General features: G+C 41.6%; 1 protein-coding gene across 1 annotated transcript; it reads left to right on the top strand.

Annotated features, from left to right (window-relative positions):
• Positions 1 to 53,177: 53,177 nt before the first annotated feature.
• LOC311501559 (coxsackievirus and adenovirus receptor homolog) lies at positions 53,178 to 64,305 on the top strand. Its single transcript, XM_084563445.1, has 3 exons — positions 53,178 to 53,466; positions 62,184 to 62,519; positions 62,774 to 64,305. The coding sequence occupies exons 1-3, from the start codon at positions 53,400 to 53,402 to the stop codon at positions 62,962 to 62,964; spliced, it is 594 nt and encodes a 197-aa protein (XP_084419571.1). The 5' UTR covers positions 53,178 to 53,399; the 3' UTR covers positions 62,965 to 64,305.
• Positions 64,306 to 72,089: the final 7,784 nt, after the last annotated feature.

Here is a 72,089-nt window from a genome sequence, read left to right as displayed (position 1 = left end):
ATTCTCAACCGGAGGTCCGGGAATCCCTAGTGGTCCGTGATGTGATTGCAAGGGTCCGAGAAAATAAAATATCTTTTAAAAAACATCCTATGACATTTATACAAAAGTATTATTTTACTCAAATGTGACTGAGACCTTTATCTACCTAAACTATAGAGGGTAGCATGACATTTTTTTTCTAATTCCATCTGTTTCACAAGTGTAATTCATTGTATTTTAATAAGACATCTCACACTCATTTGCATTGTTAAAGTTACTGCATGAGTGAAGCCATGAAGACTGGGCAGGTTGATGAGACCACGGCAACAGATGTAGTCAGTAGCCTACTCAGACTACAGAGGAATATCCTTCAGAGTGTAACTATTAGTCATTACTGACTTTAATAAAGTGTTTCCATGGAAACCAGCTCAGAGAGCAACAAGAGAAGCATCATGTTTCCTCTACTTTAGATTTTACTTTACTTGCCTTTTTTCATCAGTCTCAAATTAACCCATAAGAACCCAGACCCATTTTTCTTTAAGGGAAAATTATGCTGGATATAAAACATGGTAAATGGCCTTGCTTTTATATAGTGCTTTTCTACCTATTGGTACTCAAAGCGCTTTACAGTCATAGACACATCCACCCATTCACTCACACAAGCACACACACATTCACACACCAGTGCCACGCACCGGGAGCAACTGGGGGTTCAGTGTCTTGCTCAAGGACACTTCGCCATGTGGCACATTCCGGGGATCGAACCGCTAACCCTCTGGTTCGTGGACAACCCGCTCTACCTACTGAGCCACAGTCGCCCAGGTGGTCACCAAGAACATATTTCTGATGTTATTTTGGAAAAACACCACCTAGTGGCCAAGATCTGTAAAGTGACATATATGTCACATCAGGCGTTTAAAGGAAATTTATTATAGATTTTGAAAATAAATCCACTTGGCAGTTTCTTCTTTAGAAACACAGAGTTGCCATTTTATTTGCATTTCCATAATATAAATCTAAATGACTTATTTTTTAATAAGGTTTAGCCACAAATTCATTCATTTTCTATACCCGTTTAGTCCTGTTAAGGGTTGCGGGGGTCTGCTGGAGTATATCCCAGCTGTCATCGGGTGAGAGGCAAGGGTACACCCTGGACAGGTCTCCAGTCTATCACAGGGCTAACACAGAGAGACACTCACACATACGGCCAATTTAGAATCACCAATCAACCTAACCAGCATGTCTTTTGACGGTGGGAGGAAGCTGGAGAACCTGGAGAGAACCCACGCAGACACAGGGAGAACATGCAAACTCCACACAGAAAGGCCAGCCGGCCCATGGATTTGAACCGGTGACCTTCTCGCTGTGAGGCATCAGTGCTAACCACCTTTCCACTGTGCCGCCCTTAGCCACAAATTATTATTCAAATTTGATTTGCAGCACAAAAATGTCAACCTGAACAATAAAACAATAAAACAGCCTCATATTAGAGGTATTTTCAACAGTGGCTTTGTTTCAGTGGCTTTTGGACACCAAGTAGTTTACAGTCACGGCGGTAGATCAGCCATGTATTGAATAGGCCTAGCATGATGGTTTGCCAGAACAGGTAGAGATACCACTTCCGTGACCTCATGTGGTACTTGTACCTTGCGACGCATGCATCATGGAGGTCTACTCCACCCATGAATGCTCATCAATGGAGTTGTACTCCTCTGGTGTGATTTCCAGGCATTGTTTGCGAAACATATCAAGTCATGGGCGGATCTTCCAACACTTGTCCTGTACATGCTTGTTTGGCGAGTCAGTGTTGTCAGTGAAATGTAAAGATGCCAACACTGAACCGGTTTTTCTTATGCACACTACAATATAAAGAAAAGAGACACTGCCTTGGGCAGATGGGTTCCTCCATATGAGCTGGGTTCTGCTCAAGGTTTCTTCCTGTTAAAAGGGAGTTTTTCCTTGCCACCGTCACCTTCAGGCTGTCTGGGGGTTTCAGGCCGGGTTTTTGTAAAGCGTCTTGAGGCGATTTGTATTGTTATTGACGCTGTATAAATAAAATTGAATTGAATTAAATTGAATTGAACCAGGGCCAGCATAGTTTAATAAAAACTGTTTGTGTGTTTGTTTGTCCATCTATTTACCAAGAAAAGTGTTTCTGCTAAAGAGAAGGTGCACTTTTGGGACTGATGTGCACCTTCTGACGTGTCATTATACATCTTATCATTTATTTAACTTGACATTATGCTTTCAAATGAACCACCAATACAATCAGTTAATACAAATTAACTGATTGAGCTTAATTATTTGAGCAAATCATTTCCATTTTTCTTATTGTGACAAATACGTCACATGGCAATTTCCACAGCATTTTTTATGTTAAAGGCCTGATGTGACACATATGTCACAGCGATTTTTCTAAGCTTTCTACGCATAAATTTGTGCAAGTAATGTGGTCAGAACAGTTTAAAAGTGATCATGGACTTGTTATTAAAGGATTACAACTGTTAAATGGGCTGAAACCTACCTTTACTGTCCAAAAAGAGATTTTTCAAAATTACCTAGCTCTCTCCCAAGTGCTAACCAGGTATGCCACCATTTTGGAAGTGATGTCATGAGGACAACAATTCACATACTGTCACATGACTTTGCCAGGATGTTAAGTGGATGTCACTCTGGGACTTCATGAGTTACATTCAAGAAAAAAGCTCTATCTGGAACTTTCCAGAGTATTTACAGGGTGTGTGACACCTGTGTCACCGTGGGCCCTCACATTGTATATATATATAAAAAAAAACTGATCAGACAATCCGTAGAGCGTTCCAAACTTTTAACTAATCAGAAACGCGTCCTTGTGTCACCTGACTCAATCTCAATGACATTTGTTTAAACCGGACGTAAACACACGGAGAAGCAGAAATAATCAGCTCAGAAACTCTGGCCGGTGATGTCAGGAAGAAACCCCAGAAGTTTCTTCCTGAAGCTTCGAAGCTCCGCAGCCTCAAAGACAGATCCCACCAGTGACATCTAGTGGCCAGCTGCAGTTATAGCAGCCACAAACTTCCACATGATTCACACTTCAGTAGCTAAAGTCACTCTTAAGCAGCTTTGTCAACATTTTGAAAAGTCACATGAAAGTCATAGATAGATAGATAGATAGATAGATAGAGGTAGGTTTTATTTGCCACATGCACAGTTATACATAGTACAATGCACAGTGAAATGTATTGTTGTACCTGCAGCCAGTAGTAAAAATATAAGTACTATAATAAAACAGTAGTAATTGCAAATTCCTTAACACACAAGGTACACAATATAAGTGTAAATGTACACCGAGAAAAACAGAATAAAATATAGATGGTAAAACTCTAGTGTAAACTCTTCTTCAGCCTCTCAGTCTTTGTCCTCAGGCATCAGAAACGCCGACCCGATCATCATAAGGACATCCCTGGATATGGATGATATATCTTTTGATGATTGTCATTAAGAGAACACGGTTGTACTTTTTTACAAGTTACTAGTTTTTATTTAAGAACTAAATCTGCTCAGTGGTGCTTGGCTTCAACCGGCTTCTTCTCTGACTGACTACACCGAGCATTTCATGTCTCCTTTTAATGAATGTAGAGGTGCCAAAGATTTGAATCAGTCACCCCACTTCCAGTGTTTCATTGTGACATATGAAGCTTCAAACGTCATCAGTCATGTGATCACAGATACACACCTCAACACACTGTATTGGATAACTCTGAGGGTGTGTGACGCTACGGTGCTGGGAACTCTTTACCCGTGAGCAGATTCCGGTCAGAGAATAAGGACACCGATGATGGTTTCAATTCTTTATATAAAACTTTTTTGCAGCCAGGTAACTACACACAGTGTATGCTAGCAACACTAACTCGACTCGACAAGGACCCCCTCCAAACGTAAACATAGCTGCCCTCCTAAAACGCCTGACCCAATATAGAACGGGCTAACTGAAGATGCCTGATTAAAATGTTCAGGTACATAACTTAAACTATATTTAACAAATTAGCATATCATTAATGTGCATTAGCATACAAAAAAAAACAGCTTCTTCCCAAACAAAAACAGCTTCTTCCCAAACGCAATAGTCTTCCTAAACAAACACTGCTAAACCCAGCCACCTACTGTCACCTCTTGCACTTTAATAGTTGCACTATTTGATCATTGCTCTGTTTTACTCTTTTTACTGTGTTTTATATATGTCCTGATAGTGTGTTTTATATATGTCTTGAAATGTTTATTTATTGTATGTATGCACCCAGTGGAGTAGCGCTTCTAATTTCGTTGTATTGCAATGTACAATGACAATAAAGGCATTCAATTCAATTCAATTCAATACTCTCAAGGGGAATTTATAACAGCCGCCCCCGAAATAGCATGGCTATTTTGAAACAACATAAATTCCCACAACAAGAGTCCTTTAACTAGGATCGTCTTCTGGAAGAGCCGACAGCTGGACCAGCCGAGCCACCGGTCTCAAGTAAGTCTTTGTGCCAACTCTGACCACAGCTGTTCTGATGCATCCATCATCACTTGCATTCAGCTTGACCACCTTTCCAATTGGCCAATGAGCACGTGGAAGCTGAGGATCAACAATCATCACAATTGTGTCCAGGGGGAGATGACATTGGCTCCCAGTCAGCTACAGAATAGATTTTAAAGTTCTGCTACTGGTTTACAAATCACTGAATGGTTTAGGTCCAGAATACATGAATGACATGTTAGCAATGTATAAACCCAGTCGAGCTCTGAGATCGACTGACTCAGGTCAGATAGTGGAGCGCAGAGTTAAAACCAAACACGGTGAAGCAGCATTTAGCTGTTACGCTGCACACAAATGGAACAAACTACCAGCAGAGCTGAAATCAGCCCCAACTGTAAGCACTTTTAAATCCAGGTTAAAAACATTTCTTTTTTCATGTGCATATGGCTGAGCCCTTTTAAATCATTTTAAATCGTAATCTTGGATTTACACTGTAAGTCCTCTTAATCGTTTTAATATATGTATATATATAATACACTTTTCTTTTTCTTTTTTTTCTTTTTCTTTGTTCTTGCTTTTAACTGTGTGTTCTAATTTGTTCTGTTTTTATGTAAAGCACATTGAGTTGCCTCTTGGTATGAAATGCGCTATATAAATAAAAATGCCTTGCCTTGCCTTGCCTGTGTGTTGACGCCACCTCTGGCGGGTTTGAAGAGTGGGTAGGTAGCTCCTGATGAATTGTCTCCAGAAGTGGTCCGCCATCATCTGGCAATGACGCCAGCGCTTCCTGGTGAGGGTGTCAGGAGCATAGGTGACTTGCGGGAGAGACGCATCCTGCCGCCCCATCAACAACATGCTAGGCGTCACCGGGTCCGGATCAGCCACATCAGAAGATACGTATCCCAAAGGCTTGGCATTGAGAATGCCTTCCACTTCGATGAGGAGTGTGAGCAAGACCTCTTCTTGGAGCACTTGTGCACCTACGACCACTTGCAGGGATTTCTTGACTGATCGAATTTCACGCTCCCACACGCCACCAAAGTGGGGAGATGCTGGTGGGTTAAAACAGAACTTAATCTGTTTTTCTGCAAGCCTGTCCTGCAGCTGTGACTCCATCGCTGCGAAGGCCTCCTTCAGCTCCTTATCCGCCCCTCTGAAGTTAGTCCCCTGGTCAGAGAGGACTTCAAACGGGGTGCCTCTCCTTGCGATGAACCGTCTCAATGCTAGGAGGAAAGCATCTGCGTCGAGGCTGGTGAGCAGATCCAGATGGATACACCGTGTTGTGAGACATTTAAAAATGATCCCCCAGCGTTTTTCACTTCGCCTCCCAGCCTTGACCATGTATGGCCCGAAGCAGTCCACACCCGTCGAGAAGAATGGTGGCTTGAGCAGCCTCAGACGGGCCGATGGCAGATCTGCCATCCTCGGCACCACTGGCTTCCCTCTCCACTTCGTACAACCAGCACAAGCTCTCTGATACTTTTTAATAGCCTGCCTTCCCCGCAGAACCCAATACTGACGCCTCATCTCCGCAAACACCCTGTCAGGCCCAGGGTGGTGTAGGTGGGCAACTGTGTCTTTAATGAGGAGTTTGGTAACTGCATGGTGTGGATCCAACAGTATCGGGTGAATGTCAGTGGGCCTAGAGCTGTCAATGCGGCGCAGGCGTCCCCCAACCCATAATAGGCCCATTGCAGGGTCTAATTCTGGAGCGAGGGTACTCAGAGCCGGCTCTGAGGCATCTGATTTCCTCAGAGAAGCAGTCTTCTTTGCTGGCCTTCAGCAGGTGGACTTCTGCATCTGGAAGGTCACACAGGGGCGAAGCAGGGTCGGCCGCCGCCCCATGAAGAGACTGCTGAGTGGCCTTGACCAGCTCTCTCCAGCTGTTGAACTGGGTGATATCTGGTATCTTGAGTAGTGAGCTTGTTTGTGTGAAAGCACAGAAAACACTCAGTTTTAACTCACTACTGTCCTCTGGCTCCGTGGTGCTAGGACATGATGGCCATTCATCCGGTGGACGTCGGAGGAATGCTGGTCCTCGGATCCAACGACTTGGTGCAGTTAACTCAGCCAAGGTCTTGCCACGTGTGAGATCGTCGGCTGGATTATTAGCTGTATCCACATACCTCCAGGTGTGCGAGGCAGTCAATTCCTGGATCTCAGAAACCCGGGTTCCCCACGAAGACCTTGAACCTACACGATTGGGATGTCAGCCAGGTAAGAACTGTCGTGGAATCAGTCCACAAGAAAGTCTGGGTAATACACAAGGTGAGCTCTTTGTGAATGAGGGAGGACAACTGGGCTCCTGTCAGCGCTGCACAGAGCTCTAACCGTGGCATTGACTGCTGGCGTTTTGGGGCCACCCTAGACCGAGCCATGACGAATGAGACATGGACCAAGTCATCACTCGTTGTGGTGAGGTACGCCACTGAACCATATGCTTGCTCAGAGGAGTCACAGAAGACATGGAGAGTGTACTCCGTGGTATCAGTTGCGAGCTCCAATGGTGCATAGGTTCGAGGGATGGAGATGTTGGCCAGCTCAGGGAGTTCTCTCTCCCAGCTGGACCAGGCCTGGAGAATGTCAGGAGGGAGGTTTGAGTCATCCCAGTTCCTCTTCTTTGCCCACAGTCTCTGGACAAGGCTCTTGGCCCGTGTGGTGTACGGGATAATAATTCCAAGTGGATCATACTGGCGGGCGAGCACCTTATATATGTATCTCATAGTAGGGGTCTCAGTCTCTGGAGGCCTCGGCCTGTAGCCGAGCTGATCAGTTGGACAATGCCATCGCAGGCCGAGAGCTGGCTCCTGGGTATCGTTGTTCTTCTCAGTTAGCCACAGCTCCGTGCTTTCAGATCTGGCGCTGGAAGGCAGATGAGAGACAACAGATGAGAAGTTACTTGCCCACTGTCGAATCTCGAATCCTCCTGAGGCCAGACACTGTCGCATCTTGTTCACAAGAAGCTTGGCCGACTCAGCCGTTGACAGACTCTGAAGACAATTGTCCACATAGAAAGACTGTTCGATGGACTGCAGGACATCTTCATTCCCTGGAACACTTTCTTTGACATGTTTCTGCAGTGCAAATGTTGCACAACATGGGCTGCTCGTGGTACCAAATGGCAAGACTTGCCACTGGTAGACATCAGGCTGTTTCTCTCTTTGCAGGTTTCTCCAAACGAACCTCAGCAGCGACTGGTCCTCGGGTAGAAGCCGAACCTGGTGGAACATGGCTCGGATGTCTCCACTGATGGCGACAGCGTACTGGCGGAACCGCAGGAGGACCCCAATGAGAGATGGTCCGAGGGTTGGACCTGGGAGCAGCTGCTCGTTGAGAGAGAGACCACCATGACTGAAAGAGCAGTCGAAAACCAGGCGATGTTTCCCATTATGATGGACGAGGTGATGAGGTATGAACCATGACTCGCTGGAGCTCTTTACCTCTTCCTTCTGGAGCTTTGTTACACACCCACCATCAATGAGCTTCTGGATCTCTGCTTCATATACTTTGGCTTTGACGGGGTCTTTCAGTAGTCGTCTCTCTGTGCTGCGTAGCTTTGGCATAACTGCTTCAACATCTGATTTCAGCGGTGGCGCACCCTTCACCCGGAGCAGAGGTGTGGCATAGCGAAGGGTGTCACCAACCTTCACTCTCTTGGTGCGTGCTTCCAAGACGCCCACCGCCTCCTGGTCCAGGCGGGACCGCACTGCTAACCGCTCACTACGGAATGGGAGCACATCAAGCTGCCAGAGGCGTTCGACGTGTTGGTAGATGCCATCTGTTGTTGGCTTGAAGGCAGCGTGATAGCATGAGGCAGCATGGGGCTGTGAACCATCTGGTGCCTGGAGCGTCCAGCCAAGTGCTGTATGGATGGCTACAGGTCCTCCCTTTGGACCAAACCTGACAGGTTCTGTGGCGGTGATCAGGTGAGTATAATCTGCACCAATAAGTAGCAGTGGTTGCACCTTATTGAAGCTCTGCAGTTGTAACCCTCTCAGGTGGCGGTATCGTCTCTGGAGCGCTGCTATTGGGTAGGATTGCTCTGTCAGGGTAAGTCGACCCGCTGTGTAGGCCCTCTCAACTAAGTGCTGTTCTGACGGTGTTGCTGGAGAGGCTACATGAAAGTCAACTGAAGCTCCAGCGAGGTGAACAACATCCTGACGAACAGTCCGCAGGGTGAGGGACTCTGCTCTGCCTCTGAGCCCCAGATCTCGAGCTGCAGCTGGCAGTATTATGGTGCGTTCAGCCCCATCATCGAGGATTGCATAGGTCTGTAGTGATTTGGTCCCATGACTGATGATGATTGGCACCACCTTGAGATATACTTTCCCTCCTTGGATAGAGTTAGCAGCTGAGGTGCAGTCTTTGGGTGTGATGAGGTAGACACGAGGGCCTGGTCTGGCGACATCATGCAGAACTCTTAGGTGAACCTCTTGACATTCACTGCAAGGTGCAGTTCTCTTGGTTGTGGTTAATGCGGCCACAGTTGCGACAGCGCTTGCCATCTACTATCCACTTCTCAATTTCCTGTGTTGAGCATTTAATAATGTCTGGACACTGTGACAAATAGTGCTCTGTACTCTTACAGAAGAGACACATCCTTTTAAACCTTTTCTGCTTGGCTGCTGGTCGAGGAATCTCTGGTGATCTGGGCTGGTCAGCGCCATGGTACACAGAGACAGGTTGAGTCCGAGGTCGGGAAGTAGGGACGGGTCTGTCTCTCTTGGCAGGCTGTGCTCCTTCAGCTCGATGGCGCTGTGCCATTTTTGCGGACAGTCTCTGAGCCTCTGCCTTCACCTTGAGCCAATCTGCGAAGTCTTGAAGGTTATATGGGTTTAAGCTGCTGGTGTTAAGGCGCCCTTGAACCTGCAGACGCTCCACAAAGCTGTCCCTCATGTGCCTAGGGAGTTTGCTAAGTAGTCGATCAACATGGCCAGTAGACATCACTTCCATCCCATTTGGCCCTTCCAATGAAGTTAGCATTCCTACTAGCAGATCAACGTTGGGGGCGAAGCTCTGGAAGGCTTTGGGGAGTTCAGGATGGCTGCAATCTCACTTTGTGCCAACTGATGCGGCTGCCCGTACTGTCTCTGCAAAGCTTGCATGGCAGCGGTGTAGGGTTGTACATAATGTCTGCATGACTGAGCTATTAGCTTGGCTTCATCCAGGACCAAATGTTCTATTAGCACACGGTATTTATAATGTTCAGAGAGTTCAGTGTGTGGGTTGAGCAGATGGTCCAGGGCCATTTTTAGGTCAGCGAACTCTCTCTCACTGTCATGTACCAACTTACACAGTTCAGGTACTGGAACTGGCTGTCTGGGGGACTGGACGGCGTATGGTACCTGCAGTGGTGTGTACTGGGACTGGGGGCTGCACTGAACCTGCAGAGCTGGTACGGGCTGTTGCAGGGTGAAACCAGGTAGAGCAGGCACCAGTTGATAAGCTGGCTGAGATGAGGGGGCAGACGGAGGCTGATACAGCTGCAGAGGTAGGTTCGGCTGTTGTGATGGTGACTGGTATATTGGCTGTGTAGAGATAGTCGATGGAGGCTGATAGACTGTCTCCAGGGGGATAGCAGGGCTGTAGGGCGGTGGATTGATAACTGGCTGAGTGGCAGCTGTAGCAGGTAACTGTGGTGCAAGATATGGAGCTGTTGCTATCTGGGGTGGTTGATATACTGGTTGTGCAGACGTAAGTGGAGTGTGTTGATGCACTGGTACTGGATTTACTGGTGTTTTCTGCATTGGCATGTATTGATGCTGTGCAGCTGGTGGCATTCTGCCATATACATTGTTAACCATCAGCGTAGAGGGCTGGTTAGACTGGTAGCCACATGTAGCTGGTATCTGTGGGCCTGCATAACTCACTGCTTGTGATGCTTGAAGAGTGGGCTGCAGCATGGCCATATCCAGCGTAGTAGGGGAAGACGGTGCCCATGCTGATGTCACAGTTGATGGCAAAGACCGAGTCAGTGTGTAATTCTCCGGTCTACCGCCTGGTGTAGGAGTCCTCGCTGCTTGAAGTTTCAATACTGCAGAGGTGGTATATGGCAGCGTAGACAGCTGTGGCTCATGTTGAAGCAGTCTGGCTGATCCAAGCTGAAGGTTGGATGGCTGTAGCAGAGGAGTGCTGTTCACTACTTGAGAGCCTGAACAGGGCGGTTGATATAGTGATCTAGTGCTCATATTGAAGTTTGCTGATGACTGTAGAACAGGAGAACCCTGGCTGTTTAGATAGCTGTGGTCTGAGGGAACCACTGATGGTGGGCTCATGTGGCCTGTTAGCTGGCTGGGTAAGTCTCTACCGTGCATCGCCATGTTCCACTCGCTCACCTTTTCGGCCGCTCCCGGCGATGAGGGAAGATCGGCGATAGCGTGCGCTCCGTGCGGCTGGTCCGCTATACGAACAGACTCGGTCTGTAAGCTGAGTGACTGCAGCTGCTGTGCGCCGACGCTTTCACTTCGGTCTCTGGCGCAGGCACCGTGAGGAATGAGGGAGCGTGGCAGGCTAACCTGGTAGCTTTGTAGGTGAGCTGGAAGCTGTCGCTGTCTCGCTCCGAGTGCGCCGTCTACGGTCATTGTTATTCGCGTGTCCATTTCGCCGTCACGAGTGAAGAACTCCGGCTCGAAGGACCAATATTGGATAACTCTGAGGGTGTGTGACGCTACGGTGCTGGGAACTCTTTACCCGTGAGCAGATTCCGGTCAGAGAATAAGGACACCGATGATGGTTTCAATTCTTTATATAAAACTTTTTTGCAGCCAGGTAACTACACACAGTGTATGCTAGCAACACTAACTCGACTCGACAAGGACCCCCTCCAAACGTAAACATAGCTGCCCTCCTTCTTCTTCTTCTTCTTCTTGTTTTATGGCAGTTGGCAAACAACGTTTGGTTGCATTACCGCCACCTTCTGAAATGGAGTGTGGGTCTGAATACTATATGTCCCTATGCTTAAATGATCTTTATTAAACCAGTTCTTCTAAGAAAAGAAAAGAGAAACTTAAAACATACTTTTGTTGTTTATTTGTCGGTGATGATGTGAAGATGATGAAGGAAAAGATCTCCGCTGACACTGTCTCCATTGCATATAAGAAAGGTTTATTACAAAAGATTACAGCGTCCAATACAAGCATTGCAACTGCTTGGAGAGCCCCTCTGCCAAATGGAGACTCTCCCGATCTCCTCCGGTCGTCTCCTTTTATACCCAACATGTTTATCTAGATACATAACATAAGATACAAAGGTCATCGCTCCACCATATGGAAAACATACAGAATTCCTTACTCATGGAAAAGATATCTTTACACTCAACTTAATAGTTAATTTTCTAGCTCCAAGGCTCCTGTCTCCAAACATTAACCTAAACATCTGGCCGTTTCCACACCTGACCTTTAATCGCTTGTTCTTCAACTGTACCTTATCTTTGCTTCTTCTTCTGTTCTTAATCTGTTGGACCGTCTATTTCCTAACCCTACCATAAACACTAACTGCTTTATCCATTGCCTTGGTCCACAACTTATGAATGGTTAACTTCACAGAATGTTTCTTTTGAAATATACCTCATTTCCCCCCTTCGAGGCTAACCAAGCCTCGACGAACAAAGGAATAAGACATACATGTTTAACCTTGTTTACAGAAATAACAATTCTGCTTGTCACATAAACTTGGCAACGTAATAATTTTATGGAGTGTGAGAATGAAAAACCTGTCAGGCAGCTATTTATCCTTAAACATCCCTCAGACAATCAAGACAGGAAAACTTCTCTCACGGCCCCTCTGCCCTAGGTGGCCACATTTAGCACTCCAGCCCAATCAAACTTTAATACTATGTTTAAGGATATGACTTAAGCAAATACACATGAAACCCCAGAAAATAAAATCAATCTAATGTCCATCTTCCGGCTAGTCGTCCCATCGGACCTTCCAATGGACCTTTCCCTGCCTAATTCCTATATCCCTAAACACCGAGAAAAAGAAAAAAACATCTGAGGTACAAATATATTTGCCCAATGGCAAAAACCATCATTCCTCAAACAAGTACTACTAAAATGATACATATGTCTTCACCATATAACAGAAGAAAATTACAAACTATTGTGACTTACTATGATTATTGCTGGTGTACAAACATTCTCTAATAATATCATCAAGTATAATATAGCTAATACAGTCCAATAATGAAAACATATATATGTGAAAAGAAGGTATCCATCTGCAACTTTTCTGCAGCGTTGGCTCTCAGTATGGTATCGCTGATGCGTTGAATCCCAGCATCCTCATTCAGAGCCTTCCAATCCTTCTTATTGTCCATGTTCGAATATATGCAAATTCCCCAATCTTGCTTCTTAGGAGAAAAGAAAAGAAAAAGACAACCAGTATCGTCTTCACAAACAAACAAATGAATCACAATATCATATTAATCACATTCCATTTCCCCCCTTTCATCATAACACTCTATAGGAGGAACTAATAGAAAGCAAAAAATAATCAAAAAATATAACAAAGAGTATAATATGATTAGACATCAAAATGGATATTTCTCCACCAATTCATCTCCCAATACCACTTCATCTACATCAGTTGTTTGCAATAGTGGCATCTGAGTTTGATCCCCAGGCATCACTACTCCAACCCATCGCACTATCATTGTCTTCGCAAAGGTCAACAATAATGTACAGAAACAAAACATCACACTCAATGCTAGAAGAACTGCCACCAAAACTTGCACTAACACTGCTCCTATTGGTCCTAATTTGTCCTGCAACCAAACGTTCACAGACCATCCAGCTCCTTCTGATGGACCAAATGCATCTCTTATGGTCCTTAATGCTTCTATAATACTAGTCATATTCAAATCTCGCAGCTCACTTGAGTGACATGCCATTAGTGCCAACGGAAGTGCCGCTACCCAGTTTAAGCCCGTATGCTGACAGATCTTAACAATGCGATTCTTTAGAACCCCATTCATTTTTTCACAAATTCCTTGACTTTGCGGGTGATAAACTACCCCAAGACGTTGTTTAATCCCCAACTTTTGTAAGATCAGCTTGATCGTTTTATCCACAAATTCCCTTCCATTATCTGAGGATATCCGATCCGGAAGTCCCCATCTACTTATAACCTCTCTGCACAAAAATTTGGCAACCGACTGAGCATCCTTTCGCTTGATTGGACAGGCTTCAGGCCAACGTGAAAATCTATCCACGACAACCAACATGTATCTTTTCCCTTCAACCGGTCTTATCATATCAACAAAATCCACAACTAGTTCACGCATAGGACCTCTCGGAGTGGGAATATACCCAGGGGGAACTGATACACCCTTTCGAACATTATTTTTCAAACGGATAAGGCATCTGCCTATGACATAGTCAATCTGTTCAAGCAAATAGGGTGCCCAAAAGCCATATTCCTTCATGATCTTTCTCCTAACTTCCCCCCTTGCAACATGAGCTAACCCATGTGCTTCCTGAATCATTAACCCTAACAAGTCTGGAGGTGCTACTGTTAGCCCCTCTGATTTCTCCACAGACCAGTAGAATCCTGAGTGGCTCCTCGATACATCCATCCGATGTGCTGCACATTTAGCTATTGCTATTTTTTTAGGTTTCATCACAGCATGCAACAGCTTCATTATTTGAGCATGGTGTTGTATTGGAGAACCATCAGTTTTCTTAAACCCTCGGCTCTTCCACACCGCTCCAAACAAGTGACACACATTATGTGCATATGCAGAATCAGTATATATTGTTACTCGCTTTCCTTCTGCTAACAAACATACTTCAGTTAGCCCTACGAGTTCAGCAAGCTGTGCAGATGCAGGCTGTGGTATAACTTCAGCCTTCTCAACAACAAATTCTGTTCCTTGTGCTCTTACTATTGCATAACCAGCACTCAATTTGTCTCCCACACGATAACAGGAACCATCAGTCCAATATTCCAAGTCTGCCTCACACATTGGGAGGGCTTGCAGATCTGATCTAAGCCTTGAATATCTCTCTGCTTCTTGAACGCAATCATGTGGTTCGCCATCCTCTGGTGTTGGCAAAGTTTCAGCTGGGTTCACTGTAGCACATCTTACCAAAGTAACATCCTCCTGCTCTAAGAGTCTATGGTAATCTCTGAGTCTAGGCATAGTCTATGTATATTTACCATAGTTCAAAAGATTTCTAAGACTATGATGTGTAAGAATTGTCACCGGATAACCCATCGTGACTGATGACGCCTTGTCATACATCAAATAGACTCCTACCATCGCCCTATAACACAATGGTAGCCCTAGCTCTACCTCTGAGTATGCAGTAGAATAGTAAAAAATCGGTTGAGGATTTGTCCCAATACCTGTTGGCTGACAAAGAACTGCACACGCATATTTACCTCCAGTAGAAGTAGACACATACAACAAGAAATTCTTGGAGTAGTCTGGAAGCGATAATGCTGGAGCCTCTTGTAATCTCTGTTTGATTGTCTCAAATGACACAAGACCATCCTGCGTCCAGGTCAGATTACAATGAAGCTGAGCATTGCCAGTATCTTTAATCATAGCTCTCAAAGGCCCTGTCAGGCTAGCATAATCCTCTACCCATGCTGAGGAATATCCAGCAATGCCAAGAAATGTCATCAACTCTCTGACGGTTCTAGGCTTTGGAGTCTTACGAATAGCTTCTAACTGATTACCAGAAATGCTTCTATGTCCCTGCGTTATTGTTTGACCCAGGTAAACTACCTTCTCCTGACAATACTGCAGCTTTTTCTGAGAGGCCTTATGCCCCTTCTCTGCCAGTATCTGTAGCAGTTTAATTGAGTCCTTGTGACATGTTTCCTTATCTAGTGAACAGATGATAATATCATCCACGTATTGAACCACAGTACTTTTCAGTACTTGATCTATTCCTGCCAAATCATCCTTCAATACTTTGTTGAAAATATGAGGACTATGTTTGAACCCTTGTGGCAATCTCTCATACTCATAACTCTGCCCGTTGTATGTAAACCCAAACAACCCTTGACTTTCAACACTAAGTGGAACACTAAAAAATGCACCACACAAATCCAATACTGTGAAATGCGTCGCATCAGGTGGAATTTGAGCTAGCAAAGTATGTGGGTCTGGTACTTCTGCTGGAAAATCAGCTACTATGTCGTTCACTGCTCTCAAATCATGTACCAGGCGATAAGAATCATCAGGTTTTTGCAAAGGCAACAAAGGTGTATTACTCTGTGGATTCTGAGTTATCTTCAAAACACCTGCCTTCATAAGTCCTTCAATTTGAGGTTCAATCCCTCGAACTGCTTCTTCTTTCAGTGGGTATTGATTCTTCCACGGAGGTCTAACTCCTGGTCTGAGTTCCACTCTCACTGGTTGTGCTGACTTCACAAGTCCAATATCAGTACTATGCTGAGACCATAACCATTCTGGAACTTGTTGCAACATCTCCTCTCTCGTGGGGTCTGAGTCCATTTTAACATTACAAATTGACTCATGTGTCATCCGTACAATTTGTGGCTGTCCTAATCCTTGAGCAGAGATCATAATCTTAATAAATCGTTGATCTTCACTCTTCCAAATAGCCAAATTCTCTGTCATCGGCACAAAAACAACTTTCTCTGCTTCTGCCATCATTTCTCCTACATGCTTCTGATCGTACTCTTCAGCTACCAACAAAGTCACATGTGGGACACTGTTCTTAATATCAAATTCTCTGTCCAAGTATTCATTTGCATTTACCTTCATAGCTGCTCCTTGTGGTCCCAAAATTATACAACCTGAACTGAGTTGAACCTGGTTTGGCTGACAACTCAACCATTCATCTGAACCTGTCTGATCAGCATTCTTAAAATACTTAAGTGTGCAATGTAGCGGATACTCTGGAGGTTTTGCATTGGGCATGTTTGCCACAATGAACTTTTCCCACAGCTTCACTGGTTCCAAAAAATCAGTACTAAGGTTTCCAATCCAATATACAGAGGAAGCTTCAGTCTCCATAGTCATCAACAATTGGCGAACAGCATTATTTGGCACTTCCACCAAACAACCATCAAGTGTACATTTTATTATGCAATTCAATTTGCACAAAGCATCTCTTCCCAAAAGTGCAATAGGTGTATGTTCTGACACCAATATAGGTATTTTAGTTTTCAGATTTTTATAGCAGAGCTCAATTGGTTCCGTGAGAGGAATCAGCTGTTTTACTCCCTCAAACCCGATTGTCCGAATCAATTGACCAGACATGGGAAGATGTGTAGCATCTTCAGGCCGAATACTGGTGAAAGCAGCTCCGCTATCTGCCATTACTTCCAATGGTTTATCATTTACTTTCACCACTATTGTTGGATCTCTTTCCGGCCCTGATACTACCAGCTGACATCCCCCCTTCGGATCCTCTGGGCACCCCTAAAATCCTAGTTCTGGGCCCCTGAAGGGGTTCACCAGTCTCCCAAATGGTCTCGACTGGCCCCTGAATCCTTCTCTGAAATTTCCTCTGAAGTTTCCTCCTTGTCTATTGCACTCACGGGCGAAATGACCAATTTGTCCACAATTGTAACATACTTCTGGAGACTGTTGAAAGTTTAAATTAAACCTTCCTCCTCTACCTCTACCAAACATTCCACGACCTCGTCCTCTCCAGATCTGCATTTGACCCGGAGCTGGCTGTGGATAAGAAACAACTGGAACTACTGCTGGTGGCTGTGGTGACTGAAACTGAACTTGATTTGGCTGAGATTGTACCTGATGTACTGGCGGTTGAGCCTGTACAACCACAGCCTGTTTCTTCTCCTTCTTTTTACTATCCACCAGCTGTATTTGATTAAGCTTTCTAAGAACTTGCTGATCCTGCTGTTTCTGATCAAACTCCTTCTTCCTATATAACTCCACCTGATGAGCTATGTTATCCATGTACGTTCTCTTTGCTGCACTTCCAAGACCAACAACCTCTGCTAGTTTACTCCTCACAGGTAGGGGCAGTCCCTTCTCTCCACACCTGATGAACTCTCGACACATAAGCCCTTGGATTTTCTTCCTGACCCAATGGCTCAATAAAAATATTATCAGGATGCACATTTGTTGGAAACGTGTCTTTCAATGCTCTCCACATATGTCCTCTGTTTGCAGAAAACAACTCCGAATCGTTAACAGCTGTGCCCACATAGCGATTCAGTCCTGCTCTCTGTAGGACTTCTTCCATACCTGGAACTCCCAGCAGGCTGGCCAACAACCTCTTAATGTCTCCCATGGCAATTTGTGTTCCCACCATAATTTCCTCTAATTTTGAAATCCATGGATATGCTCCACTCTGTAGGGTTGGCAGCTTTTCAAGTATGTCAGACATATCTGTATTCTGCCATGGCTTGTACTCCAAATTCTGTCCTCGAATTATCACTGGACACATTTTATCACTTTCCTTCTCTTTAGAACGCAATGAATACCTCTTCTCTTCCAACCTTCACCAACATTCTCTTATTGCCAACCAGTCTTCTACACATTTCACTGTCACATTCCTCAGAGGAGGCTTATACATCCTGTCGTCTCTACTGGTGCGAGCAGTGTCCACAACTAACTCTGGGCAGCTGTCTCCCCAACTCTCGCACACCACAGATAGACAAGAGAAGAACAGATAGGATCTCAGTATCTTCTCCTCACAGATCTTTTATAATAGCTTAACATATGATTCAATATAATTCACACCTATTATCTATCAACCTCTAATATTTGCTTAACCCTTTTGAACTCCTAACATCACAATTACACAAACTTTAATTTATTTTACTTTAAAAATCACCTCAAATCTTTTATTAATTATTACTCACAAACGATATATAATATTACCTTTTTCCTCTACTTCTTTATCACTTATTATAACAATCACTCATGCGTGTACACACTAACCACCCTTATCTATTTGTCTTCAAATCTAAATGTCCTTTGGGAACTCATCCTTTAATGTTAGTGTGTGTTAACTCAGTGTTAATACGTCCTCAACTGAGGCTTATATAAAATGTTTCCCAAAAGGCTCATTACTTTTATCTTTTTCCTCTTATTAACAAAAAGTCTTTCGAAAAAGCTCATAGGTTTTTAACAGATACAGTCCTTTTTATTTACTGTCTTCTCAATGAAGCTCATAAATTTTAGCAAATATAGTCCTCTCAGTTTGAGGCTCATGTAATAAACGAATAGGAGACAAATATTTCCCTTCTAATTGCTAAAACAACCTCCTATTTTCAACCGTAACCTATGTATATATTTTCAATATATATATATATTCTTATTATAAACCACATACACCAACTCACGCTTCAGCCATTCACACACACAGAGACACAGAGAAAAGAAGGCTCCACTCACAGCGGAGAGTGCAGCGCTGAACACATACACAACACACACAGGGAGACCGATCCCCAAACCAAACATTCACAACAAAATCACAAACAACATCTAATCTCAAAATTTCTAAGTCGACTCATTCATACATTCCCTATAGCATGCTTTTCTGCCGCTCCTTTTTCTCTTTATTTTCCTTTTTAAATTTATGCTACCTTTTGAGGTGTAGAAATTCAATGAGAGGCTGCTTCAGACACTGTTCGTCAACTAATGTTCGAGTGGGAACTTCAATTGAATTTTAATTCTACATCCCCAGTTCCTAGAACTGACCTGAAATCCACCTAGTGAATTTTCAGGTTTTACGGCCCATCTAAGATCGCCTCCCTGAGGGCTTTAGTCAAATGACTAATGCGGCTTTTTCCTTTTAAAACTTATTCTTCACTTATCTTTACTTTAACTCTTTAAACCTTTTATTTTCTTCACTTCTTTTTACTTCAACTCTTTATTTCTTCAACTCTTTTTACTTTAACTTCAACTCTTTTTCCTTTATTCCTTTAACTTCAACTCTTATTTCTTTTTTCTATCTTCTCTATTGTACTCCCCCCTTTTGCGTTGCCTGTAACGCAATAAAATTGAATTTAGAACGGAGTACCTCCATCAACATCACAGGACACACACCCATACACAGTCCTTTACGGTGTAACCAAGCAGCACGCACGCACACACACTCAGTCCCAACGGACAACGCTCACCGTTTCGGCCGATGCGGTGAGAAAGCGAAGGTTCGCTGGAGCCGACGGCGACGCTGCAGGTCACAGCACGTCCGGAGTTCGTGACGCCAATGTTTTGTTGTTTATTTGTCGGTGATGATGTGAAGATGATGAAGGAAAAGATCTCCGCTGACACTGTCTCCATTGCATATAAGAAAGGTTTATTACAAAAGATTACAGCGTCCAATACAAGCATTGCAACTGCTTGGAGAGCCCCTCTGCCAAATGGAGACTCTCCCGATCTCCTCCGGTCGTCTCCTTTTATACCCAACATGTTTATCTAGATACATAACATAAGATACAAAGGTCATCGCTCCACCATATGGAAAACATACAGAATTCCTTACTCATGGAAAAGATATCTTTACACTCAACTTAATAGTTAATTTTCTAGCTCCAAGGCTCCTGTCTCCAAACATTAACCTAAACATCTGGCTGTTTCCACACCTGACCTTTAATCGCTTGTTCTTCAACTGTACCTTATCTTTGCTTCTTCTTCTGTTCTTAATCTGTTGGACCGTCTATTTCCTAACCCTACCATAAACACTAACTGCTTTATCCATTGCCTTGGTCCACAACTTATGAATGGTTAACTTCACAGAATGTTTCTTTTGAAATATACCTCAATACATCTCCAGATTTCTTTTGTAAAATATCATTTAATATTAAAGGAGTCTCTTCCTCTTCTAGTTGATGTCTTAACTGTTGCCTCTCATTACCATATCTAGTACATTCTACAATTACATGTTCTATGGTTTCCTGAGTGTTACATACACTACATCTCCCATCAGCATGTTTTCCCACTAGAAATAGTGTACTATTTAGTCCTGTGTGCCCAAATCTCATTCGTGAAATTATGTTCTCTTCCTGTGTATTTCTGCAAGTACTTCTACTCACCCCCACTCTTCTTTGAATACTATACATTTTCCTACCTGTCTGACCAGTATCCCACAAGACTTGCCACTTCTCCTTTATCTTTCCCTTAATAATGGATTTAACTTCAGCCTTACTATACTTAATACTTAAACTTATATGATCCAGTTCTGTTGCCTTTTTTGCATACTTATCAGCTAACTCATTCCCGGTCACTCCTTTATGAGCAGGAACCCAAACAAAACCAACATTTATTCCAGCTTTCAATATCTTGTTTGCCATCTGGACTATTTCTAGAACAATGTCTTGTCTAGATTGTGAATTTATGTTTTGAATACTTATCAGAGCTGAAACTGAATCTGAAGCAATTACTAAACTTCTTGGCCTATTGCTCTCTGCCCAAGAAAGTGCCATCAAAATAGCAATTAATTCTGCTGTATATACTGCTAAATTATCATTAATTCTATTTTGTGATGTTATTTTTAACTTTGGCATAACAAAAGCCACTCCCACTCTCACATCCCTTTTGGACCCATCCGTGTACAATATAATTCTATCCCCATATCTCTCCCTTAAATACCCCTGCACCACATAACTATCTATACCCTCATTCTTAGCTTCTTCCAATAGGCTAAGATCAACTGAAAGATATTCAAGAGTCCATAAAGGAACTCTTGAATACACTACTGTAGGACTTAGATCTAATGAGGCTATTTCCATCTCATTTACTTTCTGTTTAATAATCCACCCAAAACTACTCTTTGTACCTTTCTGTCTCTCTTGACACTGTACCAGGGTTGATTGACTTATATGGTCTATCCTATGACCTTTAAGGTTTGTCCAGTATACTAGACTGAGCTGATCCCTTCTGAGATCAAAAGGCATCTCCCCCATCTCAACTTGGATGGCTGCCACTGGGGTTGTCCTCATAGCTCCACAACATAATCTTAAAGCTTGACTCTGTATTCTGTCCAATTTATTTAACACAGTCTTAGCAGCAGACCCATATACAACACATCCATAATCAAAAACTGACCTAATCATTCCAACATACATTGTTTGCATGGCATTCCTATTTGCACCCCATTCTACCCCACGCATACATCTCATTACATTCAATACTTTTTTACACTTCTCTACCATCTTTTGAATATGTACTGCCCATGTTAATCTTTTATCAAACCACATCCCAAGATACTTAAAACACTCTACTCTTTCCAATTCCTTATCTGATATTTGGATCTTTAACTCCTGACTTATTTTCCTCCTAGTAAAGAAAATCATCTTTGTTTTTTCAACAGATATCCTGAATCCCCACTCAATTGCCCATTTATGTACTACATCCACTGCTTGCTGCATCTTACTTGCAATGTACTGGACATTCCTCCCCCTTTTCCACATTGCTCCATCATCAGCAAATAAAGCCACACCAATAGACCTTTCTACATTGTTAAATATGTCATTTATCAATAATGAAAATAGTAATGGACTAATAATACTGCCTTGAGGAGTCCCTACCTCATATTCCTCACTCAATACCCCATTTATTTTGACTTTAATTCTTCTTTCAGATAAAAATGACTTTACCCACGCAAACACTCTCCCCTTTACTCCCAACTGATATAATTTGATAAGAAGACCCTCCTTCCACATCATATCATACGCTTTTTCTATATCAAAAAATATAGCTAAAACAGTTTCTTTGTTTACCTGAGCCTTTCTTATAGCATCTTCAAGCAGCACAGTTGGGTCCATGGTCCCCCTACCTTTCCTAAAACCACTCTGGTAATTCTTTAACACACCACTAGTTTCTAGTAAGAATACCAATCTATCATTTACCATTCTTTCCATGGTTTTGCCCAACTGGGATGTAAGTGCAATAGGTCTATAACTACTAGGCAATTTAGCATCTTTACCAGGCTTTCTAATAGGAATAATAATTGATTCCTTCCAAGCACATGGAATTACCCCTTCCACCCATATTTTGTTAAAAAGAATCAATATAACTTCCTTACCTTTATCAGTAAGATTCTCTAGCATAGCATAGCAAACCTTATCCTTTCCTGGTGTAGATTTACCCACTTTTTTCAAAGCACAATTCAATTCCTTCATTGTAAATATTACATCCATCACTCCACCTTCCTCACTATTGTTACCCAACTCTGCTCTATATCTTATTAAAGTAACTTCCCTTCCTTCCCTTTCTTCCTGATCTAAATTTTCTTCACTATGTACCTTTACTAATGTTTTTGCTATAACTTCAGCCTTGTCTCTACTATTAGTGATAATCCTGTTATCATCCATCATCACAGGATATTCATATTCTCTCCCATTACCCCTCATTTTCTTTATCATTCACCACACTTGTTGTATTGGCGTGGTCCTACCAATAGAATCACAAAACCTTTCCCAGTAAACTTTCTTTGCCTTCTTTTTTGTTTGTCTCACAATTGCTTGCAATCTCTTGTATTCAATCATCCTCTGAAAACTGTGTGTCCTTTTTAAAATTCTAAATCCTCTATTCCTATTCCTTATACACTCACTACATTCCTTAGTCCACCATGGTACAATTCTATTGACATTTTTAGTTTTAGTTTTTGGAATACCTGCTTCTGCTGCATCTACCAGGCTGCTGCTGATTTCCCTACATAAATTCTCAATACTTTGATCCTTATTTACACCCAACAGCAGGGGCGGATGGTGTATAGGGGCGATTTGGGCGACGCCCTACCAGCTGGGAGAAAGAGGATTTTTTTTTTTTACAAATTCTATCACAGCAAAAGTAGTTTTCAGTGGTCTAGACATATTATCTGTCATTGTCCAATCAGAATCGTCAGGTTCAAGTCGCGTTTCAAATGGTCCCGCCTCTCTGGGCGAATTCATCAACGTGGAAAATTGCCCCAGCTTCTCCCATTGACTCTCATGTTAAAACTTTTTTTTTCGGAAAATGAGCCTTCAATGCATTTTCAATGAGGATTTGGGGCTCGCCCTAACGCGCTTGCGTCATACGTAACTGAGCAAAGAGATAGCTGCTTGATTGGACAATTCATCAATCAATCACGTCCATCAGGAAGCATTCGCGCAATTTTCGTCGGTCGGCTGAATTGACTGTATATACCAGAGAACGTCTAATATGGTAGACGAATATAACATAATAATATGGTGGACGGGCTCTGGTATATATATATATCTATGTGGAGAAGAAAAGGGTGAAGGAGTTGGGACCCGACTGTCCGGACTTAAACATTTCGCAGCAGGCTAGCCTACTGATCGTGGGAGGACATACACAAGGAGCTTCACCTCAAACGTGTATGCTAAACGGCTTTTTTTGTTTCCCCTGCGTGCTGTTTCAAAGTCCCGGGACAGAGATGTTATGGACTACAACGGGGATGAAGGACTTAAAACTAGGGCCGGGACTTTAACTTGTTAATTAAGATTAATTAATTACACAAAAATAACGGGTTAATCATTTTTTACGCATTTTAATCACACTTATTTTTGCACCGCGGAACGTTTCTCACTGGATGAGTTCGGCGGACCGATTATACTGGAGCACCAACTAGCGTCATTACAAACAACAGTGAACATGAACGAAGAAGCTGATGAAACCGCTTTGGTTGGCCCCTTGGCTGGGAAATTTCAGTCATTATTCAATGGTATACTAAAAATCCATATGAAAAAATAACTTCTCACTGTTCTCAGGTCAAATATTTATATGCGTTTGATGTATTAGCACTTTTAAACTTGCTGGATTTTACAAGGCAAATAAATTAAGTTAAAACTTAGTTCCATGGCCCCATTTGTCTTTGTAAGGAGATGTTCTATTTTGTCTTTATTATTTTGTCAGAATGCACCAGAATGCTTAGTTTGTACGTGAAAATCACAAAAATCTACTGGGGGAGGATGCCCCCAGAGCCCCCTACAGGGGTTTGATTTACAAACTTTGCGCCCCCCCTAATACAAAATTCACCAGCCGCCACTGCCCAACAGTCTGTATTCACTAACTTCTCTAAATTTTTCCCAGTCAGCCTTTTTTAACATCCACCTACCTTCCCTCATTACATGCTCTCTTACCAGCTCCACTCCTACATTAATAGCAATTGGAAAATGATCACTGCCTATGGTACTTTCCCTCAATATATCCCAGTTGCACTTGTCAGCTACTGCCTTTGTAGCTAAAGTCAGATCTATAGCTGATTCATACCCCCTTGCTACATCTATTCTCGTACCTGATCCATCATTCAAGCATATTAACCCCTTCTCACCTAAATATTCCTCAATCACATTTCCATTTGAATCATCCCTATCCCCCCAAAGAGTACTATGAGCATTAAAATCACCACACCAAATACCTTTCCCATTTAAGTTCTCCCACATTTCATCCAGATGTTCAACTTCTAATTGTTTGCATGGATTGTAAAAAATGATGATACCCATACTACCCCTATTCGTCCATATTTCTATTATAATATATTCCAAATCCCTACCCTTCTTAACCTCTCTGAACTGAATCCCCCTTTTTACAAATGTAGCACACCCGCCACCATTTCCCTCCACTCTATCCCTTCTAACACTTATGTACCCCTTTATAACAAAATCTAATGATTGTTTAAGCCATGTCTCCTGAATGCAAATTACATCTGGTTTTATCTCTAAATTGTTAATAAAACCTTTTAATTCTTGCCCATTTGCTATAAGACTTCTTGCATTCCACTGTAAAATCAATAAGTTGTTAGAGGTGTTGATATTGGATCACTTGTTTCACCCTGTATGAGATTAGCTTGTATCTTTTCCCATGATAAATTCTCCATATTCAAGAATTTTGCAGCAGCTTTAACAATAATTTTTATTTTCTCAGTTTTTGTTTTAGCTTGATCAGCACAATTAACCACATACGCTATAAACAGAATCAGCTTCTCTGAGTTTATCACATCCTCCTTAGGCCTTCTGCTTTCAGCTTCATTATCTTGTGTTACCGGTATCTCATGTGTCTCTTTCCTCTCCTTATTGACAACCTTTACAGCTTCAGCATATGTAATGTTTTGTGTAGTCCGTACCTGCTGCACCACAACTGCCTTTTTACTTACAGGACAACCCCCATACGCAGCCGTATGATCCCCACCACAGTTACAACATTTCCTCTCAACTCCCTCTCCACATTCCCCATATTCATGCTCTCCTCCACATTTCCCACACCTTAATTTCCCTTTGCAAACTTTAGCTATGTGACCATACCTTTGACATCTATAGCATGAATTGGAGGAGGGATATACTCCCGCACCCTGAAGCTCAAATAACCCACCATTACTTTCTCTGGCAACACTTCATCCTTGAATTCCAAAAGTACGGAAGTGCTATCTACTTTTTCTCCATTCCGCTTTGCTTGTAATCTTTTTATATCCACTAGTGTTCCTCCCCTAATATTCTTTTTAAGATCATCCAATTTTTCCCCAATCGGTATACCTGATATCACTCCTCTTGCTCTTATACCTCCGAAGATTCGCACTTCACTCACTTCTTTCTTACACACCGATTGTATTCTCATAGCCTTGTCTCTTTGCTCAATATCCTTGCATCTAATTAGCAGTCTGCCATCTCTTAACACCTTTGCCATAACTATGTCACCTACTGCCCTTTTCAATCCATTAGTCAAAGAAAACAAACCAATTTCGCCTATATCATGCCCCTCTTTAAATTTCACAACTATTTTCAAATCCTCTTCCTGACTTACCTTCCTACGCACATCTCTTACCGCATCGGGTACATCCTCAATACTCCTCTTCGACGGTCCCTTCCCCACTCCCTCAGACCTAGCATTGCTCAATCCTCCTCTCCCTCTACCCCGTCCACAACCCCGACCCCTCCAATCCTCCAGACCTTCCATCCAATCCTCATTCCCCTCATCCTCCTCCATTATTCTATTCAGACCCAGTCACAAATCAGATTATGCCAAACTGCCAGACAAACTTTAATATTAACGAAAGTATCTCTCGGAGATTCAAACAAACCGCCACTCTCCTCGTGCTACCTTCCGCAGTGTCGTCGAGCATCCGGCTATCACCCACTTCCGGGTCCAGCTGCCCTCCTAAAACGCCTGACCCAATATAGAACGGGCTAACTGAAGATGCCTGATTAAAATGTTCAGGTACATAACTTAAACTATATTTAACAAATTAGCATATCATTAATGTGCATTAGCATACTCTCAAGGGGAATTTATAACGAACTGTTTCCAACCAGTCTGCTTCAACAGAGTGAAACAGACTTCGGAGCCTCAGTGTCAAACGTCCCATCTTTAGTGTCCAGTATTGGTAACCTACTAAATAACTGTCTTCACATCAGCTCCTTCTCCTGTCTGGTTGGCATGTTGTTAGCATGTTGTTAGCATGTTGTTAGCATGTCTCAGAAGCCATGTGTTGCTTCAGAGACAACTGAAACACAGTGGAGACACACAGATGTGATGACTGGAGGGGTTGGAGCAGTGATGTCCTCCTCTGTTTCCTAGGCAACCCCAGATGTTCAGACATCTGCTGGACCTGACTTGATAGCCAGGCTGTTTACCAGGCTGGTCCTGACTGGAGATCAGATCCACAGATGAACACAGCAGGAGCACATACACAACACATACACAAGTAAACCAAATGATGAGGCACACAAGTTATAGTCTGTCAATCCCAGAGAAAGTCAGAGTGAATGTAGGAGGTTGGTTCAGACTCCACTCCTGCTCCCTGAGCTTTGTTGGACTGATTCCAGATCAGATTAGAGCTGCTTCAACTGCTTCAACAGGTCAGACAGTTTGTGATGGAGCAGCTTCTACATTCAGCTCAGAAAACTACACAAGCATCATTATCAATAAAGACTCAGTGACATTCAGCACTAACACAACTAAGAGCTTTAGAAAGAGCTGAACTGAAGCTGCTCATCACTGAGATCTGACTCTCTGTCAATCAACTGCTCTGAATATCACCTTTAATTATACAGCTTCATTAAGAGAAACAGTAGAACAGGAAGAAGAATAAGATGATTTTGATTTTTACAACCACTGTTTATTCAAAATGTTAGACAATTTTTTCACAAACTGAGATATTTCTTATTTATATTAATATGTACATAAAAATTATGTATGGAAAATAAATAAATAAATAAGCAACAAAGTAAATCAAAGAAAAAGCACTCAATCTCTCAGCATATTTCCATAAATTAATTTGTCATCAGAACAAGTACACAATATATTTCTGTGACACCACACTTCTCTGAAGCTTTTGAGGTCTTTCATTGATCTATAAAAGTTAAACTCCAGCCTCAGTCTGCAGCGCAGGTTACAGCGTCACACTGAAGCTGCATCACTACTTGACAGGCCTTCTATTTTGTTTTTTCTCGATATATAAATGGCCATTTTGGCTTCTCCAATAATGAAGTTTAAAAGCTGCCACATTTTCTTGTCTTTTTTCCCATGGCTTGTTGTGGTGGTGGTAAAAACTACATTAAATAAAACAAAAACCTCCATTAAAAGAATAAAAAACGCTGTGAGCCTTCGACATTCATTAAAAATGTGAAACGTTGTTTCCTTTAAACCACAGAAAGGGCACTGGTTGGACACGGAGGGATTGATGATTGAAATAAAAGAGTTTGATGCAATAGCTCCATGGAGGATTCGCCACTGTAGGTCTCCAGTTTTCTTCTTTAAAGGTTTGCTGTAGAGTGTCCTCCAGTTTGGCACAGCACCTCCAAATCTGTCTCCCCACGCACAGATTGGCCTGGAACTCAAGGTCCTTTCGTTGAGGGCTTTCACGCACATGTTGTACAGGAGCTTTTTGTCCACACTGTTCAGGTTCACTGTGTTCTCTCTCGTCAGCGATGCTCCTTGGTCAGATCGGGGACTTATCCACACCCCCGGGAAAGGGTCGTGTGGGGTCTGGCTCTGCTCCCGATCCAAACCGGGTGAGGAGCATCCTCTCTCTCACCGTCACTTTATCCGTCCAGAGTTCTGTCAGCCTCTGAACTATTCTGCTGGACCGGAGACCCAGGACACACCTCACGGCTTGGATGTTTGATAGGTCTGGTCCCGCTAAGTGGACCAGACGCTCCAAGTCCAGGACTCCGGCCCGTATCAGAGCTGCCATGAGCCCAGGCGTGGCTCCACTGGACACATCCAGCCTCCCTCCATGGACCAGAGGTTCTTTTAAAAGCCAGAACAGAGAGTTGGAGCTTGTTTCTCTGCTGCTTTTAAAAAGAGACAATACTTTAAAGACACTTTTATAAAAAGGAGGCACCCCACTTAAATTTAAAGAATTAAAATCAGTTAAAAACAGAGCAGTATCCAGTCCCAGATGACTCACCTCTCTGAAGATACGACTGGCCACACCCCTCCACACCAAGTCTGCTGGACCAGCTAAGAACTTCTGCAGGAACTGCAGCCTAAAAGCACAGGAGCGATGCTATCAAATTATTTAAAACCAGGACTCTGCCTCTATATGACATCTGAGGCAGTAGCCACTTCCACTTCTTGATTCTACCCACTACCTTGTCCTCAATCCCATCCCAGTTTTTACTTTCCATGGCCTTGCTTCCCAGGAAGACCCCAAGGTATTTTAATCCGTGAGTCTTCCAGGCCAGGTTCTGGGGGAGGGTTGGGAGGCCACTGGGCCAATTCCCAAAAGCAACAGCTTCGCTTTTGTTCCAGTTTTGCTGAGGACAAGGTTTTATATTTTTCAGTTAAAATGTTTAAAATGTCAACATCATCTTGATTTTTAACTAAAATGATGACATCATCTGCATAAGCAGATAAAACAATGTTGCTGTTAAAAGTGGGTAGAATCAGTCCATTAATACTAAAACATATCTTGGCGAGGAGAGGTTCTAGGGAGAGTGCATAAAGCATCCCGGACAAGGCACAGCCCTGCCAGACTCCCCTCTGCACCCTGAAAGGAGCACACAGACTGCCGTTAAACTTCAGTAGACTCTCAATGTCACTGTACAACGCACGGATCATGGCGATGAAACCGGAGCTGAACCCAAACCTCCTCATCACGTTCCAGAGGAAGTTGTGTTCAACCCGGTCAAAAGCCTTTTCCTGCTCCAGTGAAATCAGACCAGTGCCACTGTCCAATGAGCTGGAGAGCTCCACAACGTCACGAATCAGGTAGACGTTGTCTACCATGGACCTGCCAGGCACACAGTAGGTCTGGTCCCGGTGGATGACCTGCTCCATGGCCCCGCTCAGCCTGGAAGCCAATGTCTTGGACAGGATCTTGTAGTCCACGCACAGCAGAGACACGGGCTGCCAGTTCTTCACCTCCTGCAGGTTTCCTTTCTTTGGTAGCAGAGCCAGGACGGCTCTCATTTAGGACCAGGAGCATGTCCGGACCCAGAATGTCCCAGTACTCCTTGAAGAATTCTACAGTGAGGCCATCAATGCCAGGAGACTTTCTCCCCTGCATGCCTTGCAGGGCGGTCGTGAACTCCTCCAGCTGGAGCGGTCGGCTCAGCCGGATGTTGGTGTCAGCCGTCACCACATCACCACAGAGTAGAGGGCAGAGAAGAAGGCCACTGCTCTCCTCCTAATTTGGGCTGGGTCCGTAAGCTCCTGGCCCGTCTCTGACCTTATTGCGTGGATTTGTCTACTTTGGCCACGTTTCCTCTCCAGGCCGAATGTTACCCACGTAAAATATGACATGAATAAGAATAAATAGTTTATAAACTGCATAAATAAGTTGAGGGAGAGAGCAGAGGAGAAATCAGAGAGAACGAGCGGTGGATAATAAGCAGAGAAAAGTTCAAAAAAGTTGATATTGCAGTTGAAAAACTTGGTTGGGAACTGACAGGGATTGTATGAGAACTAAGCCACACCGGTTTTGGTGAGTTTTGTGTTGTTTTCTCGCATTTTTGCCGTGTTGTACCTTTTTTTTCTAGTGGAGAGCTAACGCTAAAAACGTAGCTGTTTACAAGCAAATGCTTCGTCATAAACTGTTTACCAGTTAATATTTTGGGTTTATGAAGACTGTGAATGTTATAGAAGTGAATGTATGCTGTGTAAATGAAAGACGTATGCAGTAGTTCGTGTGGGAGACGGAGCCGTGACTTAAAAGAGGCCGCTCCGCTGCCATTTTTGAGGTGAAAAAGCACCGTAGCAGTAATGTTACAACTCAGAGACTGTGAAACCTTTATTTGTGCAATTTGCAGATTTAAAAAAAAACAAGAAATTTATTGTGCTTATGACCTGTTACACAGGTCAGGTTTTTTGCTTGGTTTGAAGGTCGGTCGGAGCGAGGATAGGTCTGCAGTGTGCGGGCGTACACCTGCACAGACAGGATTTAAGATGGCGAGCCAGACCCAGATCATGGCGAGCCAGACCCAGATCTTCAACTCATCTTCTCCATCGCATCAGTGAGGAAATCTTCTGCGTATGGTGACTTGCTGCCAGAGTGGTAGGAGTATCAGGAACTGGTTTTGAACTGAACACTGATTGAATTATTTTCTCTGGACTGAATCGAACTGAAACTTTTCAACTGAACTGAATAACTGAACTCACATTTGGACTTGAACTTGGAATTCAGGTGTTATACTTTTCTTTTCATACTGAGTTCATATTTGAATGTGATTTGAAAAGATTGTGGTCCACTTGGATATGATTTTGCAATTTAAGGTATTATCTTATCTGTAAAAGAAAGGCAAAGAGTTAACTCAGCAAGAAAATAGGAATTCTAAAATAGGTTCAACCTAGGAAAAAAGACTGGTCTAACTTAACTTAGATTAGATTAGACTAAAATAACTTGGGTGAACTAAAGAACAAAAAGAGAGTGAAATACCTTTTCATTTACGATACTTACCTCAACGTTAAGAACCTGCAGGGTATTTTTGTTTTGTGTATTGTATTTTATATCCGCGTTTTGCATTCAGTAAATTGCCGGCCTTTTGTATTTAAAGCAACGGTCTCTGGTGTAATTATTTTTGCTCCCCACTCCTCAGAACTGTTGGGCCTGGGTACTAAGGCACTCAATATTAGGGTTTGGCTATCATGCATAATTAATAATTATCAAAAATAATTATTTATTATTAAATAATTGGATCCGAATTACCAGATCACCTCGGGGCACCACCCTTCTAGGAAGGGAAAAGATAGCCAATCAATCAAATCAGCCTCATAAATTGTACTAAATTGTCAATTTGGACTTCGGATTAATAATTAACTTAATAACTATAACCAAAAATGACTACATTACCAACTAGTTAAAGTTGAAGGAATTTGGAGTTCTTGGCAGTGTGGAGGTTGGCAACATTCACTCTTGTGCAACATTAAACAGACAGGTATGTTTAAAAGACATTTATTACAAGAATAAAAGTAAACTTACAATCTAAATACAGTGTACTCAATACGTGTGTGTGTGTGTGTGTGTGTGTGTGTGTGTTTGTTAAGATGGCCGCCAGTTGTGGGCGTGTCAAGATGGCTGCCGGGGCCTTGAGGTCTTGAACACAAAGGAAACAATGGCTGCTGAGTGGGGACACTCAGACCATGTGCTGGCCAGTAGATGTGTGGAATGTGATAAGGGTTTTATGAGGTGCCAGGTTAGAGGAAGAGTGGTTAGTTTAGCATGCAAGACCCTGAGTCTATGTGTTGCATAATCTAAACTAACATCAAGTCACTATACTAAACAACTCAATAAAAACAAACATCACATCAAATCAGCATTTGTAGTTCTATGCTTAGCTTAGCTTGACTAGGCCCAGGTCATACTACCAGTTGGTGGAAATTCCATTTCTGGTGTGTTGCTCCTTTAGCTGGCAGTTCCTGATGGAAGGCCAAACTGGGAAAAGTTGTAGTCCTTGCTGTGTTTTCCTGATGGCAGACGTTGGAGGGAAAATGGCCGCTCCTTGAAGTCCTCTGAAGTAGCTTGTTAACAGCTCGGTGCTAACTAGCCGTGTGGCTCCTGTTGTTTGGGAGTTTTGTCACACCGCGGTGAATGGTTTTCGTTATTGTCTCGTGATTTCCTGTTTCATTTTGAAAATATTAACTCTCCTCTCGTTTCAGGTCACTTGCCCTTCCTCTTGTGTCACCAGTCTGATTGTCTTCCCAGATTCCTGATTGTTTCCACCTGTTCCTCATTACCCTCCTGTGTATATATGGTCTGCGTTTTCCCCTGTCTTGTGCCAGTGTGTTATGTTTCGCCTTGCTCGTTGTGCATACCAGCCTGTTATTCAAGCCACAGCTAAGTTTTGAACTTTTGTGTAGTTTTTGCCTCTTCTGAGTGATTTTTTGTTTGTATTTTGGTTCTCCACCGTGTTGGATTTTTTCTTTGTTATTATTAAAGACCTTTTATTTTCTACCTCTGCATCTGAGTCCTCCCTTTCGTCCAGTCCTGACAAGTTTAGCCTGCAAACCTTTTGTTTGCTGGCTAAAAGAGCTGGTGCAGATTCCTCAGCAGGAACTCGCTTCGCTGCTGTAAGGAGGACAGGCCTAGAAGTAGTTGCTCTTTGTTAGCAGACTACCTGGCATCCAGCTGCAGCCGAGCAGCTGGGGGTCTACACGTGGAGGTGTGGAGTTGAAGAGGTAAGAGAGTCAGAGGGTAAGAGGGAGAACAAAGGCCAAACAGTGCATTTTATATGACCTGATGACCTCAGAGGTCACATGCCACTGTCAGCCAGTGAACTGCTGAGTCAGTTTTTACACCTGGAGGATTGTGGGACTTAGAGTTCTGGTGCTTTCCTTTGTTTCCAAGACATGTGGTTAACTTGGTTATGCACCACCAGGTTCAGATCCCAACAGAACCTAGAACTGGTCCAGTAGTGCAGTAAGTGGTGTGATACCGGTGCTACATGAAGAAGAAACCAGAGGGAGCATCCATCTCATTAATGTTCTGAACCCGGGACCGGACCAATGCCCCCTGTACCCTGGTATCTAGCAGGGTGGCAAGGACCATCTTTTTGGAGTTGAGGACTTCAATATGTCCTCGATTTCCTGTGGAGTAGCCAAGTGCTTCTAACTCCACTATTTCACTCTCCAGGTCTTTGATTGATCTATGCGTGTACTGAGTGACATTGAGAGTGTACTGCTGACAAAGAAACTCGTTTTTTCTTTCTCTAAAAATACGCCAAAAATGGCTAAAAATCTCTTTAAAACCTTAAAATGCCAGTATGCACTCCTCGGTATAACATTTTTAAAGTATATATCACATAAAACTGAAGAGTGATCACTAAAACCAAAGGGTACAATACGACAATCTTTAAAAACGTTAAAATGATGCTTAAAACAATAAAACCTGTCTAGCCGGGCGAATGAGATCCTATCTTCTGTTAGGTGGGACCAGGTGTACTGACGACAGTCTGCATGCATCCTCCTCCACACATCCACCAGGCCGTGGGAGTAGACCAGTCGCTTCAGAGCGTGCTGGGAAGCTGGATGTGGCTCTGCATGATTTCTGTCTAAAAACTCTTTTTCTGTACAATTAAAATCCCCCCCTAAAATTACATAGTCCTCCATACTGCAGCAGTTCAGTCTTGTATTTATAAGTTCTAAGAAGCTCTTCCTCTCTGTTCCATTATTTGGCGCATAAATATTAATAAAAACCAGAGTAAAAGGGTCAAATTTAGCTTTCACTAGGAGGCACCTCCCCTCCACCACATGCTCCACCTCCAGAGAGGATGGAGTAAACCTCCTAGAGAGGAGGATGCCTACCCCACCACTCAGCGTGGTGTTGTGGCTTAAAACCACCTGTCCCTCCCACTCTTTGTCCCAGTCCCCCTCGTTGCTCTGGTCACTGTGAACCTCTTGCAAAAATAAAACATCAATCCTTTTTGTCCTAGCTGTGTCCAACACCAGTGCCCTTTTCCTCATGTCTCTTGCTCCGTTAACGTTCAGCGTTCCTATCTTAAAAACATCCATACCAAAATTAAAAGAAATAAAAACACAAAGGTTAATAAATAAAAGCACAGACCACTTCATCATCTTTACAGATTAATTTGTTTTCTGACATTACTCAGATGTTTCTTTAGTCTAAAAATCTCTTAGTCAGTCAGATCTGATGAAGCTCTGTGCTTTATAACGTGTCTTGCAGATAGAAAGAAGTTGAGTTTATCAGAAAAATGCAGATCAATATTGAGTTTTTTTACACCTTTTGTTTTCTGGAGGAAGTTTTTGAACATTTCAGCTGGGTAGAAATCACTTTCTTGTTTTTTTTTTTGATTTGGCAAAGTTTTGTCTGTGAAAGAGAGAGCTCACTGCTGTCCGACATGGAGGCTTCACAGTCGCTGCTTTCTCCAGCAGCCGCTTCCACCTCCAGTCGGCCAGCCTTCCTCCCTTCCTCCACCTGCACTACCTTTTTACGTTTGATACGCCTCTGTGAGGCAGCAGGTGTCCAGCCTGATGCCTCACCCACACCAGCACACCCTTCACCAGCCTTTACAGTCGCACCACCCAGTGTTTCACACACACGCTCATCCTCCATCATCTCCTCTATCTCTGCATTTTCTTTTTCTCCAACTTCACCTGTCTCCTGTACCTCACCTGTCTCCTGTACCTCACCCGTTTCCCTCACCTCACCTGTCTCTTGCACCTCACCCGTTTCCCGCACCTCACCTGTCTCCTGTATCTCACCTGTTTCCCTCATCTCACCTGTCTCCCCTATCTCCCCTGTCTCCCTTACCTGACCTGGCTCCATCTCTACAGCTCCATCTCTTTGTTTTCCTGCTCTCTCTTCCCCATCCGATCCGCTGGTTCGCCCCACATCCCCGGAGCGGGTACGGGTCTCTCTCTCTCTCGGCCCAGCTTGGACAAGCCCTGGCTAGGTGTCCCTCTTGGCCACAGACAAAGCATTTTGGTTCCCCCGATGTAGCAAACAGAGTATAATCGTAATCATCCACTTTCACGATGAAATGATAATTAAACTCTTCCGCCTTGTTGTTTAAAAGAACAGTATGTAGGATTGTGGCGAAAACTGGCCAAAACTGGTACTGCAATCACTTTCAAAATCCTGTAGAACGGTGTATCCCCTCCCCGTCCCCCCGGACTCCAGGTTGCCAGTCATAAGTAGGCTAACAAATAACCAACACATTTGCCACAGCGAGTATAACGCGGGGCAAATTACCAATGGCTATCACAATTCTTATATGCGTGCCTTTATGAGTCCGCTGCGGGTCCGCGGCAGATGTATGTATCAATTTGCGGGTCCCAAACGGACCCGTCGCGGAGGTGAGGCTTTAATCGCGGATGCGGAGCGGATGCAGCGCGGAGCCACGGCGGATCGGCGATCCGCCTTCGTAGCGGATCTGTTCCTGAGGGCATCTGGACCCCGATACGGGTCCGTTTCGCGGGTCCGTTCCGGAGGCCGCCATACATCCGCGGCGGAGTCCTTTTGCTGTGTGGGAAGGTTGTTTTCAGTCCCATCAGAAAAGATTGAGAGTAACTAAATAACATTAGCAATGGTCATACAGGTCAACTTGCAGCATGTGTTACTTGTTACTTGTCACGACGTAGTTCGGATTCATAACGAGGTCTTTTAGGTTTAGTAACGTTATACATGTTTTATCCGACACGTTCGTAGCTGCAGCTGTGGTAACTAGAGCAGAGCTGGCAACCCGGAAGACGAAACTCTACTGAGTTGGTGATTAGTAGACATAGAAATCAGGGCTCTCAAGTTTTGAAGACAGGCAAGAGTGACATCCACCAACCCCCCCCCCCCCCCCCCCCCCCCCGTCCGTCCGTCGTCGCACACACTCATTGTTTGTGTCAAACAAGTTGTGAATTTGTTGTAACATTACAACAGGAGTTGACTTACTCTGTGCTCAAAGTGATGCTTAGGCTGCGTTCAGACTGCAGACGAATCTGATTCAAATCTGATTCCTTCTCATATCCGATTTTTATTGGAAGGAGGCCAGAATTAGAGGCAGGCCTTAATTTCTATTTCAGCAAAACGAACTACGAGTAGAATTAATAAAAACAAGATTTTGTGTCTATTTGAACCTATAAAATACTAGGTTCACTTATTAAAAACGTACAGTTACCATAACATGGTATGCATACAGAACATTAACAACAAATGAGCGGCGCGACGCGGTCGGAGCGCACTGAGGACAGTGAGTCCGCTGCAGGTCGGCAGTCGCGCCGGGAGCGAGTGGGACCCGTCCCTCCCCGCAGGGAGAGAGGGCGCAGTGAGCACTGATTCCACGACCCCAGGGAAGCGGCTCCCAAACATAATTTGGGAGGGTTTTAGCTTTCATATGAGCCATTTCTAAAACCAATGGATTAATTAAAAGTCAGGTTATAAACTGTTGTTTCTACAAAATGGATAAGTGACAAGACTTTTGTCAGGGACTGTAGGTTTGCTCACATTTTGGCTCGATTCCTATTCAGAATGACCTTTGTTATTACTGTACAATAGTTCAAGTCATTTTACTGCAGAATTTGAAAGACAATCAGTGACAAAGTTACCCAACATAAAAGCATCCTGATAGTTCAGTTCCTCATAATAAAGAAAAACAGTCACATTCAAGTAACAAGCATATGCAAAACATAGCACAGTCATATTAAATTTCAGTAAGTCTTAGACAGTTAAAAATGATAATAATAAATGCAAAAACACAAAACACCACAAAGCATACATTTTGACAGGCAGTGCTGAAATAGTAAGAGAAAGAAAGGCAAATATTGACTTTGATCAACCAATATCTGACAGGCTCTTGCACAGTTTTGTAGTCCATTAATCATTAATATCTGTAACATTATGTTTTATATTGGGGGATCCTTGAAGTGGTACAGTTACTTTACAGTTAAAGTTGTATTTTTTATTTTTAGTTTTTAGTTTTTAGGAATAGTAGAAAATGGTCATGTTCATGTTTTGAAAATATTCCTTTCATTGGTTTTAATTTATTTTATTGTGTTATTTTTACCAGACGGGATGACCCCCTGGGATATTAAAGGGAAGATTTAGTCTTTTTGAGTTTTTGGCTGAACATGTTGTCTAGAAAATGTGAGAAATCCATGATGGAAAGGACTTTGGAAAACATACACCTCTCTTTTGACATATGCAGATTGTCCAGACACAATCCAGGACTGAGCTGAAAAAGTTTTTCGAAAAAGCCACTGGGAGCCACAGACTTATTAAAATTCAGTAGCATGGTACAACAGATGTGGATGGAGCCAAAGCAGGACCAGAGTCTGGCCTTTATTGTAGGGAACCGATGTGTTTCTGGTACCATGCAGTTTGACATTTCTCCCTTACACATGTACGGTGTAGTAAGATGACGTCTACCACAAGTTCCTTTAATTTGGGATGCAGATGGTACAGTTCACACCACCCATAAAACTTTCCACAACAGTAGTCAGGGTCACTGTGAACAAGAATCAAGACAAAATTGGTCAAGCCTATGAAGAAAATACTTTTATGAGTGTTTCAAAATGAGGAATTGACCTATTAGAACGCTTTTAGCTTGAGTGACTTTGTCATTGGTTTTCTTCCAAATCCTGCACTAAAATGACTTGAGCTATTGTACAGTAATAGCCAAGGTCACTGTGAATAGGAATCAAGTCAAAATGTGAGCAAACCTATGAAGGAAAGAGTTTTATGACTGTTTGAAAATGAGGAATTGAACTATTACAACGCCTTTAGGTTGGATGATTTTGTCCTTGATTTTCTTCCAAATTCTGCAGTAAAATCAGTTGAGCTATTGTCTACTATTAGTCAGAGTCACCCTGAACAAGAATCAAGTCTAATTTTGAGCAAACCTATGAAGGAAAAGGTTTTATGAGTGTTTGAAAACGAGGAATTGAACTATTAGAACGCCTTTATGTTGAGTGACTTTGTCATTGATTTTCTTCTAAATTCTGCAGTAAATAGAGTTGAGCTATTGTCCAGTATTAGTCAGGGTCACTGTGAAGAAGAATCAAGTCAAAACTGGAGCAAACCTATGAAGGAAAGAGCCTTATGAGTGTTTGAAAATGAGGAATTGAACTATCAGAACGCCTTTATGTTGAGTGACTTTGTCATTGATTTTCTTCCAAATTCTGCAGTAAATAGAGTTGAGCTATTGTCTACTATTAGTCAGGGTCACTCTGAACAAGAATCAAGTCTAATTTTGAGCAAACCTATGAAGGAAAAGGTTTTATGAGTGTTTGAAAACGAGGAATTGAACTATTAGAACGCCTTTATGTTGAGTGACTTTGTCATTGATTTTCTTCCAAATTCTGCAGTAAATAGAGTTGAGGTATTGTCCAGTATTAGTCAGGGTCACTGTGAAGAAGAATCAAGTCAAAACTGGAGCAAACCTATGAAGGAAAGAGTTTTATGAGTGTTAAAAAATAAGAAATTGAACTATCAGAACGCCTTTATGTTGGTGACTTTGTCATTGATTTTCTTCCAATTTCTGCAGTAAAATGACTTGAGGAATAGTCCACTATTAGTCAGGGTCACTGTGAACACAAATCAAGTCTAATTTTGAACAAACCTATAAAGGAAAGACTTTTAAGAGTGTTTGAAAACGAGGAATTGAACTATTAGAACGCCTTTATGTGGGGTGACTTTTTCATTGATTTTCTTCAAAATTCTCAAGTAAAAACATTTGAGCTATTGTCCAGTATTAGTCAGGGTCACCGTGAACAAGAATCACGTCTAATTTTGAGCAAACCTATGAAGGAAAGAGTTTTATGAATGTCTCAATATGAGAAATTTCACTGTCAGGATGCCGTTAGGTTGGGTGACTTTGTCATTGATTTTCTTCTTCTACAGTAAAATGACTTGAGCTATTGTACAGTAATAGCAAAGATCACTGTGAAGAGTAATTAAGCCATTATTTGAGCAAACCTATGAAGGAAAGGGATTCATGGCTGTCAATATTTTTTTACACATTATACAGTAAAATAACTTGAAATGTTGTACAGTAATAGAGAGATGTATAAAAATAAAAATCAAATCAGCAATCGTGGTAACATATAAAGAAAACCGGAGTTTCAATGTTTGAATCAGAATCCACCGATAAAAGTTTTCTTTTTTTTTTTTTTTTTTTTGTGCTTTTCGCTTTTTGGCCTGTCTCGGAACCCGTACCGTAAGTAAACACATAGACGCGCAAGCAAAATCCGACCGCGGCTCACTTGACTCGCTTTCTGCGAACGACGGCTCACTTGACCGCAGTTGTCTGGGTCCTAGACATATAAAACACCTGCCAAATCGCTTCAGTTTATCTCTTCGGATATCAACAGTGAGTTCTGTGCACTCGGATGACTTATGATCGGCCATACCGCAAAACAGACAGTTACCGTTATCATTTGGACTCCAGGTGTGGAAAGTTGCAGCTGAAGCCGTTGCGCCCATATTTGGCCTTCTCATTCTGCGCTCCTTGTCGCGGCCAGCATTTCTTTCCTCGGGCTGATATCCTCCTTTCTTTTGGGTGAGATTTGCCGTTCTCTCTCTGCTTTCCACTTCCAGTTTTAGAAACTCCATCAAATCTTTTGCTTTGAGCACATTATCAGCTTCTTGTCGGGTGAACTCAAGTGCAATTTCTTCTGGGATCATTTTTAACAATATAGGGCATAACAGACTTCCATAAGTGTCAGACACAACACCCATAGCATCAAGACTACGTACTTGTACTTCACAATCGTCATACAGTTTGCGCAAATACACTACATCAGTGGCCTTTCTTACAGGAGTCATATTTAGTAATTTATTCATATGTGCATTTATCACCAGGTCCTTGCGGCCAAATCGTCTTGTTAGCATGTTAACTGCACTATCATAATTATCATCAGATAATGCAAGGCCTGCTACTGCGCTCGCAACGGTACCCGTTAAAAATGACTTTAAGTAACTAAATTTGTCCGTTTTACTCAAACTTTCGTTTCTGTGTATGGCCGTTTCATATTGACTCCAGAACCCTTGCCACTCACTTATCTCCCCAGAAAACTTCTGCATGACTAGTTTGGGAAGTTTGACTGTATTGATTCTTTGTCCACTGTTCCTCTGACTGGAAACACTTGCGCTGCTTGATTCTCCATCCATGCGCATTACGCGTCGGATTCTTGTTTTTCGTATACTTATGCCATCCATATACTCTATGGCCGAATTTATTTCGTCATCAAGTTCGTCTTCACCAATCAATGCTTCAATGTCTCTGTCATATCCAATTAAACTTTGTTCCTTACTCATCAACTGGTCCATATTTTCTTCCAAAACATAAAGATCTGGTTCCTCTTTGGAAAGTTCCCCGTCAATCTTATTTAATAGCCTCGTTGTGGCTGATCGTACTGCTCCCCTTATCCTCCTCACTCGCGAAGCTCCTTCAGCCATGCTTCTCCTTTTCTTTGTCCCCGCAACTTCAGTCAACTTCAGTCAGACATAATCTTCTTCATTGTCTGTCGGATTGGATCCCGGGTTTCGGCACCACTTTGTTAGACGCAGGGAAAAAAACAGTCCTTAGGCAGTTCTTTCGTTTGCTCTATTATTGCCTGTTTCTTTACAAACTCAAACTAAAACTTGTGGGTGAAGGGGAAGGGGAAACAAAAGAACCTTGTCCATCTATGGAGCGCGCCTCGCGCGTTTCCATGGCTCGGCTTTAAACATTGGGAACACCCCCTCACCTGGAGTGCGACTTCCATACAAGGAAAATGACGTCACACAACAGGTGGAGGTGACTCCCCTCAACGTAATTATCGATAGATTCAACATCCTGTCGACATGGTGCATAGTTGTAGGCAGTTTATACTTGTTCTTTAAGTTGATGCAGAGGTTATGGGACAACACAGACATTAAAAGCAGGAAGTAGAAACAAAAAATAACCTGGGAAAAAAGTTTGGAGTGAAGCATGTCCTCCAGTATGGAAGCAGTTAACAGACATCGGTCCATGATATTGGTCCTGATGTTTTTCTGTGCTGGTTCAGACCTCAGTTACTCATCATGTCCAACAGAGTTTAAAGTAGACTAAAGAGGGGAATTTACCCACAGCTGGAAGTAATAGACCAGGGATGGGCAACTGGCGGCCCAGGGTCCGCACACGGCCCGCGACCTCACTCGACGTGGGCCTCAGATTAGTTTTTGATAATTACAAAAATGTGTCGTCTGCAGCACTGAATCAGTTGTAATGACACAGTTGGCCACTAGATGGCCTCTGATGCAGACGCCGCCTCGTACACGCTTCCACCGGGTCTCCTCCACACATTGAGCATGGTTAAGAGTGAGGGAGAGAGAAAACTTAATCGAGAAAATCATGTGTTTCAGGTGAAATGGGAAGAAGATTATCTGTTCACAGAATATAAAAGCAAACCTATGTGCTTAGTCTGTTTAGAGACGTTATCTGTCATGAAAGATTTCAATTTAAGTTGCCGCTACAACACGTTGCTCAAAGATAAATGTGCGGTCCTATGTGGCCCTCTGGTAGCCTGGTCGTCACCATCCTACGTTTCCGCCCGAAATTTGATTTCGGTCTCGCACGTTAGTCTGGCCTACCCTAATAGAAATCCGTCTACGTAATGGGCGGATGCTTATTTTGAGGTTTAAAATCATTGGAGTTCCTTAACCAATCAGCAACGTTTGGTAATGACGTGTATTTTGCACCGGAATTCAGGCTCCGCTCTCAGTAGTAAACAGACCGCTGGCTATGTTGTACCAGTTTTTGAATAAAAAAAATAATAGAACTTGTTTCAGTTAACCACAAAACTGTATGCTATGCAGACTCACCATTTGTACGTGACATGAGCCTCGTCCACGACAACGCCAACAAGGTTTTGCTGATAAATCGGCGCTTAGCGTCTCTTCCTCCGTCGCCATTAAATGCTGTTGAACTACAAGCTTTGCTGGACTACAAGCAAGCCTTGGCAGGCAAGTTCCGCGTCATCACTCAACTGTTCGCTGATTGACGCGGTCAAACGCGAACCGCAGAGGGGCCACTAGGCCAGACTATGTGTCAGGCCGAAATCAAATTTCGGCCGGAAACGTCGGATGGTGACGACCAGGCTAGCCCTCTGGTAGTGTCAATGAAAAATTGTGGCCCCCTCCATCATTTAAGTTGCCCATCCCTGTAATAGATAGTTAGGTTAGTGGGTGGAAACACTAAGAGAAGATTAAAGGTTATGCTTAAATTAGTCATGGTCAGATCATTGTCACCTTTTATTTTCAGTGATGACACAGAGAGATGACTGTCACGCTGCTCTGGAAACACTGAGGCCCTGTCCACACGTAAACGCCAAAAGGAAAACGATCTTTTCCCTCTCCGTTTTCGACGTCATCGTTTCAAGAAATATCCTGTCCACACGTATCCGTTTTAGCTCGACCTAATATGCTACTTCATATTCCAGGCCTATAGGTGGCGCTGTTTCAGTTTCAGAAATTCACCCAAAACGGAGAGGAAGAGACGGAGCATGCGCACAAATCTTGAGCACTGTTTACAAATCTCCTTTTGTTGCTCAGCGTGGTGGCACAGGAGCATGATATTTTGCCCTAGTAACCCTAATAGGCTCAATATCTTCTCCAGTAGGAAAACTAGCATGTAGTCCGCCATTGTTGTTGATGTTGTTATGAGACGTCTCGCGGAATGTGGAAGGCTGCTGGGGGGGCGAATACGATGACGTCATCGTATTCGTTTTAGGCGTCCACAAGGAAACGCTAGAGGTGCTTTTTTTCCAAATTTATCCACCCTGGGACCCGTTTTCAGAAAAGTGCGTTTTAGGGCAATACGTTTACAGGATACGTGTGGACGATCGGACAAAACCATGAAAAAAACCTCTGTTTTTGCGTTTTTGCGTTTACGTGTGGACAGGGCCTGAGTCTATTCATGTGACTCAGTGAGAGATTAACCACAGAGTCCACACTCAGACTCTGGATTAACATCCGTCCACAACATGTCTGTGTCTCATGGAGACTTTGTCTTCTTTTCCTTTGATTCTTCTGGCCACATGAACAGGAGGAAAGTCTTTCTAGCCTTTTCCAGTTGATTGTGTTAGAGGAGAGGAACAGCTCTGTTCTTCCTGGTTCACACTGAGGGGGAGGTGCTGATGACCATGAAAACTTTCCACTTGACTTGATTCAGACTCTGTGGAGTTTTTAAAAAGTGCTTCAGAGTGACTGCAGTGAAATCCCCTGAATCCCAGAGCAGAGAAACCCACCAGAATGTGACTAAATATTAGACTTTCCAGGGACTGACTCTAGAGCAGACACTCAAACAGTAACACAGTCTGATCTCTGAGTTCCTCTTTGAACCTGCTGCTCACTGATAACTGGGACGCCCTGAGGCCAGAGTCCCGTCTAGTCTAGATTTTAGTCTGTGACTACTTAGTAGAGCTGTTTAATATCAATCAAGTCAAATATGTGATCAGCAGCAGCTTCAGCAGCTCCGACACTTTTAGACTTGTTTCCAGGAACTGTCTCTACTTCCTGTTGACAAAGCAACATCATGACCCTGATCATGAGAAGACTGAACAGAACAGCAGCTTCTTCAACCTGTTTCTATCCATTTCTACTCTCAACCAGCACATATGGTCTTCAGTGTTGTGGCTTTGGGTTTCTCCGCTCTGTTTCTAAACCAGCATCAGATGACTTCTACTCAGACTTCCCCTGCTCTCACTCACATCAACATTTTGAAGTTGCTGCTGCCAGAAAGGAGCCAGTCCAGGTTGGCATTCAACATGGAACTGGACGACAAACACTGACTGCAGCCGTCACAGACATGGTTGAGTTCAGCTCAGTCTGATAAAACCACTTCCTCATCCAGCTCCAACAGTGGGGGAGGAGGCGACTGCAGCTTGAAACCAGAGACGCTCTGAAAACACTCCTCCCTCCATTTTGTTCTCTGGTTCCAGGGCGAGGCTCGTCTGGAGGCCTACAGGCTTTCTATCAGCTTTACTGAAATATTCTTCCTTCTGTTGTACAAGCAGGACATCATTCAACTGAAACCAGGCCTGATTTAGGATTTGATATGATATTATTCTGTTAGATATGAAGAGAGACGTCACTCTGAACTGTTCCAGATGAACTGAGGACATAATGAGAGACTGCTGGACTATTTGAAGACCTAACTGTGACCTCTGCAGGTTGTTGACCTGACGTTACCTGGAAAACTGCTGCTGTGTTGTTGTAGTTGTAGTTTGTGTGGGACTGGTTGAGCTGGACTCAGAGAGAACAGACTGTGTCCTAATATATACTCTTATTTGGTTTGTCAGCCTTCATCAGTTTGTTCTTTCAGTTCTGGAGACTGACTGTAGATTGTAAATGTGTTCCAGACTAATGAGACACTAGGAGCAGAGAATATGGACAAATCATGATCAATGGAGATTTAGACCCAATGTTCATCTAAGTATTGATACAGAAATGTTTATAGAGAAATTACACTTATATTACTTATATTAAATTAAACAATTAAATACTGTCAAAGACTATTCACAATCACCTGAGTGTTCTGGGCCGACATCAGTTCTCCCTGGTTCTGGTTCTTCTTGTTTATTAATTAATTAATTAATTGTTGCTCTTCTTCTGTCATAATGCTCAGGGATTACTCAGTATATTTCATGTGTTTCTTTTTATTTTCTCTCTCTTCACAGCAGTACTGGTAAAAACCTCTGGGTCTGAGCATTGAAGCCAATGAGGAATTAAGTAGCATCAAACTGGAGCGAGGCCACCGTCTTAGACATGCACTGACATGCTTTTTACGAGTGTATTTCAACTGGGCTGCATCATGCTCGTTGATCTAAATGAGTTTCAGGGACACCAAGAAGGGTCACCACACCTAGCAGCCATCCAAGTTCAACATCTCATTTCTATGTGTCCCCTTAGCAAAAAGAAGTTTATTCAAGTGTACTACAAGTATACTTATTTTATACTAAAATTGAGGTAGTATACTTGAAGTTTACTTTTTATATACTATATTTCATATACTTAAGAATAGTATAGAGAAGTATACTTGGCTTATACTGAAAAGTATAAAGAAAAGTCCAAGACTAAGTATATATATACTAAGACTTACACTTATACTTTAAGACTAAAGCTTATTCTTGTACTTTGGTATACTTTTTACTTCTTTCTGCCACAAAGTACTAATACTTAGTATATCGTCCCTTCGCAAAAAGAAGTTTATTCAAGTGTACTACAAGTATACTTATTTCATACTAAAATTGAGGTAGTACTGTATACTAGTAGTTTACTTTTCATATACTATATTTCATATACTTAAGAATAGTATAGTGAAGTATACTTAGCTTATACTGAAAAGTATAAAGAAAAGTCTAAGACTAAGTAAATATATACTAAGACTTACACTTATACTTTAAGACTAAAGCTTATACTTGTACTTTGGTATACTACTACTACTTAGTATATCTTAGTCCAAGTACAGAATAAGATCAAGTCATTGACTTGTGCATATATTTAATTTAGCAGAATAAAAATGTTTTTTCACTACATAATTTGTTTTGAGGTATTACCCCTGTTAGAAACTTACATGTTCAAGATCATATAGTTCTGAACTTTAAAAGTTTACAGTAAATGGTATGTGTGTTCACTAGCATTATCTTTATATACCTTAAAAACATACACAACAACAGAAACATTGACTTGACTTTATTGATCAAGTTCTAGTCCCTTTCATAAGAGTTTGACAATGGTGTTATGTACACAGCATCATCTATTTCAACAAGAACACATTTAGTGTTAATCATGTCAGGCCACACAGCATTAACAGTTTTGTTTTGTTTTATTCTCATATATAAAGTACTTTGTTCTGTGAATCTTTACATACACAGGCCTGTCTGATTCATGATATCTTTCAAGCATACAGCACTGTTGTATCTCTTCTTTAGTCTGAAATGTCCACATCCAGTTTACTTGTGGTAGGGTTCCCAGTGTTGACTTCATCATCATCTTCTTCACTGCTGGAAGTGTTACTCCAGTGTTCTTCTGTGTTGATTAGGTTATCTTTATTATCATTCTACATGTGAACCAAGGAAAGAGAATGAAAAATGTAGTTCATAAAACGATGACTGAAATTGTGCAGGTGGTCTGCTGTAGCTTTTGCCTTGTGCTGACAATGTTGTCATTCGTCTACACTTGGGTTGGACTAGAGGATAGGTCAAAATGTACCACAATTAAGATAAATTGTCTGTTAGATGGTATGAATGCACTCAACTATTACAGCAAACCTCTAACTACATGTACAGTAAACTACATGTGTGCACTGTTGACACTTTTTGAGGGTGTCACTGGAAGCCCTCTGATGAGTATTATATAAATCAGATTCTTAAAATTCAATCAAGCAGGATAAGAAAGTTACCAAGATACATGGGGCAATGTATCCTGGCAACAGAATATGTCCTGACATATTTCAAGATTGGATGTCTGTAATAACTCGGACCAACTGTGTCATTGTGTATTTACCTGTTGAAAGGCAGTATCCAAAAGCCTAAGTGTGGAGGAGCTCCTACTGTTGAATCATCTCTAATTTCTCTGTGGGAAACAATATATGTATTCAAAACTAGGGTACAAATTGATGAATTCAATCAATGTTGCTCAACTAAATGTATTACAAATTAATGCAACTAGTAATTTATATAGTCCCCAAATAAACTAAAATAAAACATTACATTTCAGTCTGACCTTTTCAACTGATGATGATTTTTCTTACATATCAAACCAGTTCAACATAAATATGCAACTGGAAACGGTCATTTAATATAAAATTAGTCACATGATAATGTGTGGAAAGTAATGGAATGGAATATTCTACCAACTCTGTAGAACATAAAGCTCTGCTGCACTGTAAGCAGCAAGCTAGCTGCTGATCTTAGACATCATGATCATTATCTGTTACTTACTTTTACTTCCCATCTGTACTTGGTAGTCCTTGGAATCTCTGCTGTGTAATCCTCCAAATGTATTTTATAAGGTCTACGACGTTTCGCGATGTTCTAATGAGCTAATTCAGAAGCTTCTCCAGCTCTCGCTGTCAAAGGGTCGCCCCTTGCACTTCCGGTCCATGTTCCCGCCTCCCTACCTGGCAGCCAATGGGAGCCTAATTTCAAACTGGCGTCCACCGCTGCAGGTAACGATCTTGTTCTCCAAAGAAAAACCAACGGTCCCGTTCTCAACAAGGAAAGAAGGAGAAAACGACATGGAGGTGAAGTGGAACATTAAAGGCAGAGAAAAGTCAGACGGTCCAGCCTTTTTCCCAGCAAAGGTTTTAATGTTTGGTGGTAAGTTGTTGCATTATATTTCTTCCCAGTTACCTTGATAGCATTGATTTAATCTGTCACTTTGTCATAGCCCAGCTGTTTGCACGTGACGTCACCGCCGGCATGCTGCCCATTGTTTTCCATCAGTTACCACTCTGTCATTCAGTCTAGATCAGGGATGAGCAACTGGCGACCCGGGGACCGCACACGGCCCGCGACCTCACTCGAAGTGGCCTTTAGATTAATTTTTGATAATTATAAAAATGTGTCCTCTGCGGCACTGAATCAGTTGTAATGACACAGTTGGCCACTAGATGGCCTCTAATGCAGACGCCGCCTCATACACGCTTCCACCGGGATTTCTCTACCAGTGAAGAAGAGACGTTGAGCCGTGGCTAAGAGCGGAGGAGAGAGAAAACTTGATCGAGAAAATAGTGTGTGTGTTTCAGGTGAAATGGGAAGAAGATTATCTGTTCACAGAATTTAAAAGCAAACCTATGTACTTAGTCTGCTTAGAGACGTTAATCTGCCTTGAAAGATCGCTGCTACAACACGTTGCACAAAGATAAATACGAGAAGTATACTGAAGCTGCAAGGTCTGCTATCATAGCAGACCTTAAATCAAAAGTACACAAACAACAGCGACTTTTTACCAGTGGCCACTGCTGGTAGTGGTGAGGTAGAGTGGGTATACAGGGAAAATGTTGAACTCTTTCTTAGTGTAAAAATTCACAAATAAGTTCTTGCAATTAATGTTTGTCTAATGTTCTGTAGGTTTCTGACATCCTTGAAGAGGATGGTGATTTTTATGTTTTATTTTCATGAGCCCTTTGCACTAAAAAAAAATAACAGTGGTTATTTTTGTTTGCTTCAGTAAACATATATATATATATATATGCATTCCCTCTATAGAGTTTTTTTTTCCTGATTGCATTTAAGTTCAGAAATGTACCTGATAAACCGTCCTTCATGCCTCTTTAACAATTGTGTTCATTGTGGATGGTGAATAAAAATAACACTGAAGTAATGTTTTGTGTTTTTTCCCTCACAGTCCATGTCCAGGCCAAGTTCCCTGACACCACCATGCAAGATGTGAGACCAATCAGAAGAAAGAAATGCAACAATATAAGCTATGCCAAGCAAGTAGCTGAAAATAAGTCATAAAAGTAACGTTTTTGTTTCTGTCAAGGTATTTATTATGTTTGGTTCCAAAGACGTGCACTTTTCTTTTACCTTTTTCTTTTGACAAGGAAGGACTTCAGTTCTCAGTTGCAGACACTGTTTTGTTTACATTTTTAATTTTTCAGCAAAGAAGGACTTGATTTCATAGAAGCTCTTTGTTTCTGAAATGCACATCTTTAAGCAGGTATTTGTAAATACACTGTATGTTATAAAATGTTCTATAAATATATCAAACTTGTTCTCAACATTCTGTCTTGTGATTTTGTAAATACAATGCAGTCTAGTGTACACACAGTATGGGTTAACTTTAAGAATACTAGAAGAAGTATATTTCAAGTATATAAATAGTATGCTACAAGTGATATGCTAAGCAAACTTACAAGTATACTTGTAGTATAATGACAGGTAAACTAGTAAAATACCAAAAAATTGTGTTTTTCAGTTTCAGTAATTCTAAGTTCATACTTACCCTTAGCAAAAACTAGTATACTTGAAGTTCATTTTATTAAGTATGCTTGAGTATAAGTATACGTATAGAAAGTATACTACAGACCATGTACTTGTAGTGTACTAGAAAGTATACTAATTTAATACTTCGGACTAAATTGGAACATTTTTAAGTTTATAAAAGTATACTTTATACTTTTTAAGGTCATTTTAAGTTTACAAAAGTACACTTTCAAGTACACAACAAGTACACTCATCTATATACTACTAGTGTACTAGGTATATACTTCTAATCCACATTTTAGTTTATAAAAGTATACTTTAAGTATACCACAAGTACACTCTTCAATATACTACTAGTGTACTAGGTATATACTTCTAGTCTACGTTTTAGTTTATAAAAGTATACTTCAAGTATAGTTTAAACGTTCCAATTTAGCCAGACGAAGTATTAAATTAGTATTCTTTGTAGTATACCATAAGTACACTCATCTATATACTGCTAGTGTACTGGTAGTATACTTCTAGTCTACATTTTAGTTTATAAAAGTATACTTTTATAAGTAAACTTAAAGTATACTTGTATATACTTAAAACGTTCCAATTTAGCCGGAAGAAGTATTAAATTAGTATACTTTCTGATACACTACAAGTACATGGTCTGTAGTATACTTACTATACTTATACTTATACTCAAGTATACTTAATAAAATAAACTTCAAGTATACTACTTTTTCCTAAGGGTCCTCAGAAAGGTATTTTCAGCTGTGCATTATCAAAGGACTACCCATTGTACCCATGTAATATTCAATGTCCCTGCGACACTAATTGTGATATTGTAAGACAATGATTAAAAGGCTGTGAAATTGTACCATAACTTTAGGAGCATGTACTTGAAAGGGACAGAGGGGACTGGGATTTCACCTGTCAGATTACCAGACTCCCTGACCAGAGTTACTCTGATACTATTACTACTACAACTATTACTTTATTCCTTTTAGGAAATGCCAACAACAACGTTGAGAGCCACATTCCTGCTGTTACACTTGATTATTATTGTTTAAATATGAATAAATAACATATCCTGATAACATATATATATATATATATATATTTTTATCTACGAGTTGAAAATGTCCTCTGATTTCATTTCAGAAAACTGGTCACCATGTGCATCACACCTGGGGGGATTTCCAACAAGGTGATTGACTTATTTTTCAAGTCAAGTTGTAAATGGTTATGTGACAGGAGGGAAACAGAAAGCTGCTGATCCATAAATGCACTAATTCAGTTTTGTAGTGGTACATATTCTTGCATTAGTGCCATATAGGCATTCATTTTTGTAACTTAAAGCTGTTTGTTGGAGCTTAAAACCTTTTCAATGAAGAAAATCCCCTACATCAACTCATCCCTGTTACTGCTCTCAGAAACTAGAAAAGAATAGAAATGAAGACAATGAAATGCAATAAAACTATTAAATCTTAAATAATGAGAGGAATAAAATAATATTATAGCATATGATAAAGGCTAGGATGAAAGATTAGTTAAAACAGATTAGAACAACAAAATATATGTGAAATAATTAATAAAAAGCAGATTAAAGAACAACAAAAGAAAGGAATGTTTCCTCATCAAAATCAAGGCTGTAGAGGTTTGTTCTAAGTTTACAGCAAATATTTCAACACTTCCATGTGCAAGGAGAGTTGGGTGGACAGGTTTCAACAACCAATCTTCCTTCAGTCCGCCCCATCACGATCCCCATGCCCATATTTGGAGTATCCGAGTGAGGGCGGAATGAAGCACAACCAACATGGAGACTACGTAATCCGACAAATCGGGGCTTTATATTTTTTTTATCTTTTTTTTTTATTTTAACTTTATTGGTAAAAACAGAAATACATACAAAAAATGCAGACGTGCTCAACCACTGGTTATAAGGCAATACAAAATTATAGATTTAAATAACTGAGGTAGGAGGACAGGAACAAATCAACCACAATAAGAAACGATAATAAAATAAAAATATAGATCATTCCTCTTTAAACCACGTGTCACATAATTTAACCGTTTTTTCACTTTTTATAGAGTTTGTTCACCTTAAAGCTGTGATGTATTCTTTAAATTCACAAGTAAATCGTATAAAGCAGGTCGTTACTTTGGTGACTCTACTTGTCTGCAGATTAAATTTTCAAAAACAAAATCAACAGGTTGGCAATAAATTCTGGTCCTTGTCATTGTTTATATTTTAAAAGTTCATTGGTACAGATCTCATTACAGATTTAATTAACTGCACTTTATAAAAGAATGTGTTCATTGTGTTCAATAAAACATAGCACTACTGCGGCCCCCACAGGAGTCGGGCCCGTGGTGGTCATGGCCCAGAGGAGCCGTGGTGGGCGTCCCTTAGGGTGTATTCACACCTGCCTTGTTTAGTTCGATTAAAATGAACTCAAGTTCGTTTCCTTGCTTGGTTCGGACCTTTTTGACTGGTGTGAATACAATCACTCGAACTCTGGTGCGGACCAAACAAGCGGACCTAGACCCAGCTGAGGAGGTGGTCTCGGAGCGGTTCCTACCGAACCCTGATGCGGTTCCTTTATGGTGTGAAAGCAGCCCGACCTCGATCCGACCCAAGTTGCAAAAATCTACCTTTTTGGATTTGACGAGCTCCCGTAGTTTCCCGTAGTTTTCGCGCATTATGTGAAATGTAGGATAGCCCAGTGACACACACAACAGAGAGAGACACGTGAAGCAAACAAACGCAGGTAGGTTAGGTAGAGATGAGCCGTTGCAAAATAACGAGCATGATATGGTTAAACTCATGTTGCATCAAACGGTCTTGACGCTCGAGCACAAGCTGTAAGTTTATAAACCATATTGCTAGCATAATAACAAGTAGACCTACAGTACGCAAAGTCTCCATTGTAGCCTATTTACGTGGGACATTTGGCTTCCTTCTTTACCCCGCCTATACGTTTACCAGCCAATGGCTGAACGACCTTAGCACATGTGTTTTTGTTTATAAATTCTCGTCCGGTTGCAATTAATCACAGTGTGAAAGCGAACCGCACTAAAAAAAAAAAAGAAAAAAAAAATTGGTCCAGACCAAAGCAAGTGAACTAACGGACCTTCCTGGTGTGAATACGCCCTTATTTTCATTTCTGAAAGCTGGCAACCCTACCCTCAAGTACTTGTGTATGTCTATGCTTGTGTCTCTCAGGTCCTCTGAAGTCACGTGATTTACTAGAAAGGCTGCAGCAGAACAGACGTATGCGCACTCTCCTCTGAAGACTAGTCGGTCCTGTTTGTCTGGACAGGTTCATTTCTGCTAGAGACGTCATGTGACAGAAACCTGGAACATGACACAAACCACTGCAACAACCACAACAGCAACGTAGAGAGTTTCCAAATGAATGAAGAGCATGTGAAACGGAGTTAATGTGACTCCACTTGCCACCTCTCACATTGTGGTCAGTTACGACATTATTTTAAGGTAATGAACGCAGTCTCCATGGTGAGTGCACATGATGCTAGCTCCGTAAATATTTACCCTTATTCCCTTTAATTTAATTTCATATTTAAGTGGGTGTTTAAAGTTATGTTTTTGTACTGTTTTAGCGCTACAGTGTGAGAGCAAGTTATTTGGAAGTTTCACGAGACTGATTGTGTAGCTACTGTCGTGCAAGGTACGAGGAATAAAACAGGGAAAACAGTGGTTCGGTCTCTGTTGGTCCTAATTAACACAACGCACGAACACTACCGCTACGCTACACATGTAAAGTGTATATTTGACATTAGTATATTAATGATTAAACTCCAACACTGGATGAAGGAGCGTCTCTTTACTTTCTGTTTCTAGTGACACATTTCTTTATGGTTTGATTATTGCCCGTTGCTCCACTTCTGTTGCTCCACCTCTGTTGCTCCACCGCTCTACTTCCTGTGATTGAGCACAAGCGGCTGAAAGACAGACAAGTCGTCAGCGTCAGAGACTTTGAGCTTTATATCAGTTTTATTTCAGGTTTATATCAGTTTTATTTCAGCTTCATTTCAGTTTTCTTTCAGTTTTATTTCAGTTTTATTTCAGCTTTATTTCAGGTTTTTTTCAACCTTCCACAGAATGTGATCTAGTCAGGTTGATAGATTGAAGTCAGGAAAACAGAGGAGGAAGAAGAAGACAAGATGGCTGCTGGAACATCTGCGTGTCTCTGCATGACTTTACTGAGCGTCGTCCTGTCTGTCTCTGCTGGTGAGTTGAAACCAAAGCGTCTTTAGCTCTGACATGTTCAGGAGACAACGTAGAGTCTGACTGGATCTAGAAGATCTGATCAACCACATGTTCTACAGCAGCTCCAACATTAGTAGTCATCATTTTACTACATCAACTTCCTCTCTGTTATTTCCTCTAATGCTCTTTAGTTGATCCTTCGTCTTGTCTTCCCGTCTGTTTTAACTGCTTAGAAAACATCAGCTATGAATTTTTATTTTTTTTTCACCTTTTTAGTCAACTTGTTTCTAACACATAAACATATATTTTTATTTTACATGTATTTTTCTAATTTATGCTATAACAGCTGTCATCAGGCGACAGGCTATCATAAGTAATTAATAATTATCAGAAATAACAATTTATTATTAAATTACTTATCACTTCGGGGCACCACCCTTCTGAGAAAGGAAAAGATAGCCAATTAATCAAATCAGTCTCATAATATATACTTAACTGTCATCTGGTACTCTGATTAATAATTAACTTAATAACTATAACTAAAAAATATCTAGTTAAGTTGAAGGAATTTGGAGTTCTTGACAGTGTAGAGGTTGGCAATATTAATTCTTGTGCAACATTAAACAGACAACAGGTATGTTTAAAATATATTTATTAAAGTAAAAACATACAGACATAGAGAAGGTGTTATTGTAGATGTGTATCCTGGTTGTAATATTTATGGTGGTTCTCAGGTCTCTTCCCAGTCTTTGATGGTTGGTGGGAGGTTATTATCTGTCTTTATTAGGTGTTTGTATATTTTTGAAAATGTTTCTTTCTGGGTGGATAGAACTTTTTACTTTTATTTGATTTAACAATGGGGGTATTTGCAGAGTGTTATTTATATATATTAATTTCCTCTTTTAGACAGTGTGTTAGTTGCTGCCAATGTTATAATGCTGTTTTAGTATGTCATGGGGGACGTGACATAAAACTCAAACCAAACAGCCCTACTCATTCTCTCTGTCATTATCCTGCTCTGTCTAGTGTGTAATGCTCTGCTGCTGGCCAGGCCTGGCAGGTAGTGGTGGGCGGAGCTTGGTTACCTGGCATCACGGAGTCATGTGACGGTACAATAAAAACACAGGAGGGGGGAGGAGGAGCAGAGTGAGCCTGTTCTGCTCTGTGACAGCAGCAGCATTTAGACAGAGTCAGGTTACAGCCTCTTTAATGAAACAAGAGAAACTGAAACTGAAGGATCTCACTCCTCTCTGAGAGAGATCACACTCTGATTTATCTATTAATCCTAGACCTAAGCAGAGCTTTAATTCATTGGAAAGTCTTCCTCTTAGTCTTCCTCATCCAGACTGGAAAACACAAACCAATTCTTTCTGTTGTGGTGGATCGTCCACCTGCTCCTTCCTCTGAGTTTTTATGTGATTTAGTTCTTAGAACAGACCAAGTCATTGTAGTAGGTGACTTTAACATCCATGTGTGAGTGTCTCTCTGTGTTAGCCCTGGGATAGACTGGAGACCTGTCCAGGGTGGACCCCCCCTCTAGACCAATGACAGCTGGGATAGACTGGAGACCTGTCCAGGGTGGACCCCCCCTCTAGACCAATGACAGCTGGGACAGACTGGAGACCTGTCCAGGGTGGACCCCCCCTCTAGACCAATGACAGCTGGGACAGACTGGAGACCTGTCCAGGGTGGACCCCCCCCCCCCTCTAGACCAATGACAGCTGGGACAGACTGGAGCATAGGCGCCGATTTATGTTTTCCTCCGTGGGTGCTCATGAGCGCACACCCTTTAAAAAAATAAATATAAATAAAACAGCCGTTTCGCATTTCAGAACCTTAGCAAATGGACAGTGGCCGACACGAACACACACGCATAGACTCGATACTAAAGCCGTAAAGTAGGCTATTTTTCAGGACAGCCCAGTCTTCAAAAATACAGATAGGATTGGAGATGAAAGGTTGAACTAAACGCGATCAGCTTCGTGGGAAATTAAGAATCAGTACCTGTCTGGCACACGTGGGTGCTCAGTATTTTCCCGGAGCACCCACGGTTTCGGCGCCTATGGACTGGAGACCTGTCCAGGGTGGACCCCCCCTCTAGACCAATGACAGCTGGGATAGACTGGAGACCTGTCCAGGGTGGACCCCCCTCTAGACCAATGACAGCTAGGATAGACTGGAGACCTGTCCAGGGTGGACCCCCCTCTAGATCAATGACAGCTGGGATAGACTGGAGACCTGTCCAGGGTGGACCCCCCTCTAGATCAATGACAGCTGGGATAGACTGGAGACCTGTCCAGGGTGGACCCCCCTCTAGACCAATGACAGCTGGGATAGACACCTGCTTGGTTGGATTTCCACCAAGCTGTCAGAGTCACTGTTGTATAATGGTTTTGAAACAGTTGTGCTTTTTGATTGACTTTGTAATAAAGGGGAGATCTGATATTGATATTTCTTGACAGTCGTGTTGTTTTATGTCCAACCAGGGTTGCTGTGGTAGCTGTGGATGTATTTTTTTATATTATTTGGATATATATTGTAAGTGATTTGATAGGTGATCTAGTTTAAAGTTTGGGCAGCCAGTCCTCCATGATCTCTTGGTTTCTGGGCTGTTCCAGTGAGTGAAGTCTTCTTCTTTTATGTAATAGTGTGAAATTCAAGGAGAACAGCTGTGACAGCTTGATGGAAACGTTGATGCCAAGATACCTGATGTTACTGTTTTTTTATTCTTTATTACTGATGCTGAAGGTGAGTTGTAGAGAGTTTTAATCCACAGAGTGGACGACTCCACAAAACCACATTTGTTAATGGTGTTGAGCAGGAAGCAGTGTTGTTTTCGTCAACGATGACGCCCCTTTTTTTCATGACGATAACGAGACGATGACGAGTCAAACATGGCTCTTTGATGACGAAAACATGACGAAACGTTTGCAAGCTTTCGTTGACAAGACTGGACGAAAATGTTAGTGGGTGATTTCCTCAACGACGACGATGACGAAATTATTTCGTTGACGCCCCCTTTTTTCATGACAATATGTTGTGGGTGGTCTGTCAGACGTTCAAAATACATGACAGTTCTGCCTATTGTCTGTCAAAAGCTAAAAAGTATCAGCAATGGTGCTGCATCCTATCCTTGTTTGGTTACGCCCACCACATGGCATCACGCCAGCATCTGTGCACATTCTGCACAACACGCCTGCCGTCACAGTCACACTAAATGATGGATCTTAGTGGCAGCAGCAAGGGCCTTGGTGGTCAGAAACGACGAGATGATCTATTAGTCCAGGCAAACTAACTCATTTTGGAGCCAAAAATAGAAGTAATTGTAAAATAATTTTTTTCATCATAGATAATTTCTATGAGGTGTCCCGAACAACATACTAAAAGTCCTAAGAAATCCTAGTTGAGGAAATATGTTAATTTCTCTGAAATGTGTGCCATAAGGCCAGGCAACAATACCCCAATGGGGCTATTTTTTTCCTTTACTCCTATCAAAATGAAACTGTACACAATGAAAGTACCCATGAAAAGTAACATTTTTTGTATCACAAGTTTCTTTGAAAATGTATTTTAATATGCAAATGAGCTATACACTAGTCGAATATTTTTTTTTTATTTGTGAACAAGCCTAACCTAATGACATGATAGAAAGTCAGAATTGCCATTTTAGTCATTAGTAACGTGGTGAGATTACATTTACATTACATACAGTAAAGAACGACACTAGCTTTCTCAAACAAGCTAAGGTGTTCAGCCAGTCACAGGAAAATGTGGGAAAAGGCATCATCATTGCAGCAGGTGTAAAAGCTCTAGTATCACTGTATGGGGGTGAAAAGGATGAATCACTGGATATGCTAAGATACAGACGATTTTGCATTAAAGTAACTCGGAACTCATCTCCAGTGGAACCTCAATCTCTCCCTCCAACGTCAACAGCTGCAAAGTTCCATAGTCTTCGGGTCTTTTACCAAATGCTGGAGTGGAAAGGGGGAAGTGAACGTATGGACCCAAAAGACTGGGGGTGGCATGTTTTGGATGGGAGATTTATGCCAATAATGACCGATCAGCCTGCGGCACCACCAGAGATATTAGATGTAGTCCGCTGTAGTTGCAAGAAAGACTGCAGCACAAAGAGATGCACATGCAAAAAACATGGACTCCCTTGCACTGACATTTGCGGAGAATGTCGTGGTACTAGCTGTACAAACTCACAGTTGCCTGATTTATCAGATGAATATGACCCAGAGGGGAAGAACTAAGCAAAGAACAAAACAGGAACTGATATAGGGGGTGCCAGAACCAAGAGCCACAGAGAAGGGGTCGAGGATCCAGGCTGGATTTAAAAACAAAAACACCTCCCCTTTTGTTGCTACCTTGTCGTGGTGGGGAGGCTTGTGTTCCTCTGTGACCCTGAAGACTATACCGGCGGGGGTTATACCCCTGGCAGGTACTACCGAGCCAGGCAGTTTTCAGGTTAGAGGCCAGTCTAAAAGCAGCAGGATGATTGGATGAAGATTGGGCCGATATATTTATCATACATATGAATGGTGTTTCTGCCTATACAAATTAGGACATATTCAAAGTGTAAAGCTCATGTGCATATTCAAATTCATTTCAAAAGAAACTTGTAATACAAAAAACTTACTTTTGGGTGTATTTTGGGCATATTTGACAAGTGTATAGCTCATTTGCATATTAAAATACATTTTCAAAGAAACTTGTAATACAAAAAATGTTACTTTTCATGGGTACTTTCATTGTGTAAAGTTTCATTTTGATAGGAGTAAAGGAAAAAAATAGCCCCATTGGGATGTATTGTTACCTGGCCTTATGGCACACATTTCGGATTGATGAGAAATTAACATATTTCCTCAACGAGGATTTCTTAGGACTTTTAGTATGTTGTTCTGGACACCTCATAGAAATGATCTATGCTAAAAAACATTGTTTTACAATTAGTCTGTCGTAAAACGCTACTTTGCCTGGACTATATGGCAGGGGTGCTCATTACGTCGATCGTGATCGACCGGTAGATCGTGAAGGTAGTGCGGGTAGATCTCGTGCCACTGAAATGTTTTTTTAGATGTTGGTCTAAAACATTCATCTGTTGCAACTCCAAAACAAACAGCAAGACAAACGTTCATCTTTATTTATTTTACTTTATATTTACAACATGCCCTCAGTTCAGCGGCACACATCCACGTAGCCACGCACAACTTAAACACCTCAACACTACCGTCTTTCTGAAAGAGACAGCGCTATTTATGTAAAGGTGCAGTACACCAGTTTTTCTTGATAAAAATAAAAACAAAGATGGATAGAGCTTTGCCTTTTAACACTGTAGCACCAATTAATATGACTATATGGCTGGGTGATAAAAAGATAACGATATATATCGCGATAGACACGTCATCGATATCAATATGTAACCCACATGGGTACAAGACCCATTTCTGTGATTTAAGGGAGTTACCATGCTCCACCACATGGTGGCGCATCCACCTTGTGTCCATTGTCATGACCGCGCAGCGCGGGCTTGTTTATCCGAGATACCGACCGAGAGCACTGCTCGTTGAGTGAGCTGACGAACCGGGGTAGGAAACACGAAATAAACCTCATAAATCAATGGAAAATCCCTGTTAGTGTGTTGACAAACCCTTTGTTTATTAGGAGAGAACTTACGAACTGTTGCGAGAGAGAGAGGAGCGGCCTCAACTGTGTTAAGCCTCTTTTGGACTCCGGTAAGAGCACGGCTACATGCTAGAGGCTAGGCCTGCTGTTAGCTTGTTTATATTAGCTCATTATGAACATGCTGTTTACTGAGAATGCGGAGGTATAGTCAATGTTTGAACCCACCGTGGTACTGCGTATCGTTGTGAAATGTGAATAAATAACAGCCCGTGCTACCGCTAGTCGCGGTTAGCATCGTACTAACGCTAGCCAGGTGCTGACGCTAGTCGCGGTTAGCATCGCCTGTTAGCATCTTCAGGTATAGGCTTCAGTGTTTAATACGGGTGCTAATGGTTAGCTGGATAAATTACCATGATACCACTGTCATTAATGAGGGAGACAGAGGTGGAATATGATATCAGGTTATGGTAATATTGTTCTGATATACTGTGCTGGATATATGATGTCATTCATTTCATTGAGGGTATTTGAATACTCATGTTTATTAAAAGAGTGAATTAATACAGTTCATTGACAGTTAAAAAGATAAATATTGCTTTAAAAAGCGGTTTGAAAATATATGTACTGATAGATGAGTCCATTAATGTTAAAATACAAGTTCATAATGAATAATTGTGTTAAAAATATTGTGCTGTAAATGAGTACCCCATTATTTACGGTGATTGGAGCAGTACTGCATCTAGATGTGTATGCTGAGAATCAGAGTAGGAGTAGTAGGAAGTACCGTGATGAATATGGATATGATAGTAATTGAACGTATTTTCTGCACCATGCGTGTAGATTGGTTTTATTCTTTGCTGGATCAGGGATTGATCGGTACGATTCTGAACCTTCGGCGGTTCAGTGGCGAGCCAGGCGGTCGACAGCAGACGGAGATCGGGATCCACTCCGAGGACCACGGACACCTACTAACTCACTTTGACACAGATAAGAACATTCACCACAAAAACTACCCGGGTAGTAGTAAGAGAACAGACTGACAGATTCTCTATCTTCTGATACAGAAGAAAGGACATTTTTCTTTGAACTTTATTATTTCCATTTGTTATTTTTTATATTAAAAGAGCTCTATTTGTTTTTTTGTTTTCCATAAATGCAGTGCACTGCCAAAATTGATATTTGTGACGCAATAAATAATCATTGTTCCACTTATCGTCAGAGTCCAACTTTTCGAACCTAGAGGGAATGTGGTTTGCTTCTTCCATCAAGGCTATAGGCGCTACAAATAGAAAATACGTTCGATAGAATGTTTGATCATTTCACTTGAGCTCCGTTAGAGAAACACAGGAAGAAAACCCCGAGCCAGAACTGCAAGGCATTCTGGGGGATGTAGGCAGAGGAAGGGCTTTAGCCTCTCGACCTATCACGGCCCAGCTGCGCCAGGCTGGTCCAGGTTGGTGGCATCAACAACAGCAACAAGAACGGCGTGGAGTGAAAGGAGAATATGAGAGAGACAGCGTGAGAGGAAACAGATGTCTGCTAACTTGGTGGAGAGTGAGAATATTAACTGGCTCTTATCTCTTGATTAGTGTTAGAGTCGGTTAAGTTTGTTTCTCTGCGTGTTGTGATTAAGTGAGTGATTGTCTGAGTGTCTTAGTTTGATAGAGGTCATGTCTGGTCGTACGTTTAGTTTCTCTGTAGAGATGTCAGATGTTAGAATGGTTCAGTTTATTGATTATATATCAGTCAGACGTGGTAGGACTCAACTGAGCCGTTAAATAGATTCATGATTCATGATTCTTGAGTCTTCTTTATTCCTTTTTTTCCACCGCTACTGAATATTAATTAAAAGTGAATGAAAATTAAATGCTACTATTGAATATGTCATTTTGTGACGGGTTATAATAGATTATGACGGGATATTTATGACCCTGTCAGTCAAAGTGACGGGCAACGAGAAAGTCTAGAGCAACATCTGATCTAGAGGAACACAGCAGCAGAACCATACGACAGAACATCAAAGATATAGAGAAATAACAGATGCAGTTTAGCACAGTTGAGAAGTCTGAGTAGAATATGTTAAAAAAATTAATCAATAATTATTGATATCGACTGATATGAAACACTTATATCGTGATACATTTTTACTATTTTATCTGTGTGTAATGCATAATCCTTATAGTAGATCAGAAAGTATTTGCTGTTGGGTGGAAAACTTGTCTGTCTAAAACCATTCCTTTGTTATTGTAATTATTGGTGAAAGTACGTTCTTTTTTTCCTTTTAACTAAAATTGACTAAAACTAGACTAAAACCATCACATATACTGTAGAAATGACAAAAATGTGACTAAAACTAATAAGCAGTTTCGTCCAAAAGACTAAGACTAAGACTAAATCTAAAATGGCTGCCAAAAACAACACTGGCAGGAAGGTCCAGTTGACTTTATCAAAGGCTTTTTCTGTGTTCTCATTTTCTGTCACAAGAGTGCAGTGTATTGACCTGAATGAATGTCAGAAAATGTTATTACATGAAAAAAGTTCAATACCTTGTGGAGGTTGTTGACTCCCCCCTTGTTCTTGTTATAATCAAGGATGATCTGGGGCTTGTTGTCCTCAGTGGTGTGTCCCAAAGCAGAGTGCTCATGAGAAGCACATGTTCTTCTCTCTGTGGGCCAGTAGGAGACGAATACGTCCTCTTCATCATGCTGTCTGTGTGTGTCTCTATATGTTGTGTGCAGACAAGTACTGTAGTATAAGTAGTAGTGATACTAGCTGAGGATGCCCAGCTGATTGGAGTCAGTGATCCTGTCTCAGTTCCTCAGAGGAAGTCAGTCTGATGATGGAGGTCAGAGGACAGAGCAGCTCCATGTGTTTGCTGCATCATCAATCCTTGTTGGATCTTCTTCCATCAACTTATTGTTTTACTTGAATCTACCAGCTCATGATTTCTCTTGGTTCTATTCATTTAGTTTGTTCATTTGTTCATCCTCCTCTCAGCAAACATTCTGAAGCCTTCTCTATTGAACTGATTTATTGAAAGTGGTTTATTCAAAAGTCTGATTAACTGAATCACCATCAAACATTCTGCTCTGTCTTGTTTCCTTCAGGACAGACAATCATCACAGCTAAACCTGGACAGACTGTCTCTCTACCATGTAAAGCTCTGAACAATGATCCTGTCATAGTTGTACAGTGGAACAGAACTGACCTGAAGGAAGATGAATATGTTCTTTTATATCGTGATAAGCAGTTAGATCCAGAGAACCAGCATCCATCTTATAAGAACCGAGTGGATCTACAGGACAGACAGATGAAGGATGGAGACGTGTCTCTGAGTCTGAAGAATGTGATGATAGAGGACAATGGAACATATGAGTGTCGTGTTGTTCAGAATAAAATAAACCAGAAGAGGAGCATCATCAGACTGGAAGTAGTTCCAGCAGGTGAGTGAGTAGAGTTGAGTTTGTGTCTTTGTCTCTGATCAGAGTTGAAGCTGCTTCCTGGTTGTTGATGTGAGAGAGAAAGATCTCAGATCAGATGTTTGACTTTTAGAAAGATGTTGTTGATGAGACTTTCTAGAAAACAGCTGGTCTGAGTGATGTGATCAGAGTGCAGTAGATAATGTCTGACAGCAGTTTGTTCTTCACTCATCAGCTACCTCACACCTCACACCTGATTCTGTTGCTTCTGTCTGCAGGTCACACAGATGGACACAAGGGGGACGGAGGAGACAAGGATGGAGGAGACAAGGATGGAGGAGACAAGCCTGGATCTGTTAGTCTGATAGTTGGTCTGATAGTTGGTGTTGTTCTTGTTGGTTCTGGTGTTGGTTTTCTGATCTCCAGAATACGTAGACATACATACCAGCCTCCTCCTGATCCTCAGTAGCTTTAAATGTCTCAGATCAGTTTCCAGCTGAACTCTGAGTGTCCTGCTGCTGTTTCTTGAGGACAGACAGGAGTTAACAATGCTGGACATCCAGCAGACATGAGCAACCCACTGTAGCAGCTGACCTCCAACACTCAGCAAACAGCAGGACTGTATCCACAGAGGAAGGACTCAGTGGAAGCTCAAGTCATAGAAACAATCAATCTTCACTAAGAAACCTTTCATTCCTTTAAAGTGTCCTGAGAAGTCTTGGAGGTTTTATTCATTTGAATTCTATTTTTTTACTATTTTTTTCTGTAATTTTTTTAAAAATCTGATGTGATATATGTTGTTGTAAATATTTTCTCTGACAATAGATTAATAATAATAGTAGTAGGCTACAATAACAAATGCTTTTATTTTGAAATAGAAATGTGTTGTGTTGTCTTCCAACAGTGTAACGTTTAGACGTTAAGTTGCTACAAAAGAATCTTATGGTCACTAGGTAACGGATCTAGGCTTTTTCCTCTTTGTATGTCGCCGTTGTTGTTTTCTTGCTTGTAACAGTGTTTATATGTTTAAATCAGTAAATATGACCGCTTTGAATGAGAAGCAGTTGTAATCGTCGTTTCTTTAGAAGCTCCAACACATTTTGAAACAACGTGTAAAGTTCAGACAGATTCCCTTCTTCTTCTTCTTCTTCTTCTTCTTCAAGGAGGGAGGAGACAAGGATGGATCTGTTGGTCTGATAGTTGCTGTTGTTTTTCTTGTTGGTATTGTTCTTGTTGGTTCTGTTGCTGGTTTTCTGATCTCCAGAAGACGTAAACATCATTTGAATCCTGATCCATACCAGCCTCCTCCTGAACAATCAGCTGATCCTCAGCAGCTTTAAATGTCTCTGATCAGTTTCCAGCTGAACTCTGAGTGTCCTGCTGCTGTTGAGTTAACTGTGATTGATTCATTTCCCTTGTTCAGCTTCAGCATCATCAGTGATCCACCACATCCTGGTTACCACCACTTCCACTGACTTCCCTCTAGCAGGTTACAGGACAATCAGTCACTGAAAAAGACTCAAACAGCTTCTTGCCCAAACACACAGTCCCTGGAGGACTAGTAATGTTAACTGACTGTGTAACAGTATAACTTGTGTGCCTCGTGATTTGGTTTCATTGTTTGTCTTTCACACTTTTATTGCCTTCATATATGTCTCAGGGAGGGATAAAGCTAGGCCTGTCACCACTACACATTTTGCTGGATGATATATTGTCCAACAATGTATTGCCGATAAACGATATTATTGTCGACATTATTTTGAGACCATGTTTTCACTAATGTAATGATAATATCATAATAATGCAAGTATACCCTTTCAAAAGTAATAAACTTTTATTTCTCAAAAATATTTAACATTGTAACTGGAATGTCAAGAACTTTTAAATGTCCTAACTAAATAAAACAAATGTAATGTAGTGAACTCCACTCTCTGTGAGCACACACCACTTTAAGACATAAGACATGTTTATTAATCCCGTATGGGAAATTACCTTGTCACAGTAGCAACACATAAGGGGGGCGGCATGAGCGCTTGGAAAATAAATAAATAATCCGCACCTCTCCATGGTTTTCTATCATCTGTCATATCTGTGTGGGGATATTGTCGCCCCCTGCTGCTGAGAAGGTGCCGTGAACAGAAGCTGTATAAAGGGCTAAAGTCAGTCCCACCTTGACTTTCTTCCATATAACACACATTTCATTCCTAATATTATAAATACAGGCCTATAATTCCTGCACATTTCTGTTTTTATGAATTGTGTGAAATGACCAAATAAAACTAGGTAATACAAAACGATGACGTGGTCACCAAGGTGAACTGGTTTAGTCTTGACTTCTGGTCGTGAGTGACAGCGTTGGAGGATGGAAATCTGTTGATTGTGGAGTGTCAAATAAACAGAGATGGACAGAAAAAGGTCAAAGCATCAGGTGACCAGTTTAGGACCAAAAGAAAAGATAAAGGTCTGCTATGTTCTCTCTGTATGATTACAGTATCATGTCATGAATGAAGGGCTAATGTTAACTGCTGCTATACGTTTGTTAGCCTTTTTGCTTGTTAGCCCAAAAAAAAGACTTACCCCCAAACCCCGCCACCAACACAACAATATATTATATTATTTGTATTATTTTATTCTATATAATCTTAAATACAAAAAGGTAACAAGAACAGGCTCCAGGACCATCCCTGAAGAGGCCTGTGTGGCTTCAGAGGTAGATGGCTCCTCATCAGACTCCTCTTCATGTCTGTGGCTGCTGTGGAAGTATCTGACTCCTCATTTTGGCCAGTGGCTGCTCTAGCTCCAAAATATTTCAGAAGTGCCCCTGAATTTACAATTAAGATACAATATGTAAGTTAGATCACACTTACATCACACATGCATCAGTTACACAATTAAAATCACCATAATGCACATTTTATTAACATTTAACATCCTGTAAACTAAGCATAACACATTTAAAAAGCTATATCACATGTTGCTTACAAAATGCCATGTCAATGTATATTAGAAGTTATTTCAGTTAGCATATAGCCTATAGCAATAAAACATTCCACAGTCAGGACTTCTGTGTGAATTTGCACTTGTTGTGTTGCAAACACAAACTAGACTAGGTTGCCTATTGGTGAAATTAGTTGCATGACATGATGCCTCAATTCTAATAGTTGCTAGTTCAGCAAAACTAAAAACCAAATCCAGTCGTCTTCTGTGGCTAATAGCAACATATTAGCAAGAGGCTAATAAATAGCCTATAGCCTACTGTCACTCATGTCACTCATAGAAATCTGCAGACCTTTATCTTTTGATGAAGATCATTAAGTTTTGCCAACACCGTCCATTCACCCGTCAATCAACCGGAGTTACGTGAGTCACGTAGATGACTGCACAGATCTATTTTTCTTTCATTTTTCACATAACCCAATTAATTCCATGTAGGTCTATGGCTCTATGTTAATTTATGAATGAAATACAGTTTATCTGAAGCAGTTTGTGTTGTGTGGCCTGGGATCAGTCTATCCCTCGCCCCCTCCCCCTTTGCCTCTTCTGACACACACACAACCTGTATGACTCTCAGCAGCAAGTTAACGTGACTGTAGGAGCCAAAATGTATTGTTTACTTTTGTATATGCAGCGCACATTATTATTATTATTATTATCACCATCATTATTGTTATTTGTTTTGTTGTTATTATTTCCGGTAAGAGGAAGTGGGGGCGGTCTCCACTTTATTTCACCTGCCCTGTTTGTTGGCGGGTTTTTTCTGTGAAACAAAGAAGGTAGAGCGGCTCCTATATTTTTTCTGTTGACCGTAATTTTGAACTGTATTATCACCGTATTTTCACCCTATCTTTTGTTAATAAAATCCATAAATTCATCGGAACTGGAATATGATTTTTTCATTCAACGAGTCACAGTGGGAGCCTTCTTTACCTCTCAGCGGACTACTTATTAACTAAATAAGTCGCTACAGTGACAATGAGACAACTCCACTAACCTGACATGGAAATGAGCGGTAGTCTAGAAAACTGGACAGTTTGGTTCTGAGGTTTTTTTTGTTTGTTTTTTTTGAGGGCGCTCGTGTGCCCTCACAAAGATTGCGTCCTGGGCGGTCGCCCACATTGCCCATAGCAAAAACCGGCCCTGGATGTCCTAATAGAGCACTGTGAACACTGTGAACTCAGAACTCAGAGGAGAAAAGCATCTTCGTCCCCAAAGCCATCCTCCTCCTCAACTCCTCCACACTCTCTCTCTCTGACTCTTCTCCAGCTCACACACAGCCATAGCACAGTCAACCTCCCCCTGTCCCACACCCCCATACTCACATACCAGAAACACTTGACTGTTTTTATTTATAACCCATTCTACCTCAGCTATAACTTGTAAAATATACATATTCCCTGTAACTACTGTTTATTGTTTACATTTACACTTTAGTCTCTTTACTTCTACAGTCTGTTTACATTCTCATGGATATTTTGGATAGTCATAATATTTATGGCATGGTAACTAGTATAAACTTTGTATTTGTATCTGTTGTGTTTCTGGGGTTGCACCTTAAAATGTCTGTACTTGTACGTTAAGCTGCTCACTTGTGCCTTAAATTGCCCCCTGGGGACAAATAAAGTTTTCTGAATCTGAATCTGTGTCATTGAAGCTTCGAGTAATGAACCTTTTTTTGAATCACGTGTCGAGCCTCGATTGGCCATCACTATCGTCAAAAACTGTTTGCTCCTTATTCATCAGCAAGTAGTGATGGCCAAACAAAGCCTTGACACGTGATTCAAAAAAAGGTTCATTACTCGAAGCTTCAGTGACACAGTGCTCTATTAGGACATCTAGTGGACAATAAAATGTAGTGCAATGGAGACGTGTCTTACTGGTTCATGCTTGAATGGGACTTGATTCGCCATGCACATTCCTATTCGACTACATTACATGGATATGTGGTTTAAAGTTGATTATAAGAAAATTATATACATATAACAATAAAATAAATAATAAAGAACAAATGGGAATCGAACCATTGCTTCGGTAACGAAAGACCGATGATTTCACATTGTACCACTAGCCCCATTAGAGTTGCTCAGTTGTCATTGGACCATTTGATCTACGTCGCTACTACACTCTATGAACGTTTGCTAATTTACACTAATGTTTATGTTTCAGCGCTTACATCAGCTATTTTCATTTGCTCTTGGTATCATGGTTTAGTAGTGTTAGAGAATATTTGTACTGAATGCAACTCTGTCAAACCAAATCTCTCTTGACTCATTATTTGCTTCGAAGACTCATCTCATCTCTCCTGAAGAGCCGAGACAACCAAACCAGTGACAGGGTTTCTGAATGAAGCAGTGAAATGGTTCATACGTCACAAAACACGTCATTTGTCTTAACCAAAACTATACACGCACTTCTGACTATATATCTATATCTTATCTGTATCTCTCTCTATCTATCTTATCTATATATAATGCTATTTAGGACTATCTATGTAACTATGTCTATCAGTACAGTGTTATCTACCTGTGTAACTAATTTATCTATTTCTCTCTGAATCTTACGATCTATCTCCACAAAATACGCAACTAACTCCAACTACAGCAACGAACCAACCTACTCTGCAAAGAAACATTCAAATGAGCATCACTAAATAGGGATAGGATATCTGGGATATCCCTGAACACACTCAATCCCACTAAGTGATTCACATGACAAACCGAATCCCTGGGGTGATTCGTTTGCCGCTGAAGCACTTGAACTGCTTCAAACGTCACTAGTCACGTGACCGAACCACGCCTTGGCACAGTGGTTCAATACAATTGCTTCATGAGCTACTGCGCATGTGTCGGAGCCTCGGGTGTCAGAGGGCCATCACTATCAGCAATACCTGGGCTCAACCAGAGCCCGTCTACGGAGAGCCTTGCCACTCTCTATTAAGTCCCATTGTAACGAATTTTGGTTGCAGTTCCACCAGATTTCCACTGGGGGCGATCGCCATGAGTGCAACATGAATGGGACTCTATGGAGCTAAACAGCTAAATGTGTCTCTTTCACCCGATTGTCGTTGAGAAATCTCAGATTTGATTGTAGGTTTTGCAAGTTCAACATGGGTTATAGGTCAAAAGTTGAATGAACGAGAACGTATGTCCTTTCGTTTTCTTACAGGTTGAGTTGTTGTTGCCCATAACACGCTAGCATTGTTCTAATGAACGCTGATTGGTCAGTGAAGGACTGATTACGACCAGATCCCGCTTGACGGCATCGTGGCATCCGAAGCGGGACCAGAATGTTAAGGCGGACTTTTTCGCCCAAGTTTTTTTTTTTTCAGCCCGGTCTTTTAAAATAACAAAACAGAAACTCTTCTAGCACGATTATTTACCCGTGTCAGCTATGTTGTCCATGCCTCGAGAGAAAAGAAAGTGCAGAGCGCGAAAGCACCAAAGCAGTGACTGAAGGATTGCCGTAAAGCAGTATCTGGTCGTACGATGTGTATGACGTCATTGACATTTTAAAATACTTTTTAAAGCAAATAAGTGACTCTAAAAAATCTAACACCCAGCAGTGTGTAATTTCTTTGCATCTCCTTTCAAATACAATATTCAAATTACTGCACAAAAAATGATATCCTGAGAAAAGTGGATTTTGAGGGGTATTGCTCCATAGACCTCCATTCATTCTGCACTCGTCCTGAGAGCGCCCTCATATGGAACCAGAGTGGAACTGCAACCAGTTCAGAAGCCGGAAGTTCAGTGAGAGTGGAACTTCTCCCCATATTAGACATTCTCTGGGTCAACACTGAGCAACCTAAATAACCTGCCTGACACCCCACCAACATCCGGTTCAGGTCAGAACACAAAAGGAAATACTGCCGCCTAGCGGTTTGGGGATACAATGTTTATAAATGAAACATGGCTCCTACACTACTACAGACTGAGTGATTGACTGATTGAAATGAAGCCATAGATTATAGCCATGCTCATAGGCGCCGATTTATGATTTCCTCCGTGGGTGCTCATGAGCGCACGCCCTTTAAAAAAATAAAATAAAATAAAACAGCACAGACACAGAACCTTAGCAAATGGACAGCGGCCGACACAAACACACACGCATAGACTCGATACTAAAGCCGTAAAGTAGGCTATTTTTCAGGACAGCCCACTCTTCAAAAATACAGATAGGATTGGAGACGAAAGGTTGAACTAAACGCGATCAGCTTTGTGGGAAATTAAGAATCAATGCCACCTGTCTGGCACACGTGGGTGCTCAGTATTTTCCGTGGGTGCTCGAGCACCGGAGCACCCACGGTTTCGGCGCCTATGGCCATGCTTATGCATTACGCACTTACAGTACAATAGTTACTTTTCACTGTGTTCCTGTTAATGATATAGATTACTTCAAATGACTGAAGAATCAAAAATATTGATATTTTGATTAGAGAATCAATTTTTGAGCATACAGATCTGGTATCGGAGATATCGATATTTCAGTATCGTTCTGCACATCACTAGTGGCTATTTGCTGTTTTGTTCACCGCTTGGAGAGTGAAGAGGGAAATTCGTGTAAGAAAAATGGTAAGTTAAGCGCTAGCCACCCAGCAAAAACACGTTGAAAAAACGTTTAAAAGACATCACCGCGTTACGTCTAAACAACGTCTGAATTTAGTTGAAAAGTGAAAGGTAAAAAGTCGTCATTTTCATGCTGTCTATCACCACACTTACACGGTAGCATAACTAGGGTCTCTACATGTAAACCGAAGCATTGAGAACTTTGCAAGTATACAGGCAGTTTATTAAAAAAGGAATACAGTACCGTTCATGTCTGGCTCACATATCCAGGCGGGCGCCATCTTGGGGAAACTGAACTCTCTGGGACATGAACGTGAATCTCGCGTCAAACGTTGTTGCCGGAAGAAAGCACTGAGAGCATAGAGAAGCATTGAACGCAACAGGATACACATTGAAGACATGGCGGGTTATTCAGATGAATTTGAAGACATCGAGAACGAACCATTTCAGTTTGATGGACGTCCATATCTTTTTGAGCCGGAGTATACTGATGAAGAGCTGCAGGAGCTCCGTGAAAGGGCTACGAGAGAGAGAGAGCTACCTGGATATGTGAGCCAGACATGAACGGTACTGTATTCCTTTTTTAATAAACTGCCTGTATACTTGCAAAGTTCTCAATGCTTCGGTTTACATGTAGAGACCCTAGTTATGCTACCGTGTAAGTGTGGTGATATTGTGAGCCTTGTTAGTGGTATAGAAATAGCGATTTCTTTTTATGTGTCGGTGTGCCCCGAAGGCTAGCGTTATACGCTAATTAGCGGTTTGCAAGAAAACTGGTCACATTTGACTAACAAAACAAATGCATGGAAACAAATACCAGAGAACGGTCGAACTCGGTACACATGTGTTATTAACCCCAGGTTCATTTTGCCGGAGTTCCCCTTTAACAGACATAAATTGCTTTTTGGTTATATTTACATAGGCCATAAAGTCCCAGATAATGATAAAATAAAAACATTACATGATTTTAAATAGAAGAAGCATTGTTGATTAACAAAGCAGACAATTAGGCATTGCATTGGGAGTCAAATTTTTATATTCACAATCCACTGAATATTAACATTTTAACAGCTAATCAATAGATTAGGCTACCATTGTTTTTTTATGAAGATAAATTAACATTTTCAAATTATCTTGGGGAAAAAAATGCATTTTCTGGACACCTCCATGTCAGCTGGTCTGTATAAGTGCTTCACTGATTTATGTCTGGATTTCTAAACTCCAATAGTCCATAAATATCAGAATATTAGACAGAAAGCACACTGAAGAGCCCTGTTTATGTTAGCCGAGTGAGCAGCTAGCTTGAAATCCACTCGACAGTTAAACACATAACGCACGGTCGGTCAATGCCACTTTTTAAAACACAGAAAGTTGCATATGAACCTACAGTCTATGATATGAACTAGAGATGTTATGCTCGAAGCAGACGCTCGAAACAGTGTCGAGCTTTCAAATCAGAAGTATCGCGACAAGATGTTTTGATGCCTCGCTTCATCAGTTGAAAAATCACGTGACTCCCCAAATGAAGCTTCATTAGGCGCGTTCGACTTCATTTTTTATTTTTTTTTATTACATTTAGAAGCAATACAAAACAAGAACAATATAATGCCAGGGGGTCACAGTATTCAAAATAGTAAACAAAGCATTGCAATTAATTCAATAAAATATTATACAAAATGCATAACTCAGTGGTTTTAATAGCTTTTTTGTTTGAAGAATATTGGATAGTTGTGATGTATTGTTTGAGTTCCTTCTCAAAAATTAAAAATGATGGATTGTGATTAGCGAATTTGGATTTGTGTATGTGGTATTTTGCAAGTAGAACAAGCAGGTTGATGAAGTAATAATGATCTTTGTTGTTCGCAGAATAGGAGTGGAACCCAAACAGCACATTCACATATGTAAGAGACACACCAGATAATACATTCTGAGAAATAAAAGTACCAACATCTTGCCAGAAAACAGATGAAAAGGTCTCGTTCGACTTCATGCAGATCTGTGCAGATCTGACTTGACGTGATGCATGCTGGGT

This window comes from Chelon labrosus (assembly GCF_963514085.1).
Source record: "Chelon labrosus genome assembly, chromosome: 1".
NCBI lineage: Eukaryota > Metazoa > Chordata > Actinopteri > Mugiliformes > Mugilidae > Chelon > Chelon labrosus.
Note: the sequence above shows the minus strand (reverse complement) of the source record. Positions and strands in the feature narration are given on the sequence as shown.

Bases quoted from the DNA above. Each gene is read 5' to 3' on its own strand.
- LOC311501559 (XM_084563445.1), top strand. From the start codon at position 53,400: ATGGCTGCTGGAACATCTGCGTGTCTCTGCATGACTTTACTGAGCGTC. The intron at 53,467-62,183 runs GTGAGTTGAAAC...TGTTTCCTTCAG, and splicing joins CGTCCTGTCTGTCTCTGCTG to GACAGACAATCATCACAGCT. The intron at 62,520-62,773 runs GTGAGTGAGTAG...TTCTGTCTGCAG, and splicing joins ACTGGAAGTAGTTCCAGCAG to GTCACACAGATGGACACAAG.